General features: G+C 42.7%; 2 protein-coding genes across 3 annotated transcripts; one reads left to right on the top strand and one right to left on the bottom strand.

Annotated features, from left to right (window-relative positions):
- Positions 1 to 15,567: 15,567 nt before the first annotated feature.
- Positions 15,568 to 42,078, top strand: LOC142587496 ((3R)-3-hydroxyacyl-CoA dehydrogenase-like). Its single transcript, XM_075698554.1, has 3 exons — positions 15,568 to 16,067; positions 33,125 to 33,321; positions 37,719 to 42,078. Exons 1-3 carry the CDS (start codon positions 15,917 to 15,919, stop codon positions 38,118 to 38,120), a joined length of 750 nt encoding a protein of 249 aa, XP_075554669.1. The 5' UTR covers positions 15,568 to 15,916; the 3' UTR covers positions 38,121 to 42,078.
- On the bottom strand, positions 22,173 to 44,309 carry LOC142587502 (uncharacterized). Of its 2 annotated transcripts, XR_012829559.1 has the most exons (3): positions 44,133 to 44,309; positions 39,210 to 39,351; positions 37,225 to 37,305 (listed from the first exon to the last, which is right to left on the bottom strand). XR_012829559.1 is itself a non-coding variant. In XM_075698567.1 (2 exons), exons 1-2 carry the CDS (start codon positions 39,315 to 39,317, stop codon positions 22,237 to 22,239), a joined length of 372 nt encoding a protein of 123 aa, XP_075554682.1. In that variant the 3' UTR covers positions 22,173 to 22,236. The 2 variants fall into 2 exon arrangements, 1 of the variants encoding a protein (XP_075554682.1); XM_075698567.1 differs by lacking the exons at positions 37,225 to 37,305; positions 44,133 to 44,309 and adding an exon at positions 22,173 to 22,500 and having other exon boundaries at positions 39,210 to 39,317.
- Positions 44,310 to 72,089: the final 27,780 nt, after the last annotated feature.

The raw sequence follows: 72,089 nt of genomic DNA, 5'->3' as shown, positions 1-72,089 counted from the left end.
GTGAGACAAGAAAGATGATGGCTTGGTAAGTGCGGCCTTCCCACGCGAGCAATGGCAAAGTGGGGAAGGAAAACGAGCTCGTGGTAACGCGATCAAGCGCGCGCGGCGGGGCGGAGTGGGGGAAGGGGGTAAGTTGGCGCGCGTCTCGTCCATGACTGCGCGTGGCTGTAAGCGCGGCTGAGCGCATATGCAGCCGCGCACCCTGCTCTAGAGGTAATCTGCTGCATGTGGAAAGAGCGGGCATGCCAAGACGGCGTGGCATCATGTAAGCTGTTTTCCAGCACGTTTAGTATTGAAGGTTGCGCAATTTCGAGTTTTGATGACCCGTTGGAACGAGAAGCAGACGAAGCATTCGCTCCCAGCTGCTGGCGCTTTTCATGATAGCGTCGTCGCAGTGCGACCGGGCGACGCTTTGGGGGCGGAGTGCACGCGAAAGCATATGGCGTCACTTAATTCGTACGTACCGCTGATGTGAAGATATCAACGTGGCATGAAACCGTATCATTCATCGCTGACTCCTATATTCGCCAAAATAAAATGTTTTCTCATTCAAACTTGCTTTTTTTTATTGCCCAATAATTCGGAAAATTGCATGGCCCCTTTCCGTGCAACAAAAATCGATCGGCGACTGTACTCATTTGTATAACAGATCGAATTTCAATACAAGGAAATTTTTATATAACGAAGCGAATTGCCGATTTTACCTACTTTGTTATATCAAAGTTTAAGTGTATAACGAAATTTCCTGTTCTCTACACGGGGGCGGCAATGTGGGCTTGTTCGTTGAACATCATGGAACAGCATGTAGTGTAGCGCAGCAAAAACAAGAACACAAGAAGAAATGAAACACAGACACAAGCGCCTAATTATGTCTGTGTTTTGCTTTTTCTTGTGTCCTTGTTTTCGTTGGATTACACTACATGACATTCAATACTTTCACTGTCACATTCATGAGCACTGAAAACCTAGAATCAACTAATATCTTGCCTGATTTGCCATAATTAAAAAAAAATGTGGGTATAGTAGGTCTAATTGAGTTCTGGTGATTTTAGTATCACTGACATATAGCTTTTAAGAATGTTTAATCGTTTCTTCTGTTAAGGCAGAGTACATGCTCAACTGCTACAATAAGTGTGAATGTAGGCAAAAACGACATTTTTGGCTCTTGCATCAATTTTATGGCATGTTGCGTGATCTAATCAAGTGGTTTCAATTTGACGAAGTTCTCGATTTAACAAAATAAAACCTCACATCCCAATAAAATTTATTAACTAGACTTACTGTACTTTATAACCAAAGTACTGTATAACTATAAGCAGCTACAGCCGAGCAGAATTGAAATGAAATTGCTTTAGTCGAAACACGCCGAGCGCTGCTGCTAAAGTACGCGACACATGCATTGGGCAACGGCGGGGACCGCGGTACCACACGCAGTTATTCAAAGCAGCACATAAAGGTGCCGTGGACTCAAATTGGTTAGTAAATGCATTCGGAACCAGTCTTTCGATTACTCAATTGATATATCAGCCACACACTCGCATAGCACGGCCACGTGGCAAACGCGGCCATGCGGACGCTTCACTATGCACGGATCGGCTGGTTGCAATATTGGGGCACTCTATAGGTGCATGTTTAAAGCACAGCGTTTTTTGCCTATCGCGTGATCGTTGCGGGTGCTCCATGGCTGAGTGTATTGCATGGTACAGAATTGGCCCCAGTACCAAAAGTACACAGGTAGGGTGGTCCGTGTAGACGAAGCGTGAACGCGAGCTCAACATAACCACGTAGTCATTATTCTGTAGCGATTATTTAAGTGAAAGCGTCAAATGGCCCATTGAGGAAAAAAGCCGGCGTCTGTCGTCTCAGCGAAACAGCACCTCAAATCCCATTGGCTGCGACCACGTCACGAGCGCACCTCGACGAAACAGAGCGGGTGAAAGGGTACACCTGCTGTCGCTATAGTGCACCAGGTGTTGCGTGAGGGGAGAGGGCGTCGCCGCGACGCCACGTCATCCTTGCTCTCGCAAGCCGCCGCCCGGTCCGTATCTCCCCCCTCCACTGGGCTTAACTGCTGCGCGTGCCTGCCGGCCTTGGTGGCCACTGCTGTTTCCTGGTCTCTGGTCATGCAGCACGTCGGTGGCATGCGGTGTTGGCACCGCAGGCTGCTGCTGTTTGCTAGCTCGGGCCCAATGTAGCTTTAGGGTGCATCACTTGCAGCGTAAAACTCAAAGGACTGCTCAGCGGCGTTCAATTGGGCATTAATGCTTTCGCAATCACAACTCAGATAAGACATGCTTAGCTGTCCTCATATGTTTTTCTTTAGTTGCCAAGTGGACGCATCATTGTTCACCATTAACAGTCTTCAATCTGTCGTCATCATTGCATTGTCATTTCAAATTAGTTGTAATATCACGCCGTCAGATGCTGCCGCCTTCACGCTGTGTATAGTAAATACGCAGTCATTGCCATGCATGCACTCATCATCCCAAAGTCGTTATGCCTCAATCGTGATGACTCTAGAATTGTCATCCCATCATCGATCATGCCATCGTTGTCACCGCATCAGCATCATACTGTTGTCGGCATTCGACAGATGCATTACACAGATTAGCATTACCTTTTCAGCTTCTAGAACAGAATGCACGTGGTGATCTACCGCAGTAATATCATGAGAGACACTTGGGCGGAACAGTTGCTGGCCTCAATCGCCAAGCCTCCCTGTAACATCATTTATTTCAATCTCCATAATAATCCTAAATTGTGTCACAAAACTTCTACAACAAATGTCAACATGGTTTCCATAAGACCTTGTCTCTCATGAAAAACACAACTATATTGTCATGTTCACTAACTTGATCTCCTCCATTGAACTTAGTTCTTGCGTTGAATGGATGCTTTTAGCGTTTTAAATTCTGCTACTTTGTGCCACTGCCTCCTTCTCCTGAATAAGCTAACTTAATATTGATCCACATGCAATTACTAAAATTCACTGAATGCTTTCTTCATGACTAAACACAATTTGTATACAACTCCAATTCACAAATCTGTCTTTTGTCACTTCTGGCATGCCACAATGCTTAGTGTTTAGGCCCTTGATTTTTCTCATTTTAGATCTCGCACTGAACTTAACGTAGAAAACTAAACTTTCTGTTGATGACTGTGTGTTTTGTCGTGAAACAACCAAACTCTGGCAGCTCCGTTTCTGTTCAAACAGACTAAACAAATGGCCCACTGAGTAAAAAAGGCAGCGTCTGTCGTCTCAGCGAAATGGAACCTCAAATCCCATTGGTTGTGACCACATTGTGAGCGTGCCTCTACGGAGCAGGGCGGGTGAAAGGGTACATCTGCCGTCGCTCCAGCGCGCCAGGTGTTGCGTGAGGGGAGAAGGCACCGCCGCAATGCCACGTCATCCTTGCTCTCGCAAGCCGGCGCCCAGTCCATATAACCCCCCCCCCCCCCCCACTGGGCTTAGCTGCTGCACGTGCCCAGTGGGGCAATGTCTCCACTAATGTCTCTCCGGAGTGCCATCACTAGTTAAAAACCTAACATCAGTACCCTAGCAAAAAAACTGATAGAAATTTCTATAGTCTCTTAGGAATATGTATAGGTTGTACGGGTCCTTCTAAGAGTGATATATATATTCCCACCTGACCCATAGAACTCTTTACCAGACTGGGAGGCAGCAGATAGATCTCACTGTGCTGCCTACAAGACCAAATAGCATGATGTACGTATCAGTCTTTTAAACCCAGATAGAGATCATCATACGACATACAGAAATTTGATTGAGGCACTGATAAAGCATGTTAGAAATAGCACACATGCCGGTGCCCACACGCCTGAAGAGACGTTTTTAAAATGAACTGAATATACAACCCTGAATGCATTGCCTGCCACGTGAACAGATTAACAAACACAGTTGCGATATTGGAGTATCAATTAAATAAAAATGAAGTGTGTACACTGTGCAATTATCAAAACTTTTTACAGCTTGTATGCAGATATATTATCCTAAACAAGTTTCAACATAAATTAAAGCACACGTTTTCAAAGCACAGCAGCGTTACTTAGCCTGTGAAACTACATTGGGGAAGTTGCATAAGAAAAGTATCAGTCCATCTTTGTAGCAGGTGTGCTCCAGTTCTTTTAATACAAAATTACATTTACAAATTTTGCGAGACGGATGTGCAACATTTAATGCATATCCAAAACAGAATTACTGTCATCATCATCATCATCATCATTATATTTATGTCCACTGCAGGACGAAAGCCTCTCCCTGCAATCTCTAATTACCCCTGTCCTGCGCCAACCGATTCCAACTAGCACCCGCAAATTTCCTAATTTTGGCGCACCACCTAGTCTTCTGCCATCCTCTACTGCACTTCCCTTCTCTTGGTACCCATTCTGTCACCCTAATGGTCCAACGGTTATCTAATCTGCGCATTACATGACCTGCCCAGCGCCATTTTTTTCTCTTAATGTCTATTAGAATATCATCTATACCCATTTGCTCTCTTGTCCAAACTGCTCTCTTTCTGTCTCTTAAAGTTATACTTAGCATTCTTCGTTCCATCCCTCTTTGCACGGTTCTTAACTTGTTCTCAAACTTCTTTGTCAGTCTCCAAGTCTCAGCACCATATGTCAGCACCCATAACATGCACTGATTGTATACTTTCCTTTTCAATGATAATGGTAAGCTCCCAGTCAGGAGCTCACAATGTCTGCCGTATGCGATCCAGCCCATTTTTATTCTTCTGTGAATTTCCTTCTCATGGTCAGGGTTTCCTGTGATTAGTTGACCTGGGTAGACGTACACCTTCACAGACTCTAGAGGCTGACTAGCGATCTTGAACTCTTGTTCCTTTGCCCGGTTATTTATCATTATCTTTGTCTTCTGCATATTAATCTTCAGCCCCACTCTTACACTCTCCCTGTTAATGTCCTCAATCATTTGTTGTAACTCGTCCGCAGTGTTCCTGAATAGAACAATGTCGTCGGCAAACCGAATGTTGCAGAGGTGTTCGCCGTCGATCCCTACTCCTAAACCTTCCCAGTTTAATAGCTTGAATACTTCTTCGAAGCACGCAGTGAATAGCACTGCAGAGATTGTGTCTACTTCTCAGACTCCTTTCTTCATAGGTATCTTCCTACTCTTGTAATAAAGTTTATTTACAAAAGCAAAACAAAGCACTTTCAAGACTGTGGATACTAACTGTAGCTCTAACATGTCCGGCTGAGTTTGTGAATGCCATAAGTTAGACACTACCAATGTGATTTCATTAAAGCTACTTTCTGGGCTAGTTTGTGCATACTTGATTTGAAAATTATAACAACGCTAATGCATCCATCCACAAAGGAACAAGGACAAGACACAAACAACATGACTAGAAACAAGACTAGGGTTTATTTTACACTCCACTATCTAAAGAATAAGCAAGCAACTTTAGCCACATTTAAACAAACACATAAGAGGAAGAACACAGACTGAAGTACCAACTTCACCATGCCCATTTGTGCTCACAGATGCTGTATAGAACACCAGGTCTAATCGGCATATGCTTTTATAATATTACAACTTCATATGAAGCTATTTTCTCTAGACTATGCATTTTTGCATTCACCCCAAAAGTGTTGTGATATGTGACAGAACACAAGTGAGCTTGTGCAAAAAGAACAAACTGGCATGGCACATTGACAGGAAGCAAGGAAACAGGACAAGCATCGCTATTGGTACAAGATCTACAGCAATGTATCAGAACATGACAATACAGCAATATTATTTAAGCAAAAGTGAGTACAGATCTGAGAACTTATTCAAGTAAGAACATGGATTTACCATTTTTAAAACCACATAATCATGAACAAAAACAGCTAAACATCAGTGCACATATTGCAAAATCAGAAGACACAATTCTTCATTGGGTGCTAGTTCAACCACCGCACGTCGAAATGTGTAAAAGTAGTTCAACCTGTGTAGCCTTCAGCATGCGAAAGCAAAGAAGACTATCAGAACAGGCTTCATATATAGTGTTTGGAGTCTTTGATTCAAACCGTAATACACTGTTAAAATAAAATTTCAGAGTTTGCTTGTTTCATTCAGAAAAAAGATAGTGTCTTAGTCATGCTGCCACAGTTAACGGATAAACTTGCACCAGCTACATTGAGTCAAAGGAGTAAATAAAGTGAGGCAGACAGATGCATGGTGTGAAAATGATGCTGTTGTATCAAGTAGCATAACTGCTCACTTAACATTCAGCTGCTTTCCATGCCTCTGCATACAGACTGAGAAGCTTTACCTCTTCACCATCTGCTAGTGAAGCACTATTTGTTCACTGTGATCACCCACTCAAGGCAGTCACGTGGTTAAGTAGGGCCCTTCGCTACATGCAAGGACACCAACCTGAAACTGTGCATAAGTCCTGTAAAATAGTGTCATTTTTTGGCTACTGCAGCTGTTCATCAGCAGCTGCATCACTACTGCCAACATGCAGACCATGCAATTCCCCAAGCACTTAATCAACAAGAGTACAATAATGAAGAGTGGCAAATTGGGCTAGCTGGTTCATTAGGAAAACAAGAAGCTAACACAAGAAAAAATAAACACTCTAGAATTTTGATGGCTCTGGCTTGGTTAATATATTCAAACATCAAAAAGCTGATTATTACAGAATGCCATAAAGTGTGGTGCACTGTTACCAACTGTTCTTTTTAAAGCTATAACCTGTTATTACCAGACATTCATGTACCATGGCTGAAGACATACTGTTCATCGTTGCCATGTCTTGAGCATGGGAATTAGTCTCTCTTTCATAAAGGTTTCATATTGTCCATTCAAAAATATTGTTGTCTATTTCTATAAACACATAAAGGCGCATAACTTCGCTGGGTGTTAAGTAAACTAGTGGCTCCTCTCTTCTGACGCAGACTGAAAGGTGCTTTGCATGGAAAATTTCAACAGGAAATAGTTTCTTGCATTTCAGAATTATACAAGAATTCGCTCCAGTAAGAATTCTACAAATGAGAGAAAACGCACCTGAGAAGCTGACAAATGCACTGTTTTTAGTCTTTATAGTTCAAGTGTACTGGAGAGAGTGGAATGTTTGTTGGTTGATGACCATTCGCTAATGTTCAGTGACACTTGTTGAGTCACAGCCACGGTTGTGGACTACAGCCTGTTTTTCACTTTCATCCAAGTTCAGGCATAGCTTTCCAGTGCCTAACAAAACTGTCTGCTGACCAGCTCTCCTCTCCTGTACACCAAAAAAACTCACTGTTTCTGGTGAAAGATTTAAACTAGCTTTAGCTGCCTGTAACTTTCGAGCAAGTACATAACATTCCAATATTTATAAAGGAACACCATTAGCTCCGCTGACCAATTTCACAAGAAGTTCATTTCCGCCTTCAAATACAAATGAAGAATACGACCAATGAGGTCCTAGTTTAGCCGCACTTTTAGGAAGATGCAGGATTTGGTGTACATTGTATGTCATTGCAACCAATCCAAACAAAGCCTGTGCTCTCACAACAAACTCCGAGAGAAGATCAGATGATCTCATTATGGTCATCTGAAGTGACGGTGTCTAGTAGAAGTATATAGACACCCTCCACAAGCAAACTGGAATGTCTGACATACTTATCTGGCAAAAAGCCATGAAGACATGGTAATGAATAATGAAGAACCCACCACTTCCATTCACTAGCTTTCCAGATTGTGAAGTCTAATAATCTTTGTGGTGTAAGTGTGAACCAATTTGGTGGCTTGATTGCCAATAACCTCCTGTTTAAAGAGGCAAACTTTGTTGTGAACCAATCTAAACATCTTTTCTCTTTTAAATGTGATCACATTTTTATTCTTTTTAAGCTGTTTGTATGGTGTATATTTGTTCCAACAATCTTTCCTTTCTGAATCCTGGGCTTCATATTTGATTTATATGTATTGTCTTTTCTGATAATATAAATGAATTATTTCTGACTCATTTTTTGGGCAAATGAGGAAGCTTGCTTCTCCTTGAAGCACATTACACCTAATAATAATAATATTTGAGGTTTTACGTGCCAAAACCACTTTCTGATTATGAGGCACGCCGTAGTGGAGGACTCCGGAAATTTTGACCACCTGGGGTTCTTTAACGTGCACCTAAATCTAAGCACACGGGTGTTTTCGCATTTCGCCCCCATCGAAATGCGGCCGCCGTGGCCGGGATTCGATCCCGCGACCTTGTGCTCAGCAGCCCAACACCATAGCCACTGAGCAACCACGGCGGGTGACATTACACCTATACAACACACATAGATACTGATAGACTATAGATCTAGCAAACTAATATGAATACACTATTACACTAATAAAAAGAATACACTAGTAGACTTGTACAAGCAGAATAGCACAGATACGTCCGGAATAGAACTAAAAGTAATTTTATCAGTGTATCAGTTGTATCGTTTCATAATGCAATAGAAAAAAAACTGATATAATTTTTATTAGGCTGCCCTATCAGATTTTTTGCTAGTGATCTTTCAGTGTAAATGCATATCAACTTTTTGACTAATGCTAATAACTGAACACATGGCTTTTTTTGCTACAAGTTTTCTTGGACTCCTGCCTCCCTTAAACTTATACCGTATAATATGCTTGCAAGATCAAAACTGGAGTATGCTTCATCAATCCGGGATACACCGACAAAAAAACACAACTCTCATATTTAGTTGAAGTCATACAAAACCAACCTGTACATTTTATTGTAGCTGCTTATTCCCATACCGCAAGCATATCAACAATTAAAACTTGCTTGATTGGCCAGGCTTGTCAACAAAAAAACTTACCCATTTATTTCACAAATTCTACAAGGAGGTAATAAAGCTACAAGGAGGTAATAAAAACATGTTTCAATTGAGAATTTGTGAAATAAACAGGTAAGTTTTCTTGTTGCCTAGCCAATCAAGGCAACTTTTAATTGTTGACATGCTTGCGGTGTGGGAATAAGCAGCTACAATAAAATGTACAGGTTGGTTTTGTATGGCTTCAACTAAATATGAGAGTTGTGTTTTTTGTAGGTATATCCCGGATCGATGAAGCATACTCCAGTTTTGATCTTACAAACATATTATAAAGTATAAGTTTAAGGGAAGCAGGAGTCCCAAGAAAACTTGCAGCACAAAAAGCCATGTGTTCAGTTATTAGCATTACTCAAAAAGTTGATATGCATTTGCATTGAAAGATTATTAGTAATATGAATACCTATGTACAAGGTGCTTAATTAACACAGAGTGTTTAATTTTGTAGGTAAATGTGTTAAAAGGACTAGTCATGATGTGAAAATCTCTTCATTTTACTTTTACCACCCCACCTTACCACCATTTTACCTTTACACACACACACACACACACACACACACACACACACACACACACACACACACACACACACACACACACACACACACACACACACACACACACATATATATATATATATATATATATATATATATATATATATATATATATATATATATATATACCATGGCACCCATTCCGTAACTTTAATGCTCCATACGATAGAAAATACGATAGAAAATTGGGCAAGTTGTTGAAGCTTCATGGCAGCTACTGCATGACAGATGCCGACAAAAGTAATAGAATGGGACAGCATACAGCGCTATCAAATGAAGCTTATCGAAAGAAAACAACCAATATATAACACACATCACGTGACCAACACCCGGCCCCCTAGCATGTGCAGATACATACCAAAACAACCTTCACATCACCGAATGCACATGTTTTGACGGCAACACACATGTCACGGCTGATTAATAAATGTAAAAAAACAATTACTAAGGCACAATGCAACTCAGTGGCTTTACTTAAGGTCTAACACGGCAACCTCGCTATCTTGCAGTGAGATGGATGGCTGGATAACACATAGTGAGCCTTTCTTTCTAATGTGATAAGCCTCCATTAATTCATGTGAGAGCTTTTCACAGTGTGTGAACAGCAGAATAGTACTTTCAAAAACTGGATGACGCCCAATGCTGCAACAATGCACAGAAAGGTGTGGATGCGCAAAAACCCTTAAAAGAACTATGGTACTTCCTTAGTCGAATGTTTAAGCACCTTCCAGTCTGACTGATATATATTTTGTAGGCTTCAAGAAAAAGGAATCGAATAAACAACATTTCGTGTGCAAGAGACAAACTGTGTGCTATATTTCACTTTGCAGTCCTCCCTGCTCAGACACCCGTTGTGAAGGATGTTCTTGTTTATTGCTTCACATATTCCCTTCAGCTTATCTTTAAATGAAAACCCAACCCTCTCCTGGAACTTAGAAGCCACCTTGTTCTGCCTGTGCGACAATTAATAGAGGGGATAATGGCAACTTTGTTCCGCTCTTGCTCCTTAAGCTTCTTCCACCCTGGTCGCACCTTAAGTTTCTTAATTAACGTGCTTCAAGATAAAAAAACCACTGAAACTGAATGACCTGCCTCATTAAGCCTTGTCACCAGATTCCTTACACTTTCAAGGATAAGGTGAGGATAGCTCTTGGTTGGGGCATCTCTAATTGCGTGAGTGGCAATACTGTACTTAATAAGTTTTGAATGGCTAGACCTATAATCAAGAAGGAGCTTAGAAGTTCTCGACTGATATCCCCAGCATACGTGATCCCACATAAAAGTAAGCCTGACATAAGAAGTTGCAGCACATTTTTTTCTGGAACTTCTAAAGTGAAATTGAAACCTTGCTATTGTTCTCTAAATAGCTTCAGTACTTCGATGACAGCTCTGCGAAAGTTATCATTTGCTCATGAAAAACAAATAATCATCCACGTATCTGAAAATTTTAAGAGCAAGCCCACTCAGGTTTGGATTATTTTCTGGTCAACATAAATTAAAATATTACTGATTAAATAAACTGATTCAACTTCGTGACAGCTCAACATTTTATGTCAGCTATATTGGTATAAATTTCATTAAAATTTATGTCAGTGGCTGACACACCCTCCTCCGGCAAAGTGCTTTCCAACATGACAACACAATGCCCTTTTTTGTCTCCAAGAAACCTCCAAGTTTCTGCCCCCTACATTAGCTCAGGTAGAAGGCAATGATTCTATGCTTGATTGTACAAAATTATATATATATATAACTTTGTATTCACCATCCAGGGCCAGGGAACAAGAGAAGCCAGACACCACTGACCAATTTCTGACTAAAAGAATTAATTTTTGACCTTATACGTCTTGTTTTTACTGTACATGTCCCTCACCTCCATCCAGGTTCCCAACATTTATATCTAAAAAGCTTGTCTATCACCACATACAGGGTCTGTCCTGAAAGTAATGTCAGTAAATTTATTGTGATGTGACTGTATGTCAGAGCGGTCTAACTAGTTGAAACTAGTAGTGACGGAATCCAGCTAAGCAGCGGTCCGTCAGTCAGTGTGCTCCGAACATGGGAGAGTGTCGGACGGGCCCGTCCGTGAGAGCTGTTTTTTATTCTTGTGCAAGTGAAAATGCAGTGCTCATTAGAACAAAGATTTGCGATCAAGTTTTGTGTGAAACTTGGCAATACCGCTGCGGAAACTGTTACTATCCACAAGACTGCTTATAAAGAACATGCCCTGTCAGATCGGCAAGTGTTTCGGTGGCACAAGGCCTTTTGGAAGGCCGGGAAGAGGGCGACGACAAGGACTGCGCTGGATGGCCATCCACGACCACTACGACTGACAATGTGACACGAGCGAGGGAACTGTTGAACTCAGACCAACGATTAAGTGTTCATTTAATGGCCAACATGTTAAACGTTTCGAAAACTCAAGTTCATGAAATTGTTACAAACGATATCGGCATGCGGAAGGCGTGCACAAAAATGGTTCCAAAAGTGCTCACTGACAACTAAAAGTCACGTCGTGTTGAAACATGCCAAGAAAATCTCAACATGTGCAAATGTGAGCGAAAATTTTTGGACAACGTCATTACAGAAGACGAGACTCGGGTATTTGAATATGACCTGGAGACCAAAAGGCAATCATCTGAGTGGCACACACACTCGTCCCCTCCCCAGAAGAAAGCCAGGATGAGCAAATCAAAGATCAAGATCATGCTCATTGTTTTTTTTTTTTGACATCCACGGACTGGTTCATCATGAGTTTGAAGAACCTGGAACCACTGTGAACTCCAAATATTATGTGGATGTCCTCGAAAGACTGAAACGCAGGGTTCAACATATCCGGCCGGACATTGCACACAACTGGAAGTTGCACCACAATAATGTGCTGGCCCACAGTGCCTTCATCGTCACCAACTACCTGGTTAATGCAGTGGCGCCAACGATCCCCCAGCCCTCGTACAGCCCGGGCTTGGCTCCCACCCGACTTTTTTCTGTTTCCATGCCTCAAAACACCCCTGAAAGGCAATCATTTTGGGACAGCGGATGTGATTAAAGCAGCTAGCACCACAGCATTAAAGGCCAATCCGGAGGAGGACTACCACAACGCATTCAAGAGGTGGAAGTCTCGCTGGAGCCGATGTATTAACGCAAAAGGAGAGTATTTTGAAGATTTTAAAACTTTTTGTAACAACAAATTCAATAAATGATTTTTAATCGCCTTACTGACATTACTCTCAGGACAGACCCTGTACATGCACCTTGAAGGTATGTATGTGGAAAGCATTTCAACCTCTGCTTGCTTTTCTGGCATGGAATAAAACGGCCTTTTGTCTATAAACCACTTACTTTTAAACTATTCCGTTTGGTTCATTTTTCTAACTTCTGCAGAGTTGCATTCACAACTTTCATAGTTAACCGGCTCCATTTTCATTCTTGCTTCCTAAAATATGCCCTCCTGTCATGCATAATTTGGAAGGCCTTCTGTTAGCAATGGGTATTGTATTTCAAGACTATCAGTGCAATGTTCCACAAAGGAAACTATTGTTGGAGTAGATTATTGTTCAACTTGATATCATGATACTGCTGCATGGTTGTTATTTAGCTCTGCAAGAGAATGGTCCTGCCATCCTACCAAGAGTGCATTTCATGGGTATTCTCTATATTTTGACATTAGTTTATGAGGCTCACAGATATGTATCTGAGTCAACAATAACACCTGACAATTTTGTGCAACATACACTACATTTAATCAGATAAACGTTGCATGGTTGGTCTCTTGGACCAGTCTGCTCAGTGGTAAGAGGTCGAGATCACAAATGAGAATGGCTGGCCAAGATCTGTGGTGTATGTCCCGTGGTATGCATCTGACAAGATTTCATGGTGGCAAGAAGACATGTCAGACATGATGTGATCTTTCTAATTATTGTGCACAGAGTTATCAGCATGATAATATCCTTAATGCTATAAAGAGTACCTCCAGCAAGCAGTCTATATGCTTATGCCTTTTTGTTGCTTATGGCAACAAAATCCATCATCCTTTGAAACATGCTCACTTGCTGTCTGATGCACAAAATGAAGAACGCTGTTTTCTCTAAATTTATTAGCAACAAGAAAGCCACTCTGGAAGCAATTATATACATACACAGCAACACACACTGAAACCTACAAATGGGAGAAAAAACACAAACTAAGCTAACAATAAAAGAAACCAGACACCCAACAAGTGTTACATGTTACTCATGTAGGCACATTCAACCTGAGTTAGAGAGATAGATGATCGACACCCGCACTCCTGTGCATGCATCTGGATATATTAAACCTCAGCTACTCTTTCTGTATCATAACTATCCCCATGTTTGTGAAATCTGGTGTACAACAGCAAGAACAATGATGGCTTGACAGGTGGTTCACCTTTCAATGAGTTCTATAAGGAGGATGCATCAAGTCTTCCAGCCAATGTACACATTACCACATGAAAGCAGCAGCTTACAAACAGCACAATACCATACAGCACAAATTATATATTTGCCACGTGTTATTAAACTTACATCATTAAAGTACATTAGAATTGGTGCTAAGGCTGGTGCACAATATATGAATATACTTTAAACAATCATAAATAATGCAGGAGCTTGGAATATGATTGACTATTCTCGGAACTGCTTTGATAATACAAAAGTCAAGGCTTTGTTTTTGGCATCACCCACTCCAAGCATCACCCACTCCAATTCGTTTTCTTTCTTTTTCCAATTGAAGCATTGGCAAGGTTTGTGCCATGCGCTTCGACCGTGATTTTTCCTTGTTCGCGCACGGCCATGACCATAATACAAGAAAATCGCCCCAGTAACGCAGTGGTCCCTGCCTACTTTTTCATATACTTTACCGCAATACATTACGTATGCTTCACCGCATGACTGTATTGCGGCAAAGCTGATTTTATGGAACTTACATTATGTAACGGATCTTTTGTCCTTCTGCTGCTCGCATGAGCATAAGCTCGAAAAACCACAAAATAAAGACTTGGTTTGCTGCTGGTTGATTTCTAGCTAACATTTCGAGACGTCTACGTTGTTTACAAAAAATCGGTGAAGTTTCTCGCGCTCGGACACGCTTCAAAAGGCAGCGTCACCACCTATAATTAAGGCAGTCATAAGCGGCAACGAAATCCACACAAGGTACATCAACTTCCACAAAGTTACTGGGCAACGCCATCAATAACTGGCACACGGGCCACCCAGGAGCTAGCAAACGCTGCGATGACATCCACACAAACCACGTCGCTTTCCACAAAGCTATTGGGCAACACGATCAGTCACAGGCACAGGTGAAGTCCGCAAAACACTACATGGGCAGAACTACTACGGCCATACTCAATCACTTCGCCACAAGCTCTCACATTTAACGACATCAAACAGCTACAATCACTTCTCCACAGCCACGCACACAGGCGAAGACCGCACGGGAAGAACGGAAGCACCGATTCAGGGCTCGATCGTCGCGTTCATCGCTTTAGCGCCACCTATTTAAAAATAATATACGGAGCCAAGCCAAACCATTATTCAGCGTCTATTTGGGTGAACCTAACGCTTTCGGGCCCTAAGCGTTCGAACGACCAGGGCACTATAACGCTTACCCCCCCTTTCCACTCCTGCGACCGGGTCGCAGGAACGGCGGCCTTTTTCAAAAGTATCGCCAAAAATCTCGGGGTCAATTTTTGTACTTTTTCTTAGAAGCTACAATACTACAACAGAGTACTAATATAAGCGCTGAATTCGTGGGCTCATAAACTGAGTGCAAAAATTGAAATAAATATCTACTGATTTCTACTGATTTTTCGCGAAAAAATCTACTACTATTTTTTTATGTGTCGTGGCAACACTGAATACACGATAATATCGCCGAAGTGGATCGTTTCAGAATACGGCCCCTGCATTCCTAACCACATGATAAACAATTAAGTGTCACTGTATATACCTTAATTAGCATAGTGCTCGCGTCTTGCTTTGATGTCACAATAAAAAGACGGAACTGTCAAAAAGTGAAAACCACTTGATACAAAAAGATTTCTTACCAATAAAAATGGGCTGGTCCGCTTAGTGTAGTTGTGTAGCCCATGTAGCCGCGCATCATATGTAAATATGCGTACTATCTGATTGCGGACAAGTACATTTGATGTTAGAAAAGTTGTCATTTGAGCCCCGCCTCTGCGCTCTTGTTTCCATACTACTGTTGTCGGCAGCTTTGTGAACCCCAAAACCTCAGAACTAAAGTGCTCAGAACAACTCGGCTCGTTCTTCAGTAGTCTGGCCAATAGCGGCCTCTAGGCAGGCAAGCCGTTGTGATACTTAGTATGCTTATGTCGCTAGGTGTTCTGTGCTTGTGTCCCTTGTGATTTCGCCTGTGGCGTAGTTTACCTGCAATACTTTGGTTGTGCAGGCTGGACATCCTGTTTATGCTTTTCTCAGATACTGCGGCGTAGAAGCAGCAGCTACTGAAGTGACGTGCCTGCAAACAACGTGCGCGTCAACATGCCTCTAACTGGCCGTTTAGCAGCAGTCACTGGAGGTGCAAGTGGCATTGGGAAAGCCATCTGCTTTGCACTAGCAAAAGAAGGAGCTGTCGTGGTTGTGGGCGATATTAATTTCTGCGGAGCACAGGAAACCGCTGCTGCACTGCCAGGTGGGTTAAACCGTTCCAATTGGTTGTTCATAGGTATACGGTACACTCTTGGTCAAAACCAGCTCAACGTTTGTGTCGGTCTCCCTGTTCCCGTCACGTGTGTGGCCGTGGGTTTTATCCCGGCTACGGGATAAAACCAAACAAGGGTGTGGGTTTTATCCCGGTTACGACGGCTATTTTTCTGACAGAGGCGAAAAACGAAAACGCCCATGTGTCAAGGTTTCAGCGCACGTTAGAGATCTTCAAGATCTTCGTATATTTGATCCCGATAGCCCTCCACTATCGGTGTGCCTCATAGACCAGATGCAGCTTTGGTGCGTTAAACACCCAAAATTTAAATTTTGTTTACCGATATCACTAGGCATCGAAATTCCCTGTTAATATATGCTCGAACGCAACACGTGGGCTGGGCGAGACGACACACAGTATGTGAAAAAGCTTTGGAGCGCTCCGTCGGGAGCACGAAAATATCGAGAAAACGCTACTGGCGAAGCACCCATGGAGGAAAGAAACGATGTAGCTGAGGCCTTGAAGCCGGAAATTCAGTCCTGTTGGCGTGCAATCTCTCGTTGCGCCTCCAATCAGCTCGCCGGAGCAGATAGGCGGAAGCTTTGAACTTGCATTGCTACGAGCCGCCTGTAGTGTGTGCTGCCGACGCGCGTCCGAACAGAGCCTACGAAACTTTTGTAGCAGTTTTAGTGAAGCAAACGCGCACTGTGCTTTTCCGCAGCACGTTGAAGACAACGGCGAAGACCTACGTCATGATTACTTGAGTGTCTCTGTTGCTGACGGCTCGCACTCACAGAACCAAAACACAACTTTCAAGCTTACACACCACGCTACAAAGTCAGGTTGTCTCGCGAACAGAATCTGCTGCGAGAAAGACACGGGCCGAAAAAACCTACTTTTGAGAAGCCCAAAGCAGCAACAAGAGCTTCAGGAGCGCGGTTGCTATGGCAACGTTGACGTTTGGGGTACCAGCCATGGAGTTTCCTACAAGAATTACTAGAGGGAACTCTGGCGCTAGTGTCTACGGGAGCTGCAATGGGAGCGGTTGTCCCAGCATGGGAATTATGGGAAGTACATGGATTTGCCTAAACTTCGTCATTCTGGCTTCAAACGGCTTTGTGGCTTTGTAAGCTCGTCATTTTCAACAGTATATTGTGCAACAAATAATTAAATAAACATCATTAAAATGGCCCGACGGCAGGATTCAAACACAGGGACTCTAGCACAGAAGCCTGATATTGAAGCCATTATGGCACGGACGCATCTATCGACAAGCGAATGAAACGCCCTTATGAATTTATCGCGGGCATGCCAGTGCCTTGAGACACTTGGCGCGTTTCGATTTGGTCACCTGGACAAGCTCAATCGTTGCAATTAATAGCAATTGTACGCGTTCCCGGCGTCTTCTGCACTTCGAAGAATATAGATTGCGCCGAAATATACGACAATAAGATTTATATAGCGTAATATATAAGCCACAAGAACGTCTGAATCCACAAGCACGAAGATCAGACAAATCCATGTACTTCCCATCATTCCCATGGTAGGACAACGACTGCAGCGCCAGAGTTCCCTCTAGTAATTTTTGTAGGAAACTCTATGGTACCAGCAGCATAGAGTTTCATACAACAATTACTAGAGGGAACTCTGGCGCTAGTGTCTACGGGAGCTGCAATGAGAGGGTTTGTACCGGCATAGGAATGATGGGAAGTACATGGATTTGCCTAAACTTTGTTCTTTTGGCTTCAAACGCCTTTGTGACTTTGTGAACTCGTCATTTTCAGCAATATACTGCGTAATAAATAATTAAATGAATATCATTAAAATTGTCCGGCGGCAGGATTCGAACACAGGAACTCTAGCACATAAGCCTTATATTGAAACCATTAAGCTATGGACGCATGCATTGACAAGCGAACGAAACACTCTTATGAATTTATCGCGGGCATGCTAGTGCCTTGAGATGCTTGGCGCGTTTCGATTTGGCCACCTGGACAAGCTCAATCGTTGCAATTAATAGCAATTGTGCATGTTCGCGGCGTCTTATGCACTTCAAAGAGTACAGATTGCTCTGGAACTTACGCCAATAAGATTTATATAGCATAATATACAAAGCCACAAGAACGTCTGAATCCACAAGCACAAAGATCGGACAAATCCATGTACTCCCCATCATTCCCATGGTGGTACGACTGCAGCGCCAGAGTTCCCTCTAGAAATTATTGTAGGAAACTCTATGACCAGCAGTACCTGTCCCGTGCTGCTTTGCGAAAAACAGCATGTGACTTTCGCCAATACGTCCATGCTGGCTGGCACACATTGAAGCTTGAGATTTTACAGTGTACTATTCGACGTGTTACTCCTTTCAACTGCAGCTCGCATTATAAGATTTGCTACAAAGAAAACATGCTCACATTTGGAACATCAATTGGGCCCGATAAGGAGCTTTCGGGGCACCCTGCTCTTTGTGCTTCCTTTAGTGACTGCCATCAACCTACTAAGTGCCGACCAAGAATTTGGCAGCTGTCATCCCGTTTGCATTTCTCGATGCTTTCTCAGAGTGTTGGACAGAATCATCGTAAATACAAGAAGCTAAACATGTGGAAGCGATTTGTAAAAGTCCCCGAATGCTTGGAGCCTTCGAGCGTTCACTATAATCAGTTGCCAAGGGGCAGATGAATACCAACACCAGAGGACACTTTCACCGAGTGCTGAACAGAGTCGTAAATACAAGAAGTCAAACATGTGGAAGTGATTTGTAGAAGTCCCCGAAAGCTTGGAGCCTTCGAGCATTCACTATAATCACTTAGTTGCCATAGTCAATATCCAACTTCTCTCTTCTTCCCATCCTTGACAGTCTTAGCATCCCACTTTTTCTTCATCTGCTTCCATTCCTGACCATGGAGCCTTATATCCTCTGTGCCTTCTGTCATCTTCCCTCCAGGAATTGTACGGAATAACATTCCGAATTGAAGCTTCCTCTTCCCATGCAACCCGCGTGGGGCTATCGCAGAGGAACCTTCAAAGGACGGAATCTCTGAATAGACTCGAACCAGGAGGGGCTTGTACTCATTATGGATTCTCAACCAACCCACGCACACGGGTAACAGCGCAAGCATGCATACCACACCCGACCTTACGTTCACAAAGAATACACAGGACGATCTGGGCAGCGACCACGTACTTCATTATAGCCACAACAGTACACATGGGACCCACAAAAAAGAAGGGTATGAGATTGACGATGGTGGATTGGGTTATATTCAGACAGGCACAGGAACACAACAACACAATTGCAGACATCGATAGCACAGAAATTATTAGAGACATTGATGAATGGACACAACATACACAAGGCAGTAAAGCAGGCTACTCGAGCAATTCCTGAGGAAGCAGGGCTCGAAGCAGCCTACAGCAAACTCCTCGACCTGTGGGAAGGGTGCGCAGCAGCGTAAAAGATGTTGTAGACGCCAGAGGCTGAATCAGGCCCTGCAGCGGCGAATAGCATGGTTAGACAGGGACATTGAGGATCATGTGAAATGCTTAGCCCAACAGCAATGGGAGTCCACATGCAACAGCATGGAGGGATTGCTTGGGCTAGGCAAAACATGGAACATCCTCCGATGTCTCTTAGACCCCGAGGGCAGCAAAACGACACAGAGACAGAACCTCAACAGGATCTCCCACACTTACACGGGATCTCACATCGAACTGATTTGTGATACAGATACATAGGAAGCATTACGTGAGAACCACAGGACGCGTACACAGGCAGGGAAAACACCACGATGGACGAGGAAATCACTGAGGCCGAAGTGAGGGCCAAAATACTCTGGCTATGCACAATGTTGGCGCTGGGACCGGATGGCATCACGGACAAAATTCTCCGAAACTTAAGCGACAAATCCATCACAGCAATTGCAAAGTACATGAATGAGTGCTGGGAGCAGGGCACAATACTGTGGCAGTGAAAAACTGGGCATGTGCTGATTATCCCCAAACCCGGCAAGAAATCACTGATTGAGAACCTTGGGCTCATCTCTCTGACCTCTTGCATGAAAAAGCTGATGGAACACATTGTTCTCACTAGATTAAGCAGTCACATGGAGGACAGAGGCCTGTATCCACTCACGATGACCAGGTTCAGGCCGAAACTGTCAAATCCTCGATGTGTGGGGCAAAGGAGCAGGACTAAAAGCCATCTTAGGGCTGGACCTGACCAAGGTCTTCGATATTACGCACAAGGCGGTCCTAGAAAACCTCCAGGACCTGAGGGTTGGTCGCAAGGCCTACATCTATGCCTGGGATTTTCTCTCAAACTGCACAGCTAAGTTGGACAACATAAAACTGGGTAGTAGGGGAATGCTGCAGGCTTGGTATTGCCCCCCCTTTTTTTCAATGTGGCCATGATTGGCCTGCCGAAAATCCTCGGCTAGATCCGCGGCCTCAACCACAGCCTGTACACTGATTACATAATGTTGCGGGTGGCAGGCGGCAGCGAGGGCCAAATCGAGGAAACCCGCCAACAGGCAACGAAAGCCATCGAACGCTATGCGGCAGAGAAGGGGCTCAGTATCTCCTTGCAGAAGTCCGAACCTGGTGTACCCTACGACCTGGGAACAATACGGAGGAAAACCGAACCTTAATATCAAGGCAATCAGGCACCTGATACCTATCCTAGACCAGATCAAAGTCTTGGGACTCCGGTTGCATGCGAAACGCAGAAACCTCGTTACCATCAATGCACTAGAGAATAGTGCACAGCAAACACTCAGACTAATCAGATTGCCAATAGACATTATGGCATGAGGGAGGTTGGCCTTATTCGTTTAGTGCAGACCTTCGTCATCAGTCGCGTCGTCTATGTGGCACCGTACCTAACATTTGGCGTATAAAAAAAAAAAAGATGGAATGCACCTTCAGACGAGTGATCAAACAGGCAATTGGTGTCCCAGTCACAACACCCAATGACAAACTCTTAGAATTGGGGCTACACAACATGCTTGATGAACTAATCGATGTGCACACCACTACCCACTTTGAAAGACTCGCGCAGAGCCCCATGGGGCGACACATTATACGGAAACTAAACATTCACTACAAAGGGCAACACAGCATAAAACTCGGCATTCCACTAGAGACGAGGAGGGACTTCAAATTCCTCCACTGCCAAAGAATGTGCACCCGGAGCACTACAAGCAGCAACGAGAGGCAAGGGCGCGCCACATTGAGCGCAAATACCATGATGTATAAAGCGTGGCCCACGCAGGTGCCACGGAATATAGAGGACGCAAAGGGATGTCTGTCATAGTGGTAGACGTGGACAGAGGACCCCTCGTGAACGGAACCGTGAAAACGGAAAGCCCTGAAGTTGCGGAGCAATCGGCCATAGCATTAGCGGTGGCCTCCACCAAAGCTAGAATTATCATAAGTGACTCAAAGATCACAGTTCATAACTTTGCAAAAGGACGCATCTCACCAGAGGCGCTCAAAATTCTAAATAATAACAGCGACCATCATCGCAGGACGACGCAAATTATTTGGGCGCCCGCGCACTCCTCTCTCCCCGGCAATGAGGCAGCTCACACGGTAGCTCGAGGACTTACTCGCCTAGCAAGTGAGCCAGCCCAGCCGGGAACGAGGGGAGACTACATGGTCAGCTACAAAGAAATTGCCTAGGCTGGGTAGGACTCGATACCCACCAGCTCATCTCGAGCTAACCAAGAAACAGGCAGTGGCATGACACCTCCTGCAAACAAACATGTATCTTAACCTGGTGGCCCGCAGCGAATTCTCTCCTGGCCAATACAATGATTAGTGTCAATTATGTAAGCGTAGGGTGGCTCTGCCGCATATTCTACGTGCATATTCGAAGGCGGCACCTTTCGAAGGCCACAAAATTCAAAACCAGCAGCAGTGGGAGACCCTGCTGCCCAGCTCAGACCAGCGAGGTCTGGGCCATCCAGCTAGCCAAGGCAGCCACTAAGACCCAGGGGATCTTGGCCATCTGCTAGGCGGAGGGAGGCTGCGTCTGCCCCCGTGATTGCTGTCATCAATAAAAGTCGACTCTCTCTCTCCTCGTTCTTGCCTGTCGACCCTTCATGATGATGATGATAAAAATGTATTTTTATACTAAGGTGGAGGCGTATTCAGAGCCCTCCTAGGACCTGCGCTTCTTGGCGAAACTTGAGAGCGAGTCCAGAATGACCCTGTCTGAATCCACTGATCCGGTTACCCGCCTAATCCACACCTCATAGGATGACACTTGCACTGCCCTCAGGTGGTGGTCCCAGTGTTGAGCGTGGTGCTGGCACTCCCCAAACAGGTGGGCTGGAGATGGTCGTTTGGCTATGCCACAGTTGGGACACCTGTGTGACTCCCAGGGTGCCTCTTGGTTCGCGTAGGCTGCTGAGGGGTGGGATTTCTGCAAAGAAAGGGAGTCGTAATAAACCGTTTTCAGGATTCCCTATTGCCTGCACGCTGCTCTGCAGACAATAGCTTCCCAGAGAGTAACCTTGTCTATAATCGCTAGTTCCTTATCTGTTGTAAGCCGCACAGATCTTCCAAAAGCTATGAAATAAAGGCTGCATCATAGGCATACAGTATAGGAACAGTTGTGATGTGAAACAACTGCTTCCCGTGCACTTTCAGCCGCCCTTGACGTCGGGGTAGAGAGCCATAAACTTCTTTAAGTTGCATCTAACTCTATCTGCAAGGGAATTTGCTTCTGGATTATACAGGGCAGGTAAATGTAATTTGACGTCGTGTTGCTGGGCCCAAGCACGAAGCTTGCCACTACGAAAGGCTGGATCATTGTCAGCTACTACAATTTTTACATTATTAAATATGTTGCTTTCAAGAAGCAAAATGACGTAGTTCACGTCTTTTTTGCCAGGCTTAGCAGCCACAAATCTGGTGCTCTCACTGATTGCCAACAAAAATGCTGGCTCCTTTGTCCTCTGTTACATGTGTCTATTCTTGAGAAACATTCACAGCCGCCAGTCTCATTATTTCGTTTATGCAAGGCATTGCAAAAAGGAAGAGTTTTGTTTGCTTGGTAATTAATCGATAGTCTGTGCATACGCAAAGCGATCCATCTTGCTTGGGTACGATGGTGATTGGTGAAGCAAATGATGAGGTTGATGGTCTAGCGATACCAGAATCGAGCATTCCTTGGACCTCTTGCTTTATATAGATAGCACTTTTTCTCTTGACTCGGACTATACAACTTTTTCCTCACAATGGACACATCTCGCAACTCAAATGGAACTTCTATAGCAGCTGTAGGGGGTGGATATGTGTTCACAAATACGAGTGCTGGAAACTTCGACACAACACCTTCAGAACGTACAATGGTTCTTATTTTCTTGATAGTAGTTCCAGTTCTACTCTGTCCATCTGTAGTGATCACGTCATTCCACTATATACTAATGTTTAAAAGCTTCATGTGTGGTCATAATAGAATATCAAATGAGACCCCAGACAATACCAAAAATTTTGTCATAATCTCGTGGTCTCTAAGCTAATCCTTTGTGTCTATCTATCGTTCCAATTCCTGCAAGGCTCCATCGTAACTATAGACTTGAATTGACCTGTCAGTGTTAATGTTAGCCTCGTCCATAATTCTTTCATTTATGAGGCTGATTAATGCGGCAGTGTCTACGAGCACTGTATCATTTACAAGCAGAGGGACAAAAAGAATGTCTTAAACGGCCCCTCACCAGGTCTGGCCATATTAAGCTGACAAGCGCAGTGCATACAATGTGCGCTATTGATCGTATCTGCTAAGAATACGTTGCTACGCATGGCGGAAAGAGCTGAAATTTCAAACTAAACGCCGTTAGCCCTTCTCCTCACAGGCGCCACGCTCCAAGGCCGGAGGATAACATACATCAGCAAGTGTGCCTACGTACATGTATATGCTGTGACGTCACTCAAAGTGACATGTGACGCTTCGAGAATTATTCAAGGCAACATCTGTTTTTTGTGTAATCTCTTGCTTAAATAGACAAATTAACGTTTAGAGAAATAATAAAACACGCAAACCGAATGTCTGCATGTTTTTGTTATACTTCGCATCGCAGCAAGAGAGATGTACTTCTGTTTCGTCTGCTTGTTCCCACATCGTGCAGTCGCACATGCTGAGAGCGAAACTATGTAATTTTCTACCGTGTTCCAGCGCACGATCATGCTTTGGTATCTGCTTGCGACTGCCTTGTGTTCATGTAGCACTGACTTATACCGCTAATCGGGTGTTCTTGTGCACAGCGTGCAAAATCGTGCGCTGGTTTCACGAGAGTAATTGGAAGTTATAAACCGAGCAGCGCGATTTGGTATTGCTTCTACGTCATAAGTAAGATATGATTGGGAAGGGTGCCAGATAGATGACACATATTCTAACTGCAGACGTACGAATGTTAGATATGCTAGCTTTTTTATTTCTGGTGATGCGGCATTCAGGTTACGTTTTAAATATCCAAGGATACATGAAGCATTAGAACAGATGGTGTCAATTTGAGTCGACCATGATAGTGTCGATGTCATGTGAACACCGAGATATTTGTAAGACGGGGCATGATTGATAGGAGCTGAATTTATTGTGTAGGTGTGACTTAAGCTGTGGTTGCGGGTGAATGACAGAGCTTTGCATTTAGTAAGGTTAAGCAGCATGAACCATTTCTCGCACCATACTGCGATGGAATCGAGATCCTGTTGTAGTGCGGTGATGTCATTCGAGCCTTTGATAGGGGAAGATAGGACGCAGTTGTCTGCGAAAAGGCGTAATTTATTCTTAATGTTAGCAGGTAAGTCATTGATGTAGATGAAAAAAAGTGGACGCGATAAACCAGCGCCTTGTGGCACACCCGATGTTACGCTGCTAAGGGACGAATTATGGTTATTTGCAGAGGTAAACTGTGTGCGTCCTTTTAAGAAGTGTTCAAGCCAAGTAAACAAGCTATTTGGGATTCCGATAGATGTGAGTTTTTGAAGTAGGTGATTGTGGGAAACGCGGTCGAATGCTTTCGAGTGATCCAAGAAATCCAAAGTAACTAAAAATAGCCAGGGAGCTAACCTCAAGTTTTTAAGCACTGCCGAAGAGTAGCCAATTTGGCAGAAAACAGCAATGAACAGCCACACTTATGATGTGACTGCTATCAGCGCAGTCTAACAGCGGTGTCAAAATGTTTTGTGCATGCTCAGTGTTCGAGTGTAAAGGAATTATACTTCGCATGCATGATGTCACATCATCGCATGTCTGCTATACTGCGTTGTCATGCCTGGCCGAATGAGCATTAACATCTAGAGTGTGTATATAAAGTCATACGAAAGCAGCCATACTTTAGCACTCATGTTGCGTTTTCCCTTTTCATCCCTGTCTTTTAAAGTGCTTTATACCTGTTAAGATGCCAAACCAACACTTGGCTGAATGTCAGCCCTTGTCACCATCATGAAGGGTCAGTTTACTCTTCCATCGTAGACGAATGTTGAGCGTGGATCTGTTTACTAGGAGTGGGAAAACCCGACAGAAGATGCAAACTTTATGCCTGCTCTCTACAATTTACCCCTTTTTAGGATTGCAGCAGTGGTTGTGGCACAAGGTTGTGTGACCAAGTATTGATCTTGATACCAGCCACGGTTAATCACAGCTAGGAGCTATTGAGGTCTCTAATGGTGCTTCAAATTTTTGGTCAAAAGAGAACAGATTGAGGAAAATGTGCCACTTTCTTGCAGTTTTTAAGTCAGCTTTCTAAAGTGGCCTTTTAAGCCTATCTTTTTAATTGTGGTATCAATACAATCACAACGGGCAGAAAATACAAAAACGATTATACTGGTTTTTGTCCCAGACACACAAAAAAAGAAAGGTCGAGGAGAGCAACTGCAGTGTTTCTCTGGGGCGTTAAATAATTTTGGCATTTTGCACAAATGCATTAATTTGGTAGGAAAGGTCCTTGTGAACATTAAGGGCCAAATTTAAATGCATTGCACGAACCCCGTAATTTATTAATATAGTATATAAATCATTGCTTTGATTCCCTACTGATCAAAGCAATGCCTCTCCACGTGTTTTCTTCCACCCCCGCTGAATGGGTGAGTGATGTCACTTGGATGAGCAATCTCATTGGTTTCCAATGGGACGTCGTTAGGAATACTTAAGCATGCCACTGCACTAACCTTTTCTACATATGTACACAGTGTTTACCTGTAAAATATAAAATAAAACTGTCACAAACACTGAAGATGTTTAAAACAATGGTGCACTTCTGCCTGAGAATGCAGATTCTCTACTGCAGCTGCAGTCTGTATGAGTGCATTTGTGTGTGTGCTTGACAGAAGTAGTGGAATAAGAAGCTTATTCTGGAAAGCCTATACACTGCATGATGGGTAGGGTAGGGGAAGAATGCTGACAAAGATAACAATAGTGCAGTCATGACTGATCCCAGTGGGACTCAGAGGAAATAATCTCGCTGTATATGGTGCAAACTTCTGTTAAAGAGGGCTAGAGAAGTCATAAGGGAAAGGCAGGAAGGTTAGACAGGCTTAGCCTGGTAGGCTACCCTGCAAGGGGGAAGGGGTTTGAAAGATGAGAAGTTCACACTTTACACTGGTACACTCACAATCAAGCGTTCATCACTGAATCATTCACAAGCGGTCATATAGGCTAGTGCATTTCAACAAATGCAGCAGCGCTTTTCTGGCCTTGTCCATCGCAAACGCACGAGGCCAAGGCCCCAAGATCTCTTCTGTGAAAGGCCTGTCATCTAAGTGCCCTAAAACTGTCTGAAGGGCAATCCTCTCATCTTCATATGTTGGGCAGTCAAACAGGAGATGTTTGATCATATCTTCAACACCACATGTGCTGAAATTGGCACTGTCCACCATTCCAAATGCACTTCAAACTTCTGTTAAAGTGTCACTGGCACCACCACGGAGCACTGTCCGATGCGCTCACAAAATGACGAGGCCTGTGAAATGGGTGTTACATGCCAGAGGCACACTTCTCTTCTTATTATTGCATGTGACATTGGCATTCTGCAGGCTAGTTCTTATCCTCAGAATGCTTTTCTTATCAATAAAGGTGTGCAGGTCTTTTAATAACATTTTGACGAGGCGTCATCTTACATTGAGTTGGGTTCTCTTTGTGGTGTAGGTATCTGTGTGTATTTGTTTGAACAAGATGCTCTCAGCTTGAAGATCTGTGGCTGTGCGTGCTCCTTCTCTGTGATATGTTGGTGAATAACTGTTGTGCACACAGCATTTCAACCAGGCTGTCACCATACACTGGTCCTAAAAACATGTTCTTTTGCCACATTCATGAGGACTGGAACACTCATCTTTACCTTGGATAAAAATAGTTCATCTCCTCTTCAGGAGTCTTGAATGTTACATTTTGCAGGCTGACTACTATTACTACTATTAAATCAATGCAAAAGCCACCAGGTCTTTTTCACCACAGCTGTTCATCTTGCATGTCAAGTGAAAGTCTATGAGCCAACACATTTGCTGGGCTTTGTATTCCAGAATAGGATGCTGGTGCAATGGACCAATTGCATGTATTTCGGCAGCTCTATCAGAAACAAACTGCTTCCACTTGGCTGTGAGGCTTTGAACTCAAAGCATTAGAGCTAAATCCATCCAAGTGTTCTCCCATTGTTCATACAAGTACTTTAGCACTCTAGAAGCCACAACTGCAGCTGCCCATTCCAAGTGCAGTAAAGTGACCCACTTCATTGGAGTGACTCTGCACTTTAAAAGCAGGAGCTGAGCATAAATGTTACTAGCTTGGTTCTCAACTCAGACAAGCCATGGCACTGAAGACATTGGAGCTTGCGCATATCTGCAAATATCTTAAGCTGACAGTTAGCAGGATTGTCTAATACCTAGATCAGCTCGTATCTGAGGAGTGAAAACACATAACAACCATTCAATTCCTTGCACCAAGCCTTCCACTCTGGCAAAGTGCTTCAGGCATAACCTCTTCACCCTCAGTTATTTGCTCCAACAGCCCTTGGAGGAGGGCTTATACTGATGAGGTAATAAGACAACCATCCTTAAGGGCAAAAAAAAAAAAACATTTAGTCTAAAGGATACATCTAAAAGTGCTGTTTTTCTGTTAAAAAAAAACTCTACCATCGACTCCATGTTAAGGTGCAATGTGTCAGCAGCTGTGTCCCATTGCACAGTAAGTAACTTTGTAAGAACTCTGATGAGGCAAAGTCCAAGCCATCAGCATCGCACGCTGCCTTAGCTTGTCATTGGTAGCCAATTCTTTAAGCTTCATGCCTGCTTTACTGAAGATGAGTTTAGCTTCTTTGTAGTTATGAAAAGCTTCCTTCAAAGGAGAAACTCAATTGATGAGACTGTCAATTCTTGGTGAGCTGTGTTGTGTTTGTTTGCAGCATGGCATTGTGCTTGAAATGGTACTGCAGTGTGACATTCAAGAGAAATGGATATGCCCTGCTTTCAAGTGGCATGCACATCATTTTGTATGCCACTATTTATGGCAAAAGTTTACCTAGAATTGGTACATGGTCCAACCATGACAACTGCAAGGTTTTGCAGTCCTGCTCTTGAATGCCGTTTTGAAGTCCAATTTTGTGGAGGCTAAAATTTACAAACATTTTCACCATGTGATTGATCTTGGGGCCTTTCTCTAGGTAGTCACTGCTGCTGCATGCGTGGGCATTGAGGCTTTTATCAAAGACTACATTCATCTATGTTGTCAAGGACGATTTTCAGTCGCAGTGTAATGTGGCACCTAATGACACAACTCTCAATTGGCTTGTACTTTAGTTGTGATTACTCCAGAATGTACTGATTAAACAGAACATACTTGATACATTGTGTTTTTGAAGATGATTTTCTTTGTAAATTGTCAGAACACTTAATTTTCATGCTCAATGTTGATCGAGGAGTCAAATTTTGATGCCGTAATTATAGCTCCCAAAAATGTAGAAGCATGTGAGAGATTTTATCATTTTGTTCAAGTTCCTTCAGACCTTTACATTGATTTGGACAGCATCCAGGCGTACTCTCAAGAGATGAGGGTGTGGATGAAGACAATACAACGCTACTAATGGAAATATACGGAGAATAAAATTCTGGGCCCATATTCACAGAAGCTTCTTACGTTATAATTGTTTATAAGAGAAAATTTGAGCCAGTCCTGATGCTGGAGATATTATCAAACACCAATGGCAATGAGTACTAATGAACTGAAAACTGTCAATTCAGCCTCAATTTTTGGGGGAAAGTGTAAGTAAAAAGGAAACAGTGGATATCAACAAAGGACTGGGATGAGACTGTTCACTATGTTTTATGATATATTTATGAAAAATGGGAGAGGTGTTAGAGAGGAGTAAAGTAGGGCTTAATCTTCTGTATAAACAGAAGGGGGCATTTTAGGGCAATGGATACCCGACTTAAAGTATGCAGCTGATGTTGTCTTATTAGCCGACAGTCACAAAAATACTCGATGGATTAGGAAATACTCGAATGTCTTTAGACAAGAGGATGGTAAGCTGGGATTCACATATAGTGTAGGAAAACTGAGCCTCATATTTTTCAGTGGCAACACAGATCAGGGTGTCTCGTACATGATCACAAACTATTAATAGTAAATGAATACAAATACCTTGGTACATGGATCATGGAGGGCACAACGTATTTGAGAGCCCATGAAGAAGCACTTAAAATAAAAGGCAAGAAAAATGCAGCTGTAATGACGCACAAAGCATTATGGAGGCATAACAGGTATATGAAGTAGCGAGAGGCCTGTGGTAAGATGTAATGGTACTAGGGCTTGCATTCAAAAATTAAATGCTATCTTTAACATCAGGTGTACAGTCAACTAGGGCTGGAAGTAAGCCAAAGAGCAGTGGAGATAGAATAAAGGCATAGAGGGTTACTAGAAGGAGGTCTGGTTTACTAAACTGCATGACGGAAGAGGAAAACAGAAGTGGAGAGAGACGTAACCGTGCAGAAGTACCTCGGAGGCCGAGGCGGTAGGAAGCAAACTAGCACACTATTATAGTTGCCTTGGCAAATTAGCATGAGGTGATCATGGAAATACCACAAATTAAGTGGTACGAAGCAACATGTGATCGCCACTATTTTAAGTTAGGGAAGAGCGAGGTAAAATATTCTTTTAGGAAAGACTGAAGTATATAGATTAAAGCAAGTGGGCCACAAAAGTTTTATGTATACATTTGTTCAGATGAAATGTAGATTCCTAATGGCAAAAAAGAGGTAGAAAACAGGCCACTTACATGCCATAGTGTGGACAGTGAGGCAAAAAGATTAATGTTTGGCAAGGGGAGGGTAAGTATTCATTATAGAAATTAGAGAAGATACAAGGAAGAACAATAGAAAACTATACAATGAAGAGAAAGGAGATCAAAAGGTGTTCTATGATAACTCAAAGGGCCGCAGTGCACTTTTTCTAAGGCTACAAGAGGAATGATAAAAGCCACTAATAATCACCATCATTAGCACTTAGCTCTTGAATTTCGCTGCAGTAAAGGAATTTTGTGGCATGCTCTTCGCATACGCCAGTTTAAACAATGCATTATAGAAGTGACTTTACACTGCACAAAGTATAATGAAGCTGCAAAGGCATGTATTATGCTATAGTGGAGCATGACAGTACTTCACTAAAGTTTCATTGTGCCACTGTAAGGTTATAACGTGTGGAGTGACACCATACAGAAAATTCCAACAGAAAAAGGTAGTAGTCTACTATAGCGTTGTTGGCAACTAATAGCATATTATCCTAATAAGTTCTTATAAGGAACTTTTTTGCTTGGTGACAATGAATAGCCCAGTCAAACAAAAAAGGGATTTCCAATTAGACCCATTGGGACCCATAGGCCCCAATTGGTCCAACAAGTGGTTGACACTCAATTCTAGAAGCTTATAAGGTTTGTATGCATGAATACACAATGGCTGTTCACTTTAATCACTTACCCATCATTTTACTATGTGCAATCTCTTACATGCTATGTATATGTATGCAAAAAAATTTAGGTTGCCAAGTAGTGCCAGTGGTTCAAGACAAACGAGTAAAGTTTTATGGCAGATTTTTAACTTTGAAAATCTAAATGCTGCTCTTCTCTGATTATACCAAACTGCAAATATCTCTTATTTGAGGACTAAAATTACAATTATGCTATTATTATTGTTGTTTTTGTTGTCATTGTTGTTGTTTAATTAGTTTGTTGTTTCACAGCATTACTCATCCAGTGTGACTTATTGGGACCAATTCACATAATGAGCCCCATCAAAAGCATTTGGCATTTAGTTACGATTTCAATACAAATGCTAAAACAAATGTGCATGACCTCATTCGGCCACTACAACTTACAAGGCCAGAAAGCTTTATCTGTAATGGTTCTAATTGACGATGGTCCTAATACATATTTTCATTAGTCTATTAGTAAGAACTATCATACCTGTATATGCACTAACGCAAATTACCTATGGACTAATATTGTCCTGCAACAGTCTCTAATCATGACATTGACCAGAGCATGGCTTTGATGATAATTGCCAAAGAAACTGAATTTTATGGCAGTAGTATTTCGATTCCTGACTATCAAGACTACAAGAAAAATTCTGAATCACAATGATGGCAGTCTTTCACCTGCATACACAGGGTGCCTAGATCAGGTACTGTAGCATACTTAGGCTCACTGTTTCAAGCAGTTTGTTTTGTGAGCAAGCCTTCTGTGTGGAAGCCAAAGTGTCTGAGATTTACTAACTGCACCTCATTGGTTGGCATCCTTCTCTTTCTTTTGGCGCACAATCTTACCACGATTATTTTATCCTCATTATTTATTACCTTCTTCTCACAACAATAGAATGCTTGTATTTAATGAAGTAATTATCATTCTCCATCAATGCATTTGTTCCCCTCCTGAACAAACACTGCTATCTAAAAGCACACAACAACACGTGCATAAATACACTCCAGCCTCCACAGCACTGAAGGGAACTAATGTGATAAGCACTGCATTTAAACGCTATGAAGAAAGTCACTGTTGCATTTCTGCTAAAACTAAGGTCTCAAAAGTTTCAATCAGTTCGTATGGTGAAAGGGAAAAATTGGCATCCGGACCAGGACGAATTTTTCTTCAACTGCGAGGCTTTCTTTCTGAGAAATCCATATGGGTTTCCTTTGTAGCTTCGTTCTACAATTCGGGTGAATGCCAATTTTTCCCTTTCATGTACTTTCCTCCACCTTGCAGACTTCCGCAGAATTTATTTGCCACACAATATTCCTTCTTAAGGTAACAGCGCGAACAAAACGACGGACAGGGTGAAAGAGCACAGGACAAGCGCTGACTCACAACTAAGTTTAATGAAACGCACACAAAAGAATATAAGCGACACAGGCGATCACATGGCAAAATAAGGAAAACACAACCAGGACATGTGGATACAGGGCATCTGTTACCGTATCGAGCTATCTAGGTATATTAATTCCTGCTGAGAAAGGGCGATCGAAGGCTGGCTAATACACCACATGCCTTTCCGCTCTATGTGGGCTGCTTCCATGACTAATCTAGTGGATACATCAGTATGCTTATACAAAATTGTTGTCCCTTTGAGCAGAGGCTTACACTTTCATTATCGGCAATGCACAGGCACATGTGCATAATCATTCTTGTGCTTCCTCATTGTGCTTTCCTTGTTTTGCCATGTGAATGCCTGTGTCACTTATATTCCTTGGTGTGAGTTTTAGTAGACTTAGTTGCGAGTCGGCGCTCGTCCTGTGTTCTTTCACCACGTCCGTCGTTTTGTTACCATTATGAATGAATACCAACTCGCCCACTTTTCCACTTTATTACATATTCCTTCCAATTCACTTTCTTTACCCTGTAAATGTGCTTATGACATAGTGATTCAATTTCACCTAGGGAAGATTAGAAAATGGACAAATACATGCTGCTTAAAAACCAAACAGTCTTAACACTTGTGTTGTTCCTGCCTTGTGCTGGAGCGAAGTGCTGACAGACTTATATCTGTGTTGGGGTGTGGAACATTTTCAGGTGTGGGCCACCCTCACAAGGCAGTCAAGGTGGATGTTTCGAGTGGGGAGAGCGTTGCAACTTTCTTTGAAACCATCACAAAAATGTGCACACTACCACTCAGTGTTGCAGTAAGTTGTGCAGGTATCCTCAAACCTGCCTCCTTGGTGGACATGTCGGAGGAATTATTCGATGAAATCATGAACATAAACTTTAAGGTGAGCATTTTTGAAGCATTCTTAATTTCCCCTGGCAATGACTCATATGTGCTTAGTGGAATGCGATGACCAGCAGGTATCCTCTAGGAACATGCTTCAAACTATGCTGGGACTGAGAATGAAGAACACATAAAGTGTAACAAATGGCAAAACAAGCACAAACTTTCAAATTGGTCATTCCACAGTTTGACCCTTGAATGATTATCAATGGGGTATGTATGTATGCATATATCTATATAATTTTGCATTCACCATCATGCATTGTGGTACTTTAGCTGCTTACTACAATGCATGCATGATGGAAATAAAAAGACAAGGGAGCATCATGCGTGAAGCGTCGTCATAAATAAATATAAAGGAAGGCCAATGGGAAACTACCCCACACTATGTGATAGGCAAGTGGTAATTTCTAGCTACCTCATGCGTCGCAGAGAGTAGAGTGGAAAATTGGTAGCATAGGCTGATTGTAACCTGAGCATAACTAAAAGCCACCTCAAACCAAACAATGCCTTGAAAGATCTGTCCTTCATGCCCAGGCTTATTTCCCAAGAGTCAATGTGTTGATGGGCCTTGAAAGGAAAAGAGAATAAAGGGGCAGTGTCAAAGGAGGTTGCCTTGCTGAGGATATGCTACCTAACATTATTCTATCCTAGTTTTTTTCCTTGCTCCATAAATGCATGCATGTGTGTGCTTCATTTAGAAGCAGGCACCAAAATTATCGCTAAGGGCAAGGACAATTGACCTATAGAAAAATTATTGAGGAACATGCAATGAAGATTTGTGCCAGTATGTAGAGTTATTGTCAGGGTGTCAAACTGAACCTGAACTGAAAACCATATTCAAACCAATATTCTTGAAACATGGTGAACCCAAACTGAACCTGATTTGAAAACCATATTCAAACCAATATTCTTGAAACATGGTGAACCCAAACTGAACCTTAACTAAAATAAATAATTGTTACCAGCTTGTGGATGAAATGTTTCAAGGATATAGGGCAGTATGGTTAAGAAATATGCTATTCTACAAAGTAGCGCACTCCCACTAAAATGTTGTTACGATTTGCAGAATGCGTCACATGTGAAAACGGGGACAGGTGCGAATGTTACACCGGCAACTATGGCCATCTCAGTAGAGGTGCTTGCAGTTCTGAACTTGGCCATGCCAGAACAACTCCATGGCTGAAACATTGTTTGTGGGAAATAGAATAACAATGCACGGGAAAAGATGAATGGAATGAAGGACACAGCGGCAGTTGGAGTCACTGCCTGTCCTTGCTTCTACATTGTTCCCTCCAGGCTTACCAACTTGCTGTTATCAGTAAAAAATCACATATTTGCACTTCAAAAGTACTATAATCTACTGATCTAAGTTCACTTAAAAGGGGATACTAAAGGTGAACTTTTAATCACTCAATGCAGAAAATATTGCAGTTGGAAAGGCCATGCAGTTCTTACACAATCCAAATCACTCATGATAAACAAGGGTGATTTATGTGGAATCAACTGTACACCAGCAATATTGGTGGTCTTGCTCTGCCAGGCACTATCGCATGCTTTGAGTCAGAGGCATGCAGAGAAAATATACCACACTTCAAATAGTGCTGACAGCAGTGTGAAGAGGTAGCATCAGGAAGTTCATATGTAGGCCGAACAATTGGCCAAACTGCATTTTGAAATATGTCATTATAACTTATTTATCAGTTATTTATGAGAAGGTGCTGAAAAGTTCCCGGCTTTGCATATAAAGAATAGTTAAAGTTTTGAAAGTACACGTTTATTCAACATATTCCCCCCCTCAGACTGATGCACTGATTACATCGTTGTTTCTGCTTTTCTAGTCCATCTTGTGGTAGGTTGTCAACCAGCTCTCTGCAGCTTGCTTGACATCAACAATTTATTTATTTATTTTATTTATTTATAGATACTGCCAGCCCCTACACAGGGCTATAGCAGGAGGGGAATACGAACATTTACAAATCAAATATTTTGTACATGGAAAATTGTACGTTGAAACACAAAAAGGGACAATAAAGATTATTAGCACCAAGAGGTAACAGCAAAAACCGCTGAAGATAACAAAGACACAAAGTAAAGTATATTATTTACAAACTAGGATATCTCCAATGTGTTTTGCGAAGATGAAACGGCTTCTTCCGACAGGGAGTTCCATTCTTTGATAGCTCTTGGAAAAAAGCTATACTTGAAACAATCGGTATGAATAACAGAGGGATGAATAAACATTGAATGACGATGTCTAGTGGTTTCACCGGAAAGAATTTCAAAAAAGTCTGTATACCTAATATGAACGTGATGATGAGTTATTAGGTAAATATATTTAAGTCCTTCATATACAGTTCTAGCCTGTAACGTCGGTAGGTCTGCCTGTACACAAAGTTGAGAAGGGGAGTCCGTCCGCCGATATTTATTGAATATGAATCTGACTGCCAGACGCTGTATCCTTTCGATTTTTGATATATTTATAGCAGTGTAAGGGTCCCAGACAACCTTCGCATATTCAATTATAGGTCTAATTAATGTTTTATAAGCTAGAAGTTTTGTTTCTTGAGTTGCGAATCGCAAATTACGCCTCAGACACCGGAGTGACTTGTTGGCCTTGGCACACACATAATCTATATGGTGGTTCCAGCGAAGATCACTTGTGAAAATCATGCCAAGATACTTATGCTGATCAACTCTTATAAGTTCATGATTATTAATAAAATAAGAGTAGTGTAAGTAATTTAACTTTCTAGAGACTGTCATAACTACAGTTTTTAACGAGTTTAGCACCATTTGCCATTCATCACACCAGTTCTTTATCTTCTGTAAATTTGCGTGTAATTTAGCCTGGTCTCCTACTGTATCAATTTTATTTTATATAATGCAATCATCTGCAAAGAGCCTGATGGAAATGTCTATATAATTCGGGAGGTCATTTATAAATAAGAGGAATAAAAGGGGGCCCAAAACACTGCCTTGGGGAACTCCCGACTTAACAAATGGAATCGGAGACCTTGACGACCCGAAGTTTCTACGTCAAAATGGCGACCCTTCAGGTGTTTTGTCAAATTAGGAAACAGTGGTAGTCTGAAGGTGCCAGGTCAGGTGAATAGGGACAATGGTGGGCCAATTGGAAACCCAGGGTTTTCAGTTTAGCAGCCATAACTTGTCAGTCACACTGACATGTGAAGGTGCATTGTCCTGAAACACAAGGATCCCTTTGGACAACTTTCTCCGGTGTTTCGTGTTTACTGCCTCCAACTGCTCCAGGAGGCTGGTGTAGTACTCTCTGGTTATACTACAGCCCTGACGCAGGTAGTCCGCCAAAATAACACCGCCTTTGTCCCAGGAAATGGACGCCATCACTTTTTTGGACGATTTCTGGGCGTCGAACTTTTTCAGTCATGGGGACCCACTGTGACGCCATTGCTTTGACTGTTCCTTGGTTTCTGGGTCAGAAATGTGAAACCAGGTTTCATCCTTGGTCACTAACCTAGCCAAAAAAATCCTTTGTATCATCAAAATGGGCCAAAACAGCTCTGGATGCCTGAACTCGTGCCAATTTCTGTTCACTGTTCAAACATTTTGGCACCCACTTCACTGAATGCTTGTGCATATGTAGGAAATTGGTATTAATGAAACCAATACGTTCCCGGAAGATGTCCAGAAACTGGGCTATCTTTATGGTGGATGTTCGCCTATCCTCAAGAAGCAGCTTATGGACAGCATCGCTTGTTACCGGATCTGTTGAGGTTGTGGTGTGCCCACTGCAGGGTTTGTCTTCAATGATAAAATGCCCTGTCCTGGAATGAGAACCCCAGTTTTTTTACTGTGCTGTAGGAAAAACACTACTCCCCTAATGTTTGTGACACCTCAGTGGGAATGTCCTTTTCGCACTTCTGCGGAAAAAAAAAAAAATTCACGAGTCCCCTTAACTCCACAGACGTGAAACATGCTTGTGCCTCTGCCATCTCAGGTTTATCTGAAATTAAAATTGTTATGAAAATCAGACACATGTCATATTTTCACCATTGCTTAACAAAACATGAAGCATTTATATGGCAACACGTTTATGTTTGAATTCTAAATGTAAGGTGGCAAAGCTAGGGACTTTTCAGCACCTCGTCATGCATTTTTCTAGTTACAAATGGGATATTTTATGTGATCAGATCTTGTATCAGGTTCACAGTGGCAAAACCAATCCCACTATGTCTATTTCTTGCTTATGAAAACTCTGATCCGGGGAAAAATAACTGCGGACCTCTTGGTCATTTCAGCTTCACTTATCTGCATTTGGTAGGCCTGTAATATTAGTTTTTATTTTAAATGCTAATTCCTGTGTCATAGAATTCATTTGCATCACCTGGGAGCGACATTTGCATTGCACACATGCAGGGCACGTTCCTCTTCTGTCGTGGTGCTGTGCGAGCCATGCAGGCAGCGCGGGTGTCTAACGGTGTTTTGGTGACTGTGGCAAGCAACTGGGCACACAGTGGGTCACCCTGCTACAGTGCATATGCAGCCTCAAAGGCAGCCACAGTAGCCTTCACCAAGTCGTTAGCACTTGAGCTGGCGGCAGATGGTATGCGCTGCAACTGTGTGCTACCCAGCTACACGGACACGCCCATGACAGCATCCAACAGCCTTCAGGAAAAAGCACGTGATGCAGCTAAGTCTGCACTGGGTCGTGCTGCACGCCCTGATGAAGTGGCTGACGTGGTGGTCTTCCTGTGTGGACCTCGAAGTTCCTACGTCAATGGAAGTGCTATTGACATCAATGGCGGAGCTGTTGTTTGATCGTTTAACCACTGCTAGTATTCCTTTATATGCTTAACTATTTGCGTTGGTAAACTTGTGCACCAACTTGTCGCTAAAATTTAAATGCATGTCTGGGGACGTGAGCCTCTTAGCACCGAAGCTTGATAGGGGCCCATTCTGTACGGGCCCTGTACTGCATACGTGTTTCAGATCCATATTTTGGACAGTTCAGAAATTTAAAACAAGAAGTGATGACACGACCAGACTGAACCAACCACCTTCACATGTAAGGACGGTGACTCACTTTGTATAACTGTATTCTCCCTATAATTCTGCTGTTGTGATTTTCTTTTTTTCTTCTTATATATTGTGGTTTGCTAGCAAATCTCAAGCTCCGATGTCTCAGACAATTTGTTCAAATAAGCATTTTTATTATGTACTCTGCAGTACATGTGCAGCTGTTGCAGTGATCAGGAGCCATATTCTTGCTCAATTCTGTTTGGGGATACTTTCACTTTAGCATTGTGTAATGTTAAAAGCAACATGTCATTAGAGCAACAGGCATCCTACCCACTGGCTTATCTAATAAATGAGCACTGAAAGTGACGTGCATGGAAGTTATCAACCGAGAACATGGTCCCGGAGTAGAACTGCATTTCAAGGTGCACTTTCGGGGCACGCTCTCATCATCAAGCAACACTAGTTGAAGCAAGGTATAAAACATGGAAAGGGTGCTCCATGGCCCATTTGCTTATAGCTGCTGTGACATTGCATCCATTGTTGGCTTCTTACTGCAGGGGTCTCAGACACGTAGGTCATGAAGACCTTCAGTGTGGCCTGTGTTGACCCACTTGAGATTTTGCATCCTCCACTGTTACACTAGTTCAAGCTTTTATCAATGCCATCCTTCTCAGAACATCACAGGTTAGCCTGCTATGTGCTATGTATGCGACACAAGATTTGAGCTTAGGACACTTCCGAGACCTCCCTGTTGTGTCGTGGTGTATCAGTTTCAGTTTCACTTCTGCATTTTAGTCTGGCTGCATTGTGTAACTCTACGTCACTGTGACGTCACCCTTCTGTACATAATGAAAAATCATGCGGCTGGTTAGTAGTCGCACCACAAACCTTGGAAGCGTCTTGTTTGTTCCTATTGCCTGGCAACTTGGGTCTTCTCTTTGTTTGGGTAGCCCAATGGTTGCCCATCATCTCACCATGCCTGCGCTGGTGTGCCATCTTCCAAATATCACGCTCTGCTTTGGTGCCTTATCTGCAGAGACAGAGAGTAACACCTGATTGCTTCTATGAGAATGATATACTGTCCCATAACGCTAACAAAAAAGTGCTATAAGGCTGGTTCTGAGAGAGACTCACTCTCCTCTTCAACCTTAGCGAGAGACAAAACCCCTGCTGACCTGCTGATTTTTGCCTTGTAACCTACTGTGACTTGTGAGCACTTATCAAACCACTACCAAGCAGCAAGAGGTAAGCCGTGTGCATCCACATTGAGTGGGGCAGGAGTAGCTGACATACTACATTCAGGCTAGTAAGGAAAATTATGGTCCTAGCATAAGCAGCACAAAAGCAGAAGAGCATTCCGTACCTAAGTCAATGGGGAAATGGGCCATGTTTGTCTTATTGCATCGTCTACATCAACGAAGTTCCCTCAGTCAGTGAAAATAGGTTAAAATCCACCAAGTTCTCAATGCAGCACCTGACCTGCTAATGCCAAAGCGAGCTTAATTTTAGCATTCTAAAACATTGCAGCAGGATGCTGACCATGAAGAGGCACCACAAAAAAATTCAGATAGTCACTCTCAAATTCTTCCTCTCCGTACCCTTCCAAAAATTCTATTCTTTGCATTCATCAGGCAGTGAACCTGGCCTTGGAGAGAGGGGATACGACAAATATAATTGCTTTTTCACAGCTTTTGTGTGCTTACGCAGGAACCGAGACCACTACATGGTGCAGAAAACTTCTTGCTGAGTTACATGACCTTGGAGGTCATGGTTTGCACCAGTGAATGTGGCTGTGGGGCGATTCTGTGCCAGATTGGTCAAGCACGCCTGGATGACATTCTTAATTTTGATAAAAAATATATCTTCCTTCTTTTTCTGCTGGAACATCGAATCCACACTTCGATGTAAAAAAATTTTAGGTCTTAATTGATTTCTGAACTAGGTTACCGTAGAAGCATTGTGAAAGTAGTCGAAAACACCTTTGCTACTATATGGCATTGAAATGTGTATTACCAATGGAAAAAGAGTACATTTCGGTGAATTTTGACAAGATGTGCAGCAGATTTTGGTGACAAACTGGTTTTAAACCACGAGTCCATGCGGTGGAGACACACGGCATGGCTCCAGCACCCACCATGCACAGCATCTAAACTTTCAGACACCGTAAAGGTCTGGTGCGACAAAACCTGTCTCAAAGGGCTATTTGGTGGAGAAAGTAAAAGTATAAAAATGGGGAAAGAGCCAAAGAAAGCTAGTGGCTTTAAAACGGGAGAAACAAATCAATTCATTTTATTTTAAACAATTATGCGCTTGATGGTGTATATTCGTTGCGGTGAGGACTATAGGCTAGGATATTAAGATAGTGCTTGTTGTTTTGTTGCATAATTTCATAGAGAACAGAGGCAGTGATTGTTGTGCTGTCCTAGCCACGTCAGGGGATGTTCTGTGATACGGAAGTCCGTGGGAGATGTTGAGAAAATCCACTTCTGCACTAATATCTGCCTTATCAAAAAATGATGTTAAGGTTGCCACTGTTACATTTGGCGTAATAGCCAAAGAGCGGAGGCCGGGATCATTGTTGTATTGACATCAAACGACATTCCACTGAGTCCTCGTGGGCATTTTCTGTGACATAGTTAATAGCATGAACAAGACTACAGAAAAAAAGTGGGACAGGACAGCGCACTAGATTTCAACTGACAAGCTTTATTCAGAAGAACATACAAAGAAGCCACTGTATGCACAAATGAATGCACAGACAGACGCATATTCGAATGTGCCACGTAGGAGACAACCAAATGCACAACGAAGCCGATAAATGCCTACAACAAGCAATTACAAAGCATACACCAAGTTCTTCTCAAGGTACAACACTTCTTTATCGGTGATGGCCAGTGATGGAGCGCTTATGCATTCATCAGCAGCTTTTGAAATGCAAAACGCCTTGAATATTTCCCTATCTAACTGCCTGGTGAAACATCTGAGCACTTCCGTGTTAAGGGCGCTTATCGGCTTGTTGTGCATGTGGTTGTCTCCTGCGTGGCACATTCATTAATGTGTCTGTCCATGTATTATTTGAGCATACGGTGGCCTCTTTGCATGTTTTTCTGAATAAAGCTTGTCAGTTGAAGTCTGTCCTGTCCCATCTTTTTTCCGTAGTCTTGTTTGCGCTAGTAACTATGTCACAGCAAATGCATTAACACCAACTAGGCCAACCTTCTGCATTAATCACCGTGGGCACTGAGATTCTGACAAATTTGGAGCTCCTACAAGAGTGTCTGGTTCACCCTGTCCACCAAGTCTCTGGTCTACCCCAACGACTTGCCTGTGACGTCACTGTGAAGTTGTCTTCAGGCTCAAGGTGGGGGCTAACTGCCAAAAAAGAGGTGTGTGCGTATTCTGCAAGCTGCCCAAGCTGACTGCATCCCATCCAAGAGGCTGCTAATTATCAATGCCATGTGTTGTGCATCATGCCAATACATGAAGCCAGTCAGGAAGTGGCTGGGAATTTTGGTGAGCGGCTTGTTCTTCTGGTAGATTTTGTTCACTTCTTTGTCATCACTGCGACAATGACTATGCATGGTTTACTTGCGTCCTTGTTTCTATGATCATCTTAGGGGTCGAACGGTGGAGTTGCAGGCTACAATGTTAATATGTACTGTACTCTGTGCATCTGCCAGTATGAGCATGTTTTTTTTTTTCCTTTAAACCAGTTTGCCTTTAATTCTGTGTAAATAAACCCTCTGTATCATTTCTACATACTTCGTAACTCATCACCAAGTTAGCAACGCTTGTCAAGATGGCATGGATGATGGCATGGGCGCCAGCTTAGCCTTTGTGTGATGCCTTGGTAGTGTGGGCTAGCTACCTGTTTCAAGACACACCGGCAGTGTAGCAGAGCACGACCCTCTGAGTGATGCCAGACTCTGAAACCCCGCCACCAAGCACGAGTTTCATCTTAAAGGTCGTTCCGTGTACAGGTGCCATGTTTTTTAATCTTGAGGTACGTTTGTAGAAAAGTGTGCAACAGCAGTTATTTCTTGCATAATTCTTCCCAGTTTTAATCAAAAATCTCAAATTCACCTCGCGCAACAATTTTTCATTAATTCGCAGTTTTCTTTCCCGGGAACTATTTGACTCGGGACAATGAAACCTGCCTGTGATGAAGATGGTATGTTTACTTTGTCTGCAGCAAGGAATTTATATTCATAGCAAGTGTTTATCTTAGTCTCATTAATATAAAAAAATAATGCAATAAAGAATTATTTTGAAAATAAAATTTAAAGGCCATCCTCTATTTTTTCTTCAAGAACTCAGATTTAAAGTTCACGGTCTGTCTTGTAAAAATATGCAAACGCATGTTGCACCATTTATTCAAGTTTCAAGATGTACGGTGACAAATACAGCCCATTTTCCATGTTGCTGCCACCGCTTTGACACCCTGTACATTGAGCGACTGTCTACTGGTACTACCAAATTGGCACTAGAAAGCAGCCAGCTATTCCTCTTTCCTTTCCCCTCGCTGCTCATGCAGATATGAAACAAGTTGGATAAACATTTGCAGGACTTTTGGGGGCTTACTGACTTGTTGCATAATCTAGTTTATAATGGTTTGATGCCTTACGTCAGAAGTTCACTCATCAGTCCTTCACAGAATCTGTTCCATGACAAGGAACAGTCATCACAAAGCTGCTAGAGCCGCTCCAGCCCATAGGGGAACACAAGGGGGAACTGGGCTGGTTTAATGTAAGGATTCCTTTCGCTCAGTTCTGTTCCTTTTTTATCATCTGCCGTTCACAGTCGGCTGATCCCTGTAATGATACGGACGGAGTGCTGCTGGGACCGTTGGCAAAGCATGAAAAGGTATACCATTTGAACAGGATTGTTAAGTTATCCTGGCCATGGTTTCTTTTCAAGCTAAGGCTGGAGCTTTTCCTGGCAGCCATGTCTCTAGACATTCCACGCTAGTGACGAAGCCTTCAAACAGCTTCAGTTGACTGAAGGTGAGTAAAAAGAGCACATGAAACTCTCATACATAAATTTGAGAGCTACTTCACTAATCAAAAAAGCATCTACAGAAGGCATGTCTTCCACCTGAGAGGAATGAGAAATGTTTGAAAGGTTTTTATAAGATCTTTGGATGCAGGCTCTGATATTTCAGTAGCTTTGCAGAGTCAGTGTTATCGAAGCGGATGGTCTATGGCATAAGCGACAAGAAGCTGAAGAAAAAGATGCTGCAAGACAAGGAACTGATGTTGCAAAAATCACAAGAAATTTATAAGTGAGCAGAAATGCATATGCAACAAACTGCTGCATGAAGCAAGGAGAAATTGAAGGTAGGCTGCACAAGGAGGAGTGATTGCAACAAGAAAAGCAATCTGTGTTGCAGATAGTGCTAGAGTGCACTTGCCGAAATAATGCCAGTGTACTGAAAGTAACGACTTGATTTGAGTTAGTTGCTTCATCTTGCAAGTATATTAAGGCAGCGCGACGGAGCGGGCAAAAAAAAAAATCTAGTCTTGCTGTATGTTCTTTTGTCCACATCCCATCGCGCCGGTTCAATATATGGAATGTAGTGTTACACACTTATAAGGAGAGAAATCACTTTGCGTGCTGCTGCAAAAAGCATGAAGTCTTATATCTTAAATATCTTAAATATCAGTGGAAAGAGATAAACAAGCCAGTTTAGCACTGGGTGTTAAAAGGCAAGACTGGGGGAAATCCATTACATATGTATATATGTATATACATATATACAGGGTCCTGAATATTTGGCTGCGCGTGTTCAAAAGAAAAAGATTTTGCACTCACCGCTGCACTCTTGCTCAAATTTTGCAGAACGATCGCATTTTGTCACCGGCTTCGTTTAGTATAACACTTGGCACGATTAGTACGATTAGTCGCCTGTTTTTTAAGACAAAAATGAGAAACTGTTTTCGCCTATGGGAAAAATGGCGTCTGGAAAGCCGGCCCTGGCACAGACTTCTGTCGCTGCCTGCCGGCAGCAGCAGGAAGGAGCTGCTGCCACGTAAGCGGCCGATTTGAAGATGCGAGGAAAGAAGGAGGACGTAAGAAAACACTGGCATGACGAGCTGTTCCGTCAGATCGTGTTACATCGCGCTTTTTTTCTAAGACTATTTCGCTCGAGCGAGAGGATCTTAGAACAGCATTACTACTGCTTTTTTACAGCTTTGCTGCGGCTCATTTAATCATCACCTGCATTCTTTTAATAATACAAATGGCATCGCTGCGCGGAAGAGCATCTCTTGAAGTTTCCAAGCAAGAGCCAATGCCGCCGTGCCTGCTGTATACACGCTTACCTTTCCTAACGCAGTTAACACGTGGCACCAGCTCTGCTACTGCATGATACAGGGTCACTATGATAAGAAAATTAAAAAGAACAAACGAAATTAATGCAGAAAATGTCAAACGTTGCCAAGCGTGATAAACGGACCTGCCTCGCTAGATGAGTTGAAGAAATCGGCGTCCTGAAGTCAGCTTCGCCGCAGTATACTAGTGTTACGCGGTGAAGCATGTCAGAAGTGAAGAGTGACCGCTTTCACCGACATATGTAATATGTGTTCCTTAATGATGTACGCGTCCACCTGTCGTCTCCTGTTACATTACGCACACCGAGGTGCCTAATAAGTGTACTGGGCGGCCTTCAGCGCTATTTCGGACGTGGCTGTGATGCTTTGAACCGTTGGTTTGTCGACCTCGTAAGCCATGGAGTTAATGTTTACACGGCCACTTTTTTCTGAACTGTTGATTTCTTCCATAATAGCTACGTAATTTCGTAGTTCCCTGTCCAACTGCTTTGGTCATATGCGCGTCAAGGTGTTCTCTTTAGCCGAGCGCAGTTTTCGAAAGCGAAACGACGCTTTTACATCAGCATATAGTGCCGTCGCCCATTTACAACACAGTCAATCAGTGTCATTTTTTATGTCACTGGTAAACCACCGAACGCGGGGAACTCACTTGCACGCGGGGAACTGCATAACTAGCCATGGGATTAGCGTGCCTCTTGGGAAGCTGCTTTGCATCAAAGGCCAGGTACCCTTGCTATGCTTCACAGCAAAACATTTTGTATGTCTAACCGCTTAACATATTTCTATTGCGGTGAAGCTAACCTTACGGAACCGAATTTCGCAACGCTTTTTAGACTCCTACATCTCTACCAGCCACTACCAAACGCTTGTCGGTACGTCTCTTAGCAAAGGTCCAGCTAAATCTCCCCTGTTGGGAGTGGGGGAGACTCACGTATATGAAAACTGCCAAGGAAAGCAGTTGCCCTGATGAAGGCACACTCCCCTGTCGAAACATTTGCACCAACCTGTTCGACTACCGATATCACTGCAACATTTTTGTGTGTTGCGGTGAAGCATGCCGATATTGGTAAAGATTTACGTGAATCTGGAATGTGTGGTTTCAGTCAGCGACGAACCTAATGTTCTACTCTCAACAAAGCAGATTTTCGTGGCCGGATGCATGATGTCTTGAAAACTTTTGTTGGCTAAAGCCATACATGCCAGGTTAGCTCTTGTTGCAATAATATGCTTTACCGCAATACGCAAGAGGCCTCGCTGCAGGACACGCCCGCCGTAGTTAGCCAAAACCTTACGTGACCGTTCTCTGCAAAACACATCCTGTATTGCGGTGAATCGTAATAAAGCACATTTGTCAGTTTAGAATGTAAAGACCCTTGCCCTTCGCTTTTGTGATATTATGACTCAGTTTAATGAGAACATGTATTCACTGCTAAAAACATCCACATTGAAATCGAGATATGAACACTGATGGCAGCCTGTGGGATGTTTTATTCCTTTACTTTTTTGTGTACCTGTCACGCTGCCATTATTAAATTTTCCTGTACTTTGTAAGGTGCTGACGTGTACATAACATTACATCACGAGGAGCCACTGTGTAATTAGTGTTCAAGGACCAGTGTGATGGCTTTTCTCAAGAAAGGTTTGGGTTATTTTGTTGTGAAGGTTTTTTTTTAGAGAGGTAGCTTTCTGAGAAGAAATCAGATGTCAGGAAATAGACCTCAGTGGCACAGTAATCTTGGCTGCCTTTTGCTCAAACGTGCCCGAGACATAATTGAGTGATTTGCACTTGCAACTGGACAGCTGCCTTAGCTTGGGAGACCACTGATATGGCATAGTTTATCAAACTAGGCGACACATAGCATTACCAGTCCGAACAGAGACCTGTTTAAATGTTTGTCACCTTTAACTCCTAGATTTTCGACCATGAATTCAGAAAAATCTGTGGCACATTCAGAATCTAGATTTTAAATGCTGTATAAGTTGGCTTCTTGTTCACTGAAGTTGTGCTCGGCTTCTGTGCAAACGGGAGATCACTTCTGCATAGCTTATTAGGGAACATTCTTATTTACATACCTTCTTTTTATTTATCTCGCCTACAATCACAATCAAATGTTTATAGCACATGAATGTGCTGTGCATGAATCTAACTTACAATGCCATGTTCAACAGCACAGTGCATGTAGCTGGTGTTGGTTCATTCAAGCTAAGCATTACTACAACCTTTAACTGTAGGTATCATGGTATGAGAGCAGAGAAATGGATATGCAAAGACAGTTGGGCGCATTGAGACAACATCTTTGTTGTGTATGAAAAGGTGACAGATACACAAAATGGGGAGAACACATGCACTTTCATATTTTCTCGCGCACAAAAAAAGCCGGAGGAATAAGGTTTCTTCACTGTGCCATAGAAACTATATGTTTGCTCTCAAAGGTAATTCTGATTCATTGGATATGTTCCTGTGCTGTATATATTTTCTTGAGTGCGCTTTAGTTATTGCACGTTGATGTTTCAAACTCGTTTTTATTTTCACAGACTGAACATCCCACGTCTTGGTTTGACTTCCTGGTACAGGATATTTGCACTTAGCATGGAGTGATGAAGCAGAGCAGTGTACTTTTATTAAATGTGCAGATTTAGCAGTATAACAGCAGTTCATTAAAAAAAAAATTTGTGCTGAAAATAAAGTGTTCCTACCCACATTCCTCGTTGTCTATTTATTTATTTGTTTATTTATTTATTTATTTATTTATTTATTTATACTGTCAACCCTCATAGAGGGTCATAACGGAGAGGACAATACAATTACATAAATCAAATATGGACAATGTCAATGTATGTAAAGTTTCTTAACACTTGTCAATTCACAGTGAATAAGATGTTCACTTGAATGCTGTTCAGCACACTTCTGACATTTATGAAAATACGTACAATGAATATCAAGTCGCACATATCACTTGGCACTTCAAAACTAAATCGAAAACTCCCATAAATATGCCTCAACAGCATTTTCAAAGTCGGTGACATTTTTTAGGCTAACAATAACGTTTGGCAATTGGTTCCACATTTCTATCGCATCCGGGAAAAATGAGTATTGATATGTATCACTGGTTGGTACGGTACGGCTTTATGACGTAGTCGTGGTTAGCCTTCAGCCTATATTTTTTCCTTCATACCTCAAGAAGATCCAAGTCATGCAGACATTATCTATATGTTGGTTCCATGTCAGTTTTGCTTGTATTCCTGTATTCTCTTCGGCAAAACCACTTGTATGGGGAACTGATCATGATAAGTGCTCATGAGTGTTTTAAAGAACAGCCTTGAACTCTACTCGTGCACTGGTAAAATGTATAGATGCAGTGAAATTGAAACAGAAGGCAAAATAGCAAACACCAATGCTTGATGCGGTATTTGTCAGACAATTATGTCAGCAATTTTTGCATAAAACGATTTACTTAGAGCATACTAGCACTACAAAGCACCCATCTTTCTTGTTAGGCATACATTACCACAAGCTCTTTAAAGGTGGTCACAAGAGAGATGCTGGCTTTAATGAGGAACTATAGAGGTTAAAGGCAGCCATGAAAATGTATTAAGAAATTATGCAATGCATAGCATTTACTCAGTTCAGAGAGCTTCCAAAGTTGCCATAAGGCCTTGATAGCTGTGGATGAGGGAACAGTTGTAGCCCTATTTGGAGCATGAAAATGAACATTAAGATAGAAACATAAGTAACAACTCATAATGCAATTAAAAAATCTTGCTATTGCTTTAAAAAGACAGTGAAATGAAATTAGTGTCACAATTTCCTTTTCTTTTTACTTCATTTAGGTTCAATATACTGATTTTAGTAACACAAAAAAGCAGAGGGGTGAAGCACATAAGTAAAATGCTAGTCTGTTCTTATATTCTGCCTCCTCTAAATTCAAAGTTCAGTAAAGTTAACTTAGAAAGCTGTGGTGAAGCCATTGCTTCAGCCCGTATGGTGCATAACAGCAGCAATCGCCAGCCTAACTGCTTGGGTTTACAGTGTCTTATTTGTAGTGTATACCTATTTAGGTGCTGAGCTATTGGAAGATTGATTAAGGTGAACAACTAGCTGAACAAGTAGTTTATTAAGTAAAATACATGGAGAAGGGTGGAAAGATAGGACAGAGCACAGGCGGTGCATTCCGTGTCCACCTAGTGGAAATGTCCATTTCATCCACTGCTGAAGTTCTGATTGGCTGGGCTGGGGTATGCATGAGAAGGAGACATGCTCCCCCAGCTAATTCAGAAGAAGAGGATATGGAAATGTCCACAAGATGAATACTTACAAAGCTATTTAATAAAGTACTTCTGTAACCAACATGCCTGCTATGCCATCCTTGCTTTGAATGTCTGTCTTAGTAAAAGTGTGAAAAAACCAGGTTTGTGCACGAAAAGTTTTCCTGAGGGTGTGTGCCTTGAAGCCCGTAGTGGTAATCACAGGAAACGGGAGTGGATCCAGAGTAGCACCAGAGGGAAAGCCTTCATCGAAACAAATATGAAGCGAAGTGACTGCATCCTCAAACTTGTCAGCTCACAAGTTTGCCAAGACCAAGTGATGTCAGAAGTTGATGAAGCCTACATGGTTAATGTATAACCGCTTAGGCCAAAATTATTTAGATACTTTTTATGAGGACTACATATTTACTGGAAATCTCAAAATAATTATGTTAGTGCAGAATACCTTCCACTAGTTGTAACGTCCTTGAAAGAATGAAAATGTTTGAGTTGTACTTGTGTGGTGCATGAAGTTACGTTTAAAAAAAACTCAGCAATGGAAACAAAATGCAAAGAGTAGTACTCAAAATATGTTGCCACCTCTTTAGGGCTAGATGAATTCAAATAATAATAATAAGCAAATGAAGATCGGGCATAAAAGATGTTTCGGCTCCCACATGAAAGCCTTGTTCACAAAGATTGTGTACAAAGCTCCAGTTGAACCAGCTCTTATTTTTCATTTTTATGGTTGGCATCTAATTTTAAACTACTTACCGTGCCTCTTTTGACCAAACCAGACAGGCTGCCGTCAAACTCTTCACTACTTCAATGCAAATGATTGGAGGTTGGCAAATACATGGTATCGAATAGCCAAACACTGATGCATACAGTTACAGCAGGCATATTTATCTTGGAATTAAGCACCATGCTTGTATTGCCTAGTAAAAAAAAGACAGCTATGAAGAAAAATTAGGATTATTTTTAAACAAAAGTAATTATACCTCATATACTTGTAGCAGATGTAGTGCTTCTCAAGAATCACGTCCAAACTGCACACACTAAAACATTAAGCTGGGATATTCAAAAAGACAAGTACATGTTTTGCTCGCCAAGTGACTTTTAGTGTATCCAATTATGTAAAGTGTGCTATTATATGATTAATGTAATTTGCTAATGTAAAGAAAGAACAAGCCAAGATCTCTTGCTTCATATATATGCGCTGAATCAAGAAAGTAATTAAGAAAGAAGAACACCAGAAATAAACACTAATATTTATGTGCTTTCTGGCATAAAGTAATTCTCATGTAAGCCACGTAACATGCTTGCCAAAGCATCCCCTACCTTAACTTACAGCTGCATCACCTTAAGACACTTTCTAAGAACACACATGCTTCATGATCATTCACTGTGTTAGTGACTCCCACTGAAGTAGACTGAGAACATATCTGGGCATTGCATTCAGTAGCTGATGTAGAGTGCAGAAGACTGCTGCTTGTAGGTATGAATGAACCAAGTGAATAAGAAATATAGGTTCTCAAACTTCTAGTAGTAAGTGTGGCAGCACTTAAGAAAAACATATTGCAACTAAAAATTGCAACACATGATGAAATAACTGAAATAGCTAGGGAGAGTTTAATAGACCAATAAACAGGAAACTGCAAATTCCCAACATTTATGAATACTTTTCTTCACATGTACTCACCTCATAAGTATGACTTCCCTTAATGCTCGAACCTCTGCCTTAATTTCATAATTCCCCATTCTCGCTGCTTTGCTCATGCTGATTGACATCTAGCACAAAGGTTGGCAAAAGTAGCTGAGTATGTGCATGTGTTGTGAGGCAAGCTGCCCACATCTGGTAGCCACATGCCAATTTCTCAGAGTAGATGAAAGGGAAGCCTTGAGAGTAAACCATAGAGAAGACGGATACCTTGGTTCAATGATAACTGAAAACGCCAACATGGAAAAATTGGACAGCCCACAGAATCAGCAGAATTGACATAGTTTGGAAAAACTGAAAAGATGCATTATGATATTTGTGTTACACAGGTTCCAGTTAAGTTGAAGATTTTCACTGTCTAACAAACTTATAAGACAATACGTGACCAGCAATACTGTATGGAACCTAAACAATTTTAATAAAGTCACCTAGAAGTCAGGATGGAGAAGTGACTGAATTGAGGATGCTAAAATGGATGAGGTGGAGGCAGATTGTGAAGACAGGTCTTAAAAAATTAACATTCAACACACACTTAAGTTGGCAAAGATTGGACTCAATGTTCAAGAAGAAATTGTCTAAGATAATTTATTGGTATACATACATGAGAGAGCAGCAGCAATACAGCAGAGATAACTGTCATGCAAGAGGAAAGGACTTTAGCCTAAAAATTAACATTTGATCAGAAGAATGGTTATGCATGGGCTGAGGCTCATGTACAATTCTGTGTGTTATACATGATGTCAGAGCTGCATCACATAAGGAACTGTGGCCTTACATGCCTCGATTATGAAATGATGTGGGCCAAGAGTGGAACAAGGATAGCATGAAGAGGGGGCCTCCTCCAAAAGGAACCCGCCGTGGTTGCTCAGTGGCTATGGTGTTGGGCTGCTGAGCACGAAGTCGCGGGATCGAATCCCGGCCACGGCGGCCGCATTTCGGTGGGGGCGAAATGCGAAAACACCCGTGTGCTTAGATTTAGGTGCACGTTAAAGAACCCCAGGTGGTCAAAATTTCCGGAGTCCTCCACTACGGCGTGCCTCATAATCAGAAAGTGGTTTTGGCACGTAAAACCCCAAATGTTATTATTATTATTATCCTCCAAAAGGAGAACGGGAGGTAAACGGGGCGAGAGAGATTTTCTACGCAACAGATACAGTTGAAATACATCTATAATTGAAAGTGAAGCGCTGTGTCTGTGTATCTGTTTCTTTTTACGTCCTCATTAATTCAGTCGCGCTTATACACTTGACCATGGATTCTAACCAACTAGCCTGCCAACGTGTTTTAACAGATACAGAGTCATATGAGTCATAGTCATATGAGTCAGTCATAGAAACCATGACCCAAGGAGCTGCACAACAAGGTATATACATTCAAATTTCTATACAGTTAAACCTTAGTATAACGAAATTCTCGATATTCTCGAGTTAAATACGAAAGTATTTAACTTTTCATAACCTCTTCTCCATAGAACGCCATGCATTTAGAGCCTCAATATAAAGAAGTGTGTTTGTGTGCAATTTCAGTATAACGAAATTTCGCTTCTGCCGCAGAGGAGTGCCAAGACAATCAATGGTAACTTCCGCTGACGCAGATAGTCAAATGATTGAATTACAAGCGGCTGCTTGCAAACGCACCTCTCAAACTGCGTGCAGAGCGACAAGAACAACAGCTTGGAGCCGCATCATGTTCCGTATAAATTAAGTCCAAGTGCGATCAGATCCTATCGCGCCCCACGCACTTGTGTTTTAGGTGCGAGTGAAAGAGTGCGAGGGTGAGACAAGAAAGATGATGGCTTCGTAAGTGCGGCCTTCCCACGCGAGCAATGGCAAAGTGGGGAAGGAAAACGAGCTCGTGGTAACGCGATCAAGCGCGCGCGCGGAGGCGGAGTGGGGGAAGGGGGTAAGTTGGCGCGCGTCTCGGCCATGACTGCGCGTGGCTGTAAGCGCGGCTGAGCGCATATGCAGCCGCGCACCCTGCTCTAGAGGTAATCTGCTGCATGTGGAAAGAGCGGGCATGCCAAGACGGCGTGGCATCATGTAAGCTGTTTTCCAGCACGTTTAGTATTGAAGGTTGCGCAATTTCGAGTTTTGATGACCCGTTGGAACGAGAAGCAGACGAAGCATTCGCTCCCAGCTGCTGGCGCTTTTCATGATAGCGTCGTCGCAGTGCGACCGGGCGACGCTTTGGGGGCGGAGTGCGCGCGAAAGCATATGGCGTCACTTAATTCGTACGTACCGCTGATGTGAAGATATCAACGTGGCATGAAACCGTATCATTCATCGCTGACTCCTATATTCGTCAAAATAAAATGTTTTCTCATTCAAACTTGCTTTTCTTTATTGCCCAATAATTCGGAAAATTGCATGGCCCCTTTCCGTGCAACAAAAATCGATCGGCAACTGTACTCATTTGTATAACAGATCGAATTTCAATACAAGGAAATTTTTATATAACGAAGCGAATTGCCGATTTTACCTACTTTGTTATATCAAAGTTTAAGTGTATAACGAAATTTCCTGTTCTCTACACGGGGGCGGCAATGTGGGCTTGTTCGTTGATCATCATGGAACAGCATGTAGTGTAGCGCAGCAAAAACAAGAACACAAGAAGAAATGAAACACAGACACAAGCGCCTAATTATGTCTGTGTTTTGCTTTTTCTTGTGTCCTTGTTTTCGTTGCATTACACTACATGGCATTCAACTTTCACTGTTACATTCATGAGCACTGAAAACCTAGAATCAACTAATATCTTGCCTGATTTGCCATAATTAAAAAAAAATGTGGGTATAGTAGGTCTAATTGAGTTCTGGTGATTTTAGTATCACTGACATATAGCTTTTAATAATGTTTAATCGTTTCTTTCGTTAAGGCAGAGTACATGCTCAACTGCTACAATAAGTGTGAACGTAGGCAAAAACGACATTCTTGGCTCTTGTATCAATTTTATGGCATGTTGCATGATCTAATCAAGTGGTTTCAATTTGACGAAGTTCTCGATTTAACAAAATAAAACCTCACATCCCAATAAAATTTATTAACTAGACTTACTGTACTTTATAACCAAAGTACTGTATAACTATAAGCAGCTACAGCCGAGCAGAATTGAAATGAAATTGCTTTAGTCGAAACACGCCGAGCGCTGCTGCTAAAGTACGCGCCACATGCATTGGGCAACGGCGGGAACCGCGGTACCACACGCAGTTATTCAAAGCAGCACATAAAAGTGCCGCGGACTCAAATTGGTTAGTAAATGCATTCGGAACCAGTCTTTCGATTACTCAATTGATATATCAGCCACACACTCGCATAGCACGGCCACATGGCAAACGTGAGTGTATTGCATGGTACAGAATTGGCCCCAGTACCAAAAGTACACAGGTAGGGCGGTCCGTGCAGACGAAGCGTGAACGCGAGCTCAACATAATCACGTCGTCATTATTCTGTAGCGATTATTTATGCGAAAGCGTCAAATGGCCCATTGAGCAAGAAACAGCACCTCAAATCCCATTGGCTGCAACCACGTCACGAGCGCGCCTCGACGGAACAGAGCGGGTGAAAGGGTACACCTGCTGTCGCTATAGGGCACCAGGTGCTGCGTGAGGGGAGAGGGCGTCGCCGCGACGCCACATCATCCTTGCTCTCGCAAGCCGCCGCCCAGTCCGTATCTCCCCCCTCCACTGGGCTTAGCTGCTGCTTGTGCCTGTCGGCCTTGGTGGCCACTGCTGTTTCCTGGTCTTTGGTCATGCAGCACGTCGGTGGCATGTGGTGTTGGCACCGCAGGCTGCTGCTGCTTGCTAGCTTGGGCCCAATGTAGCTCTAGGGTACATCACTCACAGCGCAAAACTCGAAGGACTGCTCAGCGGCGTTCAATTGGGCATTAATGCTTTTGCATTCACAACTCAGATAAGACATGCTTAGCTGTCCTCATATGTTTTTCTTTAGTTGCCAAGTGGACGCATCATTCTTCACCATTCACAGTCTTCAATCTGTCGTCATCATTGCATTGTCATTTCAAATTAGTTGTAATATCACACCGTCGGATGTTGCCGCCTTCACACTGTGTAGTAGATACGCAGTCATTGCCATGCATGCACTCAGCATCCCAAAGTCGTTATGCCTCAATCGTGATGACTCTAGAATTGTCATCCCATCGTTGTCACCACGTCAGCATCATACTGTTGTCGGCATTCGACAGATGCATTACACAGGTTAGCATTCCCTTTTAAGCTTCTAGAACAGAATGCACATGGTGACCTACCGCCGTAATATTATGAGAGGCACTTGGGCAGAACAATTGCTGGCCTCAATCACCAAGCCTCCCTGCCACATCATTTATTTCAATCTCCACAATAATCCTAACTTGTGTCACAAAACTTCTACAACAAAGGTCACCATCGTTGCCATAAGACCTTGTCTCTCATGAAAAACACAACTATATTGTCATGTTCACTAACTTGATCTCCTCCATTGAACTTAGTTCTTGCGTTGAATGGATGCTTTTAGCGTTCTAAGTTCTGCTACTTTGTGCCACTGCCTCCTTCTCCTGAATAAGCTCACTTAATATTGATCCACATGCAATTACTAAAATTCACTGAATGCTTTCTTCATGACCAAACACAATTTGCATGTTAACAACTCCAATTCACAAATCTGTCTTTTGTCACTTCTGGTGTGCCACAATGCTGAGTGTTTAGGCCCTTGATTTTTCTCATTTTAGATCTCACAAAGAACTTAACGTAGAAAACTAAGCTTTCTGTTGATGACTGTGTGTTTTGTCGTGAAACAACTAAACTCTGGCAGGTCCGTTTCTGTTCAAACAGACTAAAAAAATGGCCCACTGAGCAAAAAAGCCAGCGTTTGTCGTCTCAGCGAAATGGAACCTCAAATCCCATTGGTTGTGACCACGTTGCGAGCGTGCCTCTACGGAGCAGAGCGGGTGAAAGGGTACATCTGCCGTCGCTCTAGCGCGCCAGGTGTTGCGTGAGGGGAGAGGGCACCGCCGCAATGCCATGTCATCCTTGCTCTCGCAAGCCGGCGCCCAGTCCATATCACCCCCCCCCCCCCCCCCACTGGGCTTAGCTGCTGCACGTGCCCAGTGGGGCAATGTCTCCACTAATGTCTCTCCGGAGTGCCATCACTAGTTAAAAACCTAATATCAGTACCCTAGCAAAAAAAGAACTGATAGAAATTTCTATAGTCTCTTAGGAATATGTATAGGTTGTACGGGTCCTTCTAAGAGTGATATATATTCCTACCTGACCCATAGAACTCTTTACCAGACTGGCAGGCAGCAGATAGACCTCACTGTGCTGCCTACAAGACCAAATAGCATGATGTACGTATCAGTCTTTTAAACCCAGATAGAGATCATCATATGACATACAGAAATCTGATTGAGGCACTGATAAAGCATGTTAGAAATAGCACACATGCCGGTGCCCACACGCCTGAAGAGACGTTTTTAAAATGAACTGAATATACAACCCTGAATGCATTGCCTGCCACGTGAAAAGATTAACAAACACAGTTGGGATATTGGAGTATCAAATAAAAATGAAGTGTGGAAACTGTGCAATTATCAAAACTTTTTACAGCTTGTATGCAGATATATTATCCTAAACATGTTTCAACATAAATTAAAGCACACGTTTTCAAAGCACAGCAGCGTTACTTAGTCTGTGAAACTACATCGGGGAAGTTGCATGAGAAAAGTATCTGTCCAATTTTTTAGCAGGTGTGCTCCAGTTCTTTTAATACAATATGACATTTACAAATTTTGCGAGACAGATGTGCAACATTTAGTGCATATCCAAAACAGAATTACTGTCGTCGTCATCATCATCATCATCATATTTATGTCCACTGCAGGATGAAAGCCTCTCCCTCCGATCTCTAATTACCCCTGTCCTGCGCCAACCAATTCCAACTAGCACCTGCAAATTTCCAAATTTCGGTGCATCACCTAGTCTTCTGCCATCCTCTACTGCACTTCCCGTCTCTTGGTACCCATTCTGCCACCCTAATGGTCCAACGGTTATCTAATCTGTGCATTACATGACCTGCCCAGCGCCATTTTTTTCTCTTACTGTCTACTAGAATATCACCTATACCCGTTTGCTCTCTTATCCAAACTGCTCTCTTTCTGTCTCTTAAAGTTATACCTAGCATTCTTCATTCCATCACTCTTTGCGTAGTCCTTAACTTGTTCTCAAGCTTCTTTTTCAGTCTCCAAGTTTCTGCCCCATACGTCAGCACTGGTAAAATGCACTGATTGCACACCTTCCTTTTCAATGATAATGGTAAGCTTCCAGTCAGGATCTGACAGTGTTTGCCGAATGCGCTCCAACCACAATTTTATTCTTCTGTGAATTTCCTTCTCATGGTCAGAGTTTCCTGTGATTAGTTGACCTGGGTAAACGTACACCTTCACAAACTCTAGAGGCTGACTAGCGATCTTGAACTCTTGTTCCTTTGCCAGTTATTTATCACTATCTTTGTCTTCTGCATATTAATCTTCAGCCCCACTCTTACACTCTCCCTGTTAAGGTCCTCAATCATTTGTTGTAACTAGTCCGCAGTGTTGCTGAATAGAACAATGTCATCGGCAAACCAAATGTTGCTGAGGTGTTCGCCGTCGATCCTTACTCCTAAACCTTCCCAGTTTAATAGCTTGAATACTTCTTCCAAGCACGTAGTGAATAGCATTGGAGAGATTGTGTCTCCTTGTCTGACGCCTTTCTTCATAAGTATCTTCCTACTGTTGTAATAAAGTTTATTTACAAAAGCAAAACGAAGCACCTTCAAGACTGTGGATACTAACTGCAGCTATAACATGTCAGGCTGAGTTTGTGAATGCCATAAATTAGACACTACCAATGTGATTTCATTAAAGCTACTTTCTGGGCTAGTTGGTGCATACTTGATTTGAAAATTATAACAACGCTAATGCATCCATCCACAAAGGAACAATGACAAGACACAAGCAACATGACTACCAACATGACTAGGGTTTATTTTACACTCCTTTATCTTAAGAATAAGCAAGCAACTTTAGCCACATTTAAACAAGCACATAAGAGGAAGAACACAGACTGAAGTACCAACTTCACCATGCCCATTTGTGCTCACAGATGCTGGATAGAACGCCAGGTCTAATTGGCACATGCCTTTATCATATTACAACTTCATATGAAGCTATTTTCTCTAGACTATGCACTTTTGCATTCATCCCAAAAGTGTTGTGATATGTGACAGAACACAAGTGAGCTTGTGCAAAAAGAACAAACTGGCATGGCACACTGACAGGAACCAAGGAAACAGGACAAGCATCGCTATTGGTACAAGATCTACAGCAATATATCAGAACATGACAATACAGCAATATTATTTAAGCAAAAGTGAGTACAGATCTGAGAACTTATTCAAGTAAGAACATGGATTTACCATTTTTAAAACCACATATTCGTGAACAAAAACCGCTAAACATCAGTGCACATATTGCAAAATCAGAAGACACAATTCTTCACTGGGTGCTATAGTTCAACCAACGCACGTCGAAATGTGTAAAAGCAGTTTAACCTGTGTAGCCTTCAGCATGCGAAAGCCAAGAAGACTATCAGAACAGGCTTCATATGTAGTGTTTGGAGTCTTTGATTCAAACCGTAATACACTGTTAAAATAAAATTTCAGAGTTTGCTTGTTTCATTCAGAAGAAAGATAGTGTCTTAGTCATGCCGCCACAGTCAACGGATAAACTTGCACCAGCTACATTGAGTCAAAGGAGAAAATAAAGTGAGGAAGACAGATGCATAGTGTGAAAATGATGCTGTTGTATCAAGTAGCATAACTGCTCACTTAACATTCAGATACTTTCCATGCCTCTGCATACAGACTGAGAAGCTTTACCTGTTCACCATCTGCTAGTGAAGCACTGTTTGTTCACTGTGATCACCCACTCAAGGCAATCACTTAGTTAAGTAGGGCCGTTCACTACATGTAAGGACACCGACCCGAAACCGTTCATGAGTCTTGTAAAATATTGTCATGTTTTGGATACTGCGACTGTTCATCAGCAGCTGCATCACTACTGCCAACATGCAGACCATGCAATTCCCCAAGCACTTGCTCAACAAGAGTACCATAATGAAGAGTGGCAAATTGGGCCAGCTGGTTTATTAGGAAAACGAAGCTATCGCAAGAAAAAATAAACACTCTAGAATTTTGATGGCTCTGGCTTGTTTAATATATTCAAACATCAAAAATCTGATTATTACAGAATGCCATAAAGCGTGGTGCACTGTTACCAACTGTTGTTTTTTAAAGCTATAACCTGTTATTACCAGACATTCATGCACCATGGCTGAAGACATACTGTTTATCGTTGCCGTGTCTTGAGCACGGGAATTAATCTCTTTCATAAAGGTTTGGTGTTGTCGCTATAAAAATATTGTGGTATATTTCCATAAACACACAAAGGTGCATAACTTCGCTGGGTGTTAAGTAAACTAGTGGCTCCTCTCTTCTGACGCAGACTGAAAGGTGATTTGCATGGAGAAGTTCAACAGGAAATAGTTTCTGGCATTGCAGAATTATACAAGAATTCGCTCCAGTAAGAATTTTACAATTGAGAAAAAACACACCTGAGAAGCTGACAAATGCACTGTTTTTAGTCTTTATAGTTCAAGTGTACTGGAGAGAGTGGAATGTTCGTTGGTTGATGACCATTCGGTAATATTCAGAGACACTTGTTGAGTCACAGCCACAGTTGTGGACAACAGCCTGTTTTTGACTTTCATCGAAGTTCAGGCACAGCTTTCCAGTGCCTAACAAAACTGTCTGCTGACCAGCTCTTCTCTCCTGTACACCAAAAGAACTCACTGCTTCTGGTGAAAGATTCAAACTAGCTTTAGCTGCCTGTAACTTCCGAGCAAGTACATAACATTACAATATTTGTAAAGGAACATCATTAGCTGCGCTGACCAATTTCACAAGAAGTCCATTTCCGCCTTCAAATACAAATGAAGAATGCGACCAGTGAGGTCCTAGTTTAGCCGCACTTTTAAGAAGATATTTAGTTGAAGCCAAACAAAACCAACCTGTAAATTTTATTGTAGCTGCTTATTTGCATACCGCAAGCATATCAACAATTAAAAGTTGCCTTGATTGGCTAGGCAACAAAAAAACTTACCCGCCTATTTAACAAATTCTCAATTGAAACATGTTTTTATTACTTCCTTGTAGCTCATTGAGAATTTGTGAAATAAACGGGTAAGTTTTTTTGTTGACAAGCCTGGCCAATCGAGGCAAGTTTTAATTGTTGATATGCTTGCGGTATGGAAATAAGCAGCTACAATAAAATTTACAGGTTGGTTTTGTATGGCTTCAACTAAATATGAGAGATGTGTTTTTTGTAGGTGTATCCCGGATTGACGAAGCATACTCCAGTTTTGATCTTGCAAGCATATTATACAGTACAAGTTTAAGGGAAGCAGGAGTCCAAGAAAACTTGCAGCACAAAAAGCCATGTGTTCAGTTATTAGCATTACTCAAAAAGTTTATATGCATTTGCATTGAAAGATTATTAGTAATATGAATACCTATGTACAAGGTGCTTAATAAGAACAGAGTGTTTAATTTTGTAGGTAAATGTGTTAAAAGGACTAGTTATGATGTGAAAATCTCTTCATTTTACTTTTACAACCCCACCTTACCACCATTTTACCTTTATATATATATATATATATATCCCACGGCACCCATTCCATAACTCTAATGCTCTATTGGTTACCTGCCCTAAGCTTAATAAGATAGAAAATTGTGCAAGTTGTTGAAGCTTCATGGTAGCTACTGCATGACAGATGCCGACAAAAGTAACAGAACGGGACAGGATACAGCACTATCAAATGAAGTTTATTGAAAGAAAACAACCAATATATAACACACATCACGTGAGCAACACCCGGCCTCCTAGCAAATGCAGATGCATACCAAAACAACCTTCACATCACCGAATGCACATGTTTTGACGGCAACACACATGTCGCGGCTGATTAATTAACGTAAAAAAACTATTACTAAGGCACAATGCAACTCGGTGGCTTTACTTAATATCAAACACGGCAACCTCACTATCTTGCAGCGAGATGGATAGCTGGCTAACACATAGTGAGTCTTTCTTTCTAATGTGATAAGCCTCCGTTAATTCATGTGAGAGCTTTTCACAGTGTGTGAACAGCAGAATAGTACTTTCAAAAACTGGATGACGCCCACTGCTGCAACAATGCACAGAAAGGTGTGAATGCGCGAAAACCCTTAAAAGAACTATGGTACTTCCTTAGTCGAATGTTTAAGCACTTTCCAGTCTGACTGATACATATTTTGTAGGCTGCAAGAAAAGGGAATCGAATAAACAACATTTTGTGTGCAAGAGACAAACTGTATGCTATATTTAACTTTGCAGTCCTCCCTGCTCAGACACCCATTGTGAAGAATGTGCTTGTTTATTGCTTCACATATTCCCTTCAGCTTATTTTTAAATGAAAACCCAATCCTGACCTGGAACTTAGAAGCCACCTTTTTCTGCCTGTGCGACAATTAATAGAGAGGATAATGGCAACTTTGTTCCGCTCTTGCTCCTTAAGCTTCTTCCACCCTGGGGCCCTATACCGTAAAACTATTCCAATATGTTTCTATTCCAATTTCCTGACGTCAAATTTGCGTAACCACTGACGCAAGCACCGGGCGGTCACCCACAGGGTTGTCTGAACAGCCCAATCAAACGCTCTCCTCATTCATAGGAGGTCACTTTTGTTTACTTGAAAAACGAATAACATTGCCTACACTGAGCGGCTTGTCGTAGCTAATTGGCTGACAAGAGGCGAGGAGAACGCTCAAGTGGAGAGGGATTCACTGGGGCAGAGCCAGTGCACTGAAAATCGATAACCGGATGAAGAGGGTGGTGCCGGCGTCTGCGATTGGTCGGCTTTCCCTTACTTAGCTTGTGGTGGCTGGTCGAAAATCGCGGCGGCATGCAACGGAAGCTTAAGAATGACGCTAAAACTGACCCTCAGCAGAGAAGAGTTGGCAGAATGAGGTAGTAAACGAGCCGAAAGTGCTTGAAAACGTTACACGGTTACGCAAGAAGTTTTATTATACGCAAATACACCCATGCTCTCCGGCAGGTGAGAGTAGCCAGCATCTCAGCGATCGGCGGCAGCCATATTTTATTCCTTTCGGAACGGGGCAGCCTGCGGCTATTCCGAAAGAAATTCAGTTTTGTTCGGCATATTAATGAATCTTTATCGCGTACACGTCACTTTGACGCAGTGAGTTCCTGCGGTTTTGTGACATCGCGTGACAGGCAGGTGAAGTGGGTGCAGCCCGAAAACTTTTTACCAATAGCCGAGGGCTAATGGCGAAAAGGGGTCGAATCAGAAATAATTGTTTTTCTTTTTTCTGTCAAATCATGCATGCATAATCAGTGTCTACACATCATATCAGATGGGGAGGTATCGCGGTTTTCGTGACGTCGCGTGAGAGACAGGTAAAGTGGGGGGGTGGTCGAAAAACGTTTTTGACCAATCGCGGAGTGCTGATAGCAGAATTGGAATAGAAAAGTTTGGAATAGTTTTACGTTATAGCGCCCCTGGTGGCACTTTAGGTTCCTTAATTAACGTATTTCAAGATAAAGAAACCACTGAAACTGAATAACCTGCCTCATTAAGCCTTGTCACCAGATTCCTTACACTTTCAAGGATAAGGTGAGGATAGCTCTTGGTTGGGGCATCTCTAATTGCGTGAGTGGCAATACTGTACTTAATAAGTTTTGAATGGCTAGACTAGTCAAGAAGGGAATTAGAAGTTCTCGACTGATATACCCAGCATCCGTGATCCCACATAAAAGTAAGCCTGATATAAGAAGTTGCAGCTCATCTTTTTCTGGAACTTCTAATGAGAAGTTGAAATCTTGCTCTTGTTCTCTAAATATCTTCAGTACTTCGATGACAGCTCTGCGAAAGTTATCATTTGCTCATGAAAAACAAATTATCATCCACGTATCTGAAAATTTTAAGAGCAAGCCCACTCAGGTTTTGATTATTTTCTGGTCAACATAACTTAAAATATTACTGAGCACTGGTGCAACACCAGAACCTATGCAGATGCCAGCATTCTGGACACATATTTTACCTTCTCACCAGACCGAAATTGACCTTAAATACAAATCAAGAAGCTCCAGAAAGCTTGCAACCAGAATTTTACACCTTTCAGCAAATTCCGGCTAACCTGTTTGATTGTGTATGCAGTCCTTAACAAACTGCAGGAGACGCACCTGCGGCAAAGAATTGTATAGATCTTCTGCATCTATACTAAAGCCTGTCCATTTTCCCAGATTATGTTCCTGCAGGAAGTGTACAACACTCTGAGAGCTGGGAGCAAGGAATTGGTCATTGATTCTCAGCCTGTCAAGGTGTGTCTGCAGAAATTCTGAAACATGAAGCCATGGTTTATATTCCGACACAATATTTCTGAAATGGATTCCCTAAGCTTGTGTGTTTTGCACTGAAGAAGGCGCATAAAAGAAGACCTTTTTCCACCTTAACATCATTTGAGACGGTTGTAACATCATTTGAGACCGTTGTCAAACCAAACTGATTCAACTTCGTGACAGCTCAACATGTTATGTCAGCTATATTGGTATAAATTTCATTAAAATTTATGTCAGTGGCTTACACACCCTCCTCCAGAAAAGTGCTTTCCAACTTGACAACACAACGTCCTTTTATGTCTTTAAGAAACCTCCAAGTTTCTGCCTCATACGTTAGCACAGGTAGAATGCAACAATGATTCTATGCTTGATTGTACACAATTATATATATATATATATATATATATATATATATATATATATATATATATATATATATATATATATATACATGTACTTTGTATTCACCATCCAGGGCCAGGGAACAAGAGAAGCCAGACACCACTGACCAATTTCTGACTAAAAGAATAAATTTTTGACCTTAAGCATCTTGTTTTTACTGTACATGTCCCTCACCTCCATCCAGGTTACCAACATTTATATCTAAAAAGCTTCCGACATTCTGTGAACACCGACATTCTGTGAACACATACATCTCCATTCCCGACAACCTCCTTAAGGGAGTCATACATGGACTGAAGCCTGGAACTACAGAAGACGAACTCATCAACAACCTAAGAGTGCGGACGCAAGGGGTACGAATACTCTACGCCTGTATGCTTGGCAAATCGAGGATGGCAGTGCTGACGTTCGATGGCCCCATCGTGCCACGCTACGTATATTACTACGGTGGCGAGATGCCATGTATACCCTACCAACCCACTCGACAATACTGCAAGATATGCCAAAATCAAGGACATAGGACAGATGTCTGTCCAACACTAACTGTCAAGGCTTGTGCGAAATGTGGCCTCCGCGACCCACCAGCGGACCATGAGTGTGAGCCCAAGTGTGCCCTGTGCGGGGGAGCTCATCCTACAGTGGCACAAGAGTGCACCAAAAAACTGAAGCGCGTCCCGCAAAGGGGAAGAGAGCGTATGAGACAACATAACCACGTCACGGGGACCCCCAAGAAGAGATGGCTCAGTTCGGATCGAGAGAACTCTGACTCGCGGGAGAGATCCCGCTCGCGTACCAGGTCAACCTCCCGAGGCCGATCCAACTCTCAGGGCAGAAAACAAGAGGAGAAGCAAAGCACCAACCATCAGAAGAACAAGAAACAATGTCCGAAGAATGAAGGCGACAAAAACAAGGTGAGCTGGTCAGCAATAGCCTCCCAACCCACACCTCAAACAACTGCACAGATAACGCGCCTAGAACGAGAGCTAGAACTCATGAGAGTTCGCTTAGGCGACCTAGAGCGTGAGAATGCAATACTAAAGCAAATGCAGTTGCAGCAACAGAACACACAGGCTAAACCGGACCAGTCAGAGCAAGCTTCGGGGCAAGCTGTACCAGCACCCCAAAAGCGCCCTAGATTACAGTCGGTCGAAACACTCCAGACACAAATCCAAGAGACTTTCCAACAACTGTTACCATCATTAGCAGAACAGATAACCCAACAGGTGTCAGCCCAAATAACACAACAACTAATGCAACAAATGACTGAGTTTGAAGTGAACTCCGACAAAAAACTCCAGGCTCTGCAATTTGAAATCATGAAAACGGTGCGTAAGCAAATTACCGGAGCTAACATTAGAGAGAGAGCCGAGAAGCCATACGCCAGACCAGGGCTAGTAGCCATTGCACAGGAAAGCAACCATGCCTAAACATCAACCAACTATAACAGAAAATTGCGAAATCTGGCAGTGGAATTGTCGTGAATACCGACGGAAAATGGGACTTTTGACACAGCTGGTAAGCTCACAGAGTGAGCCACCAGCTGTCATAGCCCTTCAGGAAGTCGGATCCCCTCCAAACCTTCAGGGATACGAGGTGTACACACACCCGGATTCGGAGAAAGCAATAGCTACTTTGGTAGCGAAATCAATCACCGCAATCGAACATGATCCTTTTACTGACACAGATATTAAGCATTTATTAATAGAAATCATATATAAAGGCCTGAACAAAAAGAGTGCCTTTATACTAAACATTTACAGTCCACCAAGCCAGAGAAAGACAAAGTTTGACAGCCTCCTCCAGGAAACTGCCCGTCTGGTAAAGGGAAGACCACTCATAATAGTAGGTGATTTCAACGCCAAAGATCCTAGTTGGGGATACCTAAAACAGGACGCTAAGGGCAGAAACATTCTAGAACAAACGGAACAACTCGACATGACAATTATAACGGATCCTGCAGTGCCCACTAGACAGGGCAACAGTGTGAGCATGGACACCAGCCCTGACCTCACTATAGTGCAGAATTGTGAAGATGCGCAATGGATGAACACCCTAAACGATTTAGGCAGCGACCATTACATCATCAGCACCACAATTCGGACTGGGAAAATCAAACGACACATAGGAGTAGCCAAAATTACCGACTGGGTGAAATACCGCCGGATGCAAAGCCAACAAAGCACCACAATTGATGATTTAAGTAAATGGTGTGAAAGTTTAAGAACACAAAAGGATAAAGTCACAAAAGAACTAGCCCGCACATGTGAGATACCTGAGATAGACCCTCACTTACTGCATCTCTGGGAGGCACGCAGAGGACTAACAATTAAAAAGAATGAAACGACAGTCACAGAACCGGAAGCTAAAAGTACGCATTGCAGAAATCACCCGCAAAGCGGGAGAGTACGCAACGCAACTAGCTACGTCCAATTGGGAACGCTTCTGTGACTCCCTTAATGACACAGTGAGTACCGCAAAAACTTGGCGCATACTAAGAGCAATTATGGAACCAACCAAAACCAAGAACGAGGGCTGTAAAGCGGTGGAACGGCTAATCCATACGTACCCAGGGACGGAACAAGAACTCAAAGAAGAATTATATAACAAGTGCTTCGGAACAGACCCATCTCCCGCACCCTGTGAGAGGAAATATGGGGGAGCGCCTCACCCTGAACTCGATGAACCCATCTCCATCGAAGAAGTTAGAGCTGCCATAGCGAAAATGACCCGAAACACAGCGGCAGGCAAAGACCGGATAACTAACTCCATGATTAGAAACCTAAGCGATGAGGCTTTACAGGCATATACTACCTTTATTAATGAACATTGGCAACAGGGTACTATTCCAAGGGAGTGGAAGCACGCTCAAATAGTTTTAATTCCCAAGCCTGGCAAGAAATTAGCAATTAGTAACCTTCGACCAATCTCCCTAACTTCCTGCCTGGGGAAACTATTTGAAAGAATTGTGAATTCTAGATTACAAAACTACTTGGAGGACAATGAAATCATTCCAGACACTATGTTTGGATTCAGACCCAAGCTCTCAACTCAACACATCCTCCTACAGTTGAAGGAAGAAGTCCTAACAAATATACCAAGATCAAGCGAACACGTTGTCATGGCCATCGACATAAAGGGCGCTTTTGATAACGTAAGCCATCAAGGAATACTCGATGGCCTGGCTGAAACAAACTGCGGAGAGCGGATATACAACTATGTTCGCAGCTTTTTAAACCAACGAACCGCTGAGATTAAATTTGGCGCAGTAGAAATGAAGACCTTCAAGGCACCCAACAAGGGCACTCCCCAGGGCGCAGTGATCTTGCCAACGCTATTTAACGTGGCGATGATAGGCCTTGCAAGGAAACTACAAGCCATCCCGGGTATCCAGCACGCCCTATATGCGGATGATATTACAGTCTGGTGTGTCACCGGGTCGCTACGTGAAAAAGAAGAACGATTACAAGCAGCTGCCTGTGAAATCGAGACATACGTGCGAGCCAGAGGGCTGCAATGCGCGTCAGAGAAATCTGAGATTATACGAGTCTGGAGAGGGAAAGGGAATCGTAACGTCCCGACGGACCCTGCCCTTAAACTGGAAATCAGACTTGGCAATTGCAATACCTGAGAAGACCACAATCCGGGTACTAGGCATGTGGCTACAATCAAATCAACACTGCCAACACGGGCTTAACCTCATCAAGACGGCAACACAAGTCTCAAGAATGATAAAGCGGGTAGCCACTAAAAGGACGGGGATGAAGGAATCAGACACCCTTCACCTAATAAGAAGTCTGGTGGTTAACCGCTTCATTTACAGCTTGCCGTATTACGAGCTAACGAAAACAGAGAGGGATGTGATCAATTTGTGCATACGGAAAGCATACAAGATCGCCCTACAAATTCCGCAATGCGCCTCAACCAAAAAACTCGTGTCTCTCGGAATTCATAATACATTCGAAGAACTGGCAGAAGCTCAACTGATAACTCAAAGAAACAGACTTGCATAAACGACCACGGGTAGGAAACTCCTTGGCAGACTCGGGTACCATGAGTTCCTAGAAAAACACAACCAAGCTAAACCCATCCCCACAATAATCAGAAACAGCATCAAAGTGGCGCCAATACCCAGAAATATGGACCCAACTCTACATGCAGGCAGAAGAGAAGCCAGAGCTGCATATATTGAGAAAACGCACGGCGACAAACCAAACTCCGGCTTCGTGGACGTGGCAAGATACCCAGGCAGGCAGAAAAGAATGGTAGCTGCTGTCACTGACTATTTGGGCAGAGAAATCATTAGCGCCTCCACTCGCAACACCACTATCGTGGAAGCAGAAGAAATCGCAATAGCCCTTGCTATCAAAGCGACGGAACCAAACCAACAACAAATAACCATCCTATCATACTCTCAAGCGGCATGCAGAAGCTACCTCAGGGGATGAGTATGCACCGCAGCCTGTAGGATTATACGAGATATAAAACCTCGAGCCAGATTTCACCTTATATGGGTACCCAGTCGTGAGGGAATCAAGGGAAACGAAGAGGCTGACAGAGTAGCTCGTGCGCATGCTACACACCACGGGTGCTCACAGGACGCCTCTGAAGACCTGCATGATCCCGATTGACCAGAACTACTCTGCAATTTTAAACTACCACAGAGGAAACAGAATGAAACTACCACCCCCAGATAAGAACCTCAGTAAGGAAGAACAGGTTATATGGAGAAAGTTGCGCAAACATATACATATAAACATATAACAACCTGCACATTCTCCATAAAATTCACCCTGAAGGATATGCGGATACATGACCATGGTGCGGAGCCACGCCAACCTTAGACCACATCTCATGGGCATGCACGGCATATACACAAAAGACAAACACAGAAATTACGGATCATACACAATGGGAGGCGGCGCTGTCCAGCTCACAGGAAGAGGTCCAAAGGGCCATCATCCGACAAGCAAGACGGCGTGCGGAAGCCAGTGGGGCCCTTGTCTAGGGGCTCCAACCATAGAGTGTTTTATTCTTCAATAAAGTTGTTCTATCCCGTCACTCAGTGTGCTCCGAACATCGGAGAGTGTTGGACGGGCCTGTCCGTGAGAGCTGTTTTTCATTCTTGTGCAAGTGAAAATGCAGTGCTCATTAGAACAAAGATTTGTGATAAAGTTTTGTGTGAAACTTGGCAATACCGCTGCGGAAACTGTTACTATGCTCAAGACTGCTTATAAAGAGCATGCCCTGTCAGATCGGCAAGTGTTTCGGTGGCACAAGGCCTTTTGGAAGGCTGGGAAGAGGGCGATGACAAGGACTGCGCTGGATGCCCATCCACGACTACTACGACTGACAATGTGACACGAGTGAGGGAACTGTTGAACTCAGACTAACGATTAAGTGTTCGTTTAATGGCCAACATGTTAAACATTCCGAAAACTCAAGTTCATGAAATTGTCACAAACGATATTGGCATGCGGAAGGCGTGTACAAAAATGGTTCCAAAAGTGCTCACTGACAATGAAAAGTCACGCTGCATTGAAATGTTCCAAGAAATTCTCAACATGTGCAAACATGAGCAAAAATTTTTGGACGTCATTACAGATGACGAGACTTGGGTATTTGAATATGGCCCGGAGACCAAAAGGCAATCATCTGTGTGGCACACGCACTCGTCCCCTCCCCAGAAGAAAGCCAGGAAGAGCAAATCAAAGATCAAGATCATGCTCAATGTTTTTTTTTACATCCACGGACTGGTTCATCATGAGTTTGAAGAACCTGGAACTGCTGTGAATTTTATGTGGATATCCTCGAAAGACTGAAACGCAGGGTTCAACACATCCGGCCGGACATTGCACACAACTGGAAGTTGCACCACGATAATGTGCTGGCCCACAGTGCCTTCGTCACCGACTAACTAGTTAAAGCAGGGGTGCCAACGATCCCCCAGCCCCCGTACAGCCCGGCCTTGGCTCCCCCCGACTTTTTTCTGTTTCCACGCCTCAAAACACCCCTGAATTAAGCCAATCATTTTGGGACAGTGGACGTGATCAAAGCAGCTAGCACCACAGCATTAAAGGCCAATCCGGAGGAGGACTACCGCAATGCATTCGAGAGCTGGAAGTCTCGCTGGAGCCGATGTATTGACGCAAAAGCAGAGTATCTTGAAGATTTTTAATCTTTTTGTAACAACAAATTCAATAAATGATTTTTAATCGCCTCACTGACATTACTTTCAGGACAGACCCTGTACAGGTACCTTGAAGGTATGTATGTGGAAAGCAGTTCAACCTCTGCTTGCTTTTCTGGCATGGAATAAAACGGCCTTTTGTCTCTAAACCACTTACCTTTAACTATTCCATTTGGTTCATTTTTCCAACTTCTACAGAGTTGCATTCACAACTTTCATAGTTAACCGGCTCCGTTTTCATTCTTGCTTCCTAAACTATGCCCTCCTTTCATGCTAATTTGGAAGGCCTTCTGTTAGCAATGGGTATTGTATTTCAGACTATCAGTGCAATGTTGCATGAAGAAAACTATTCTTGGAGTAAATTATTGTTCAGCTTGATATCATCATACTGCTGCATGGTTGTTATTTAACTCTGCAATCCTGGCATTTCATGGGTATTATTCTCTTTCTTTTGACATTAGTTTAATTATGAGGCTCACAGATATGTATCTGTGTCAACAATAACACATGGCATCTAATTTTGTGCAACATACACTACATTTAATCAGATAAAAGTTTCATGTTTTGTCTCTTGGACCAGTCTGCTCAGTGGTAGGAGGTCGAGATCGCAAATGAGAATGGCTGGCCAAGATCTGTGGTGTATGTCCCGTGTTATGCATCTGACAAGATTTCATGGTGGCAAGAAGACATGTCAGACATGATGTGATCTTTCTAATTATTGTGCACAAAGTTATCAGCATGATAATATCCTTAATGCTATAAAGAGTACCTCCAGCAAGCAGTCTATATGCTTATGCCTTTTCGTTGCTTATGGCAACAAAATCCAACATCCTTTGAAACATGCTCACTTGCTGTCTGATGCACAAAATGAAGAACGCTGTTTTCTCTAAATTTATTAGCAACAAGAAAGCCACTCTGGAAGCAATTATATACATACACAGCAACACACACTAAAACCTACAAATGGGAGAAAAAACACAAACTAAGCTAACAATAAAAGAAACCAGACACCCAACAAGTGTTACATGTTACTCATGTAGGCACATTCAACCTGAGTTAGAGAGATAGATGGTCGACACCCACACTCCTGTGCATGCATCTGGATATATTAAACCTCAGCTACTCTTTCTGTATCATAACTATCCCCATGTTTGTGAAATCTGGTGTACAACAGCAAGAACAATGATGGCTTGACAGGTGGTTCACCTTTCAATGAGTTCTATAAGGAGGATGCATCAACTCTTCCAGCCAATGTACACATTACCACATGAAAGCAGCAGGTTATAAACAGCACAACACCATACAGCACAAATTATATATTTGCCACATGTTATTAAACTTACACATCATTAAAGCACATATTAGAATTGGTGCTAAGGCTGGTGCACAATATATGCATATACTTTAAACAATCATAAATAAGGCAGGAGCTTGGGATAGGATTGAATATTCTCGGAACTGCTTTGATAATACAAAAGTCAAGGCTTTGTTTTTGGCATCACCCACTCCAATTCGTTTTCTTTTTTTCCAATTGAAGCATTGACAAGGTTTGTGCCATGCGCTTCGACCGTGATTCTTCCTTGTTCGCGCACGGCCATGACCATAATACAAGAAAATTGCCACAGTAACGCAGTGGTCCCTGCCTACTTTATCATATACTTTACCGCAATACATTACGTATGCTTCACCGCATAACATGACTGTATTGCGGCAAAGCTGATTTTATGGAACTGGCAGACCGGGCCGCCGTTCCTGCGACCCGGTCGCAGGAGTGGAAAGGGGGGGTTAGTGCCCTGGTCGTTCGAACGCTTAGGGCCCGAAAGCGTTAGGTTCACCCAAATAGACGCTGAATAATGGTTTGGCTTGGCTCCGTATATTATTTTTAAATAGGTGGCGCTAAAGCGATGAACGCGACGATCGCGCCCTGAATCGGTGCTTCCGTTCTGCCCGTGCGGTCTTCGCCTGTGTCCGTGGCTGTGGAAAAGTGATTGTAGCTGTTTGATGTCGTTAAATGTGAGAGCTTGTGGCGAAGTGATTGAGTATGGCCGTAGTAGTTCTGCCCATGTAGTGTTTTGCGGACTTCACCTGTGCCTGTGACTGATCGTGTTGCCCAATAGCTTTGTGGAAAGCGACGTGGTTTGTGTGGATGTCATCGCAGCGTTTGCCAGCTCCTGGGTGGCCCGTGTGCCAGTTATTGATGGCGTTGCCCAGTAACTTTGTGGAAGTTGATGTACCTTGTGTGGATTTCGTTGCCGCATATGACTGCCTTAATTATAGGTGGTGACGCTGCCTTTTGAAGCGCGTCCGAGCGCGAGAAACTTCACCGATTTTTTTGTAAACAACGTAGACGTCTCGAAATGTTAGCTAGAAATCAACCAGCAGCAAGCCAAGTCTTT

The sequence above is a fragment of the Dermacentor variabilis genome, chromosome 1 (assembly GCF_050947875.1).
Source record: "Dermacentor variabilis isolate Ectoservices chromosome 1, ASM5094787v1, whole genome shotgun sequence".
Lineage (NCBI taxonomy): Eukaryota > Metazoa > Arthropoda > Arachnida > Ixodida > Ixodidae > Dermacentor > Dermacentor variabilis.
Note: the sequence above shows the minus strand (reverse complement) of the source record. Positions and strands in the feature narration are given on the sequence as shown.

Bases quoted from the DNA above. Each gene is read 5' to 3' on its own strand.
- LOC142587496 (XM_075698554.1), top strand. From the start codon at position 15,917: ATGCCTCTAACTGGCCGTTTAGCAGCAGTCACTGGAGGTGCAAGTGGC. The intron at 16,068-33,124 runs GTGGGTTAAACC...GAACATTTTCAG, and splicing joins AACCGCTGCTGCACTGCCAG to GTGTGGGCCACCCTCACAAG. The intron at 33,322-37,718 runs GTGAGCATTTTT...GCACACATGCAG, and splicing joins TCATGAACATAAACTTTAAG to GGCACGTTCCTCTTCTGTCG.
- LOC142587502 (XM_075698567.1), bottom strand. From the start codon at position 39,317: ATGGCACACCAGCGCAGGCATGGTGAGATGATGGGCAACCATTGGGCT. The intron at 22,501-39,209 runs GTTTGTGGTGCG...CTTTCTTTGCAG, and splicing joins ACAAACAAGACGCTTCCAAG to AAATCCCACCCCTCAGCAGC.